The sequence below is a fragment of the Muscardinus avellanarius genome (genome assembly GCF_963383645.1).
Source record: "Muscardinus avellanarius genome assembly, chromosome: 13".
NCBI lineage: Eukaryota > Metazoa > Chordata > Mammalia > Rodentia > Gliridae > Muscardinus > Muscardinus avellanarius.
In genome coordinates, this window is record NC_137799.1 from 78,475,145 (window position 1) to 78,547,233 (window position 72,089).

Sequence of the window (72,089 nt, forward strand, 5' to 3'; positions counted from 1 at the left end):
AGCTACAATATCAGCCCTTTTTAATTTTTAATTTAAAACTGTGTCTTGCTAAATTGCTGAGACTGCTTTAAATCTGTGATTCTCCTGACTCCGCCTATCAAGCAGTGGGATTATAGGTGTATACCACTAAATCTGGCTTCTTAAGTACCTTCTTATTCAAGTTTTTAAGGATCATTTGCTTAAATACTACATTGAATTATAATTTACAAGATGTTTTATATAATAAAATTTTTATTTACATATTTATTTCACTAGATTTTTAGTCAAATAATATGAAACATATCTGCCATATAACTATGTAATATAAAATGGAAGTAAAAGTATCATAATTTAAGTGAAGTTTATGCAATACTTAATGTCAAGCACTTTAATATTACATGAGTTAATCATCAGGACAAACCAAGGAATCATTTATTATACCCTTATTATAGATGAGAAAACACCAATTTAGAGGAAAAACTACAGAGTTAATATGTGTTCAGTGGCCATGATACCACACTGCTGTCCCCTGATGCATTTGGAAGGTGTGGATAGTGATTATGTCTCCCTCTCACTTGCCTGTGCTCTGACCGCACTGAAGTCATTGTTCTTCAGACTACCGCTACCACTCCCACTACCAGTAAAATACAATGAGCATGTGTGGCTGGACATTTTTCTAAGCACATTAGGCAACATAGATCACTTTATTTCATGAAAAGCTCTATAAAATTTTATGTTGGAATGCAACACATCAGTGGGAAAGCCTAATCTACAATACACTCAAAATTATGGATGAATCTCACAAGGTCAATGTTGAGGAAATGAATCCAGACATACACAGTACTGTTTTCACAAAGTAGGAGAACTAGTGAAAGTAATTCTGGCAGTTATGTTAGGACAGTGCTCATCTTGGGACAGAGAGGTGACTGTAGAGGGAAGGAAAGGGGTTATCAGATTTTAAGAATATTCATTATCTTGAAAAGAGTACAGTTTGCACAGATGACCTTTTTATTTATTTATTTTTATCTTTTTTAAGTTTTTATGTGGAACATATTGAAAATGGCATACATTCAAACTGCTTGGCATCCTCCCCACCTTCCCTTTTCCCCAATCCCAACAATTAGTTACCAGGTTAACCATGCTATATTTATATTTTTACACAAATTCAGATGTAACTCCTTCATTAATCAACCTCAGCTTTCTTCCTCTCCTATCCGTCCATTCTATCTTTGAGGTTTCTCCTCCATTGTCTAGAGTCCCTCTGGTATCCTTAATACTCCCTAGGTTGGGAATATTAGAGAAAACATATGTCCCTTCTCTTTATGTGCTTGGCTGATCTCACTTCACATAATGTTTTCCAGACCTTTCCATCTTCTCCCGAATGACTTGATTTTGTTCTTTATTATAGCTGAATATAATTCCATTGTGCGTATTTTCCATAATTTTGCAATCCATTCATATGTTGATAGAGACCTAGGTTGGTTCCATATTTTGGTTATTATTAATTGTGCTGCTATGAACATGGGTATGCATATGTTGTTGTAGTTCCCTGGTTTTAACCCCTTTGGAAAGATACCCAAGAGTGGTATAGGCGGATCATGTATGGTGGGTCCATTCCCAGTTTTCTAAGGAATCTCCACACTGATCTCCATAACAACTGAACTAGTTTTAACTCCCACAAAGTGTAAGAGTTACTATTTCTCCACATCCTCACTAGCATTTGTTGTTGTTTGAATTCTTTATGCTTGCCACTCTGATTAGGGTTAGATGGAATTTCAGTGTAGTTTTGATTTGCATTTTCCTGATGGCTAATGATGTAGAACATCTTTTCATGTATCTGTTGGCTATTTGTGTCTCTTCTTTTGTGAAGTGTCTATTCAGTTCAGTGGCCCATTTCTTTATTGGGTTATTTGTTTTACTAGTGTAGAGTCTTTTGAGCTCTTTGTTTATTCTGGATATCAGCCCTCTATTTGAGTGGTGGCTGGTAAAGATCTTCTCCAATTCTGTAGGCTTTCCCTTTAGGTTCTTGATGTTTTCCTTTAATGAGAAGGAACTTTTTAGTTTGATGCCATCTCACTTATTAATTCTTGCTTTAATTTCCTGTGCTTTGGAGGTCTTGTTGAGAAAGTTACTTCCTGTGCCTATATGTTGGAGTGTTCAGCCTATGCCCTTTTCTAACAATTTCACAGTCTCTGGTCTAATTTCTAAATCTTTGATTCATCTTGAGTTAATTTCTGTGCATGGCGAGAGGTAAGGATTTAGTTCCAAGTTTCTACAAATGGGTAGCCAGTTCTCCCAGCACCATTTGCTGAAAAGGCTGTCTTTTCTCCTCTTTGTCAAAGATCAATTGACTATAGGTATGTGGATTTGTTTCTGTATCTTGTATTCTATCCCACTGTTCAGTCTACCTGTTGTGCCAATACCATGTTGTTTTCACTACTATTGCTCTATGGTATAATTTGAAGTCTGGAAGTGTGATGCTTCCTGCCTGATTTTCATTGCTTAATTTATTGATGAGGATTTCTTTGGCTATTATGGGCCTTTTCTTTCTCCATATAAAATGTATGACTGATTTTTTTAGTTCTATGAAAAATGTCATTGGTATTTTAATAGGAATTGCATTGAATCTATAGATCAGTTTTGGAAGAATAGCCATTTTGATGATATTTATTCTGCTTATCCATGAGCAATTTCCCGGAACAGTTTTTGAAGTATTGCAATTAGTTCTTCACTGAAAGTTTTGTTGAATTCGGCTGGAAACCCATCTGGGCCTGAGCTTTTCTGTGATGGCAGAATTCTTATTGCTGTTTCTATTTCTTTGCTATTATTGGTTGGTTTAGATGTGCTATTTATTTATATGTCCTCTTGGTTCAGTTTAGGTAGGTTATATGCACTTAGAAATCTGTCAATTTCTTCCATGTTTTCCAATCTATTGGAGTATAAATTCTCAAAATAGTTTCTGATAATACTTTGAATTTCTTCACTGTCTGTAGTGATATCTTCTTTTTCATTTCTGATTTAAATAATTTGAGTTGATTTTCTCTTTCTTTTGATTAGATTGGCCAGGTGTTTGTCAATCTTATTAATCCTTTCAAAGAACCAGCTTTTTGTTTTCTTGATTCTTTGAATTGTTTGTTGTTGTTGTTGTTGTTGTTGTTGTTGTTGTTATTGTTGTTGTTCTCTATTTCATTTATTTCTGCTCTTGTTTTAATAATTTCCTGCCATCTACTGGCTTTGGGATTATACTGTAGCAGTCTTTCTAGGTCCTTGAGATGTATCATTAGGTTGTTTTCTTGGAGATTCTCTGTTCTTATTATATGGGCAATTAGTGCTATAAACTTTCCTCTTAACACTGCCTTCAAAGTGTCCCATACATTTTGGTGAGTTGTTTCTCTATTTCATTTAATTCCAAATTTTTTTTATTTCTCCCCTAATTTCTGATCCTACCTACTTCTCATTCAAAAGTGTATCATTCAATCTCCATGCATTTAAATAGTTTCTTTTGGGTTTTCTGTTGTTGATTTCTACTTTCATTCCGTTATTATCTGAAAAGATACAGGAAATAATGTTACATCTTTTCAATTTGCTAGTGGTTGCTTTGTAGAACAGGATGTGATCGATTTTTGAGAAGGTTCCATAGGCTTCCGCATTCTTTTGTTCCTGGTTGAAATATTCTGTATATGTCTATTAGTTCCATTTGGTTTATAGTTGTTTTTTTTTTAATTCTGAAGACTCTTTACTCATCTTTTCCCTTAAAGATTGATATAGTGGTGTGAGAGGTGTATTGAAGTCTCCCAGTATTATTTTATTTGGGTCTATTTTAGATCTGATGTCTACAAGGGTTTGTTTTATAAATGTGGCTGCCTTCACATTTGGGGCATAAACATTTACTATCATTATATCTTCTTTGTGGACTCTTCCTTCTAACAAAAGGTAGTGTCCTGCTTTGTCTCTTCTGATGTGTTTTAGCTTAAAGTCTGGTTTCTTGGATATCATTGTTGCTACCTCTGCCTGTTTTGGGTCTCTGTTAGCATGTTATATCTTTTTATATCCTTTCACTTTCAGCCTGTGAACATCTTTGTCTGTAAGGTGAGTTTCTTGCAAACAGCATATATTTGAATTACATTTTTTAATCCATAGTACCAGTCAATGTCTTTTTAATGGTGAGTTAAGTCTTTTGATGTTCTTAGTTCTTATTGAAATATGATTTTTGTTTCCTGTCATTTTGTATCCTGTCTTCTGTTAGGTATCCTGTTATTTCTTCTTTACTTAGATGCCCTGCTGTTCACCTTCATCTCTTCTCTGGTTCTGAAGTCTGCTTCTTTTTTCTTCTTTATGGTTTATTTCTTTAAATATTTTCTCTAGTGTTGGCTTTGCATTCATGCATCTTTTGAGGTTCTGCTTATTTTGAAACACTTTTGTTTCTCTATTATTTTGAATAATAGTTTTGTTGGATATAGCAATTTTGGTTGCAAGTTGTTTTCTTCCAGGGTCTGGATCACATCATACCAGTCTCTCCTGGCATTCATGACTTGGGTTGTATAGTCTGGGGTGATTCTTATTGTTTTGCCTCTATATGTCACCCATCCTTTTGTTCTTACTGCTTTTAAGATTTTTTCATTGGCTTCTATGTTGGTCATTTTGATTATTATATGGCATGGAGAGGTTATTCTTTGATCTTGTCTTAATGATGTTCTATATGTCTCCTGGATATGAAGATCCAAGTCTCTTTCCATGTTTGGAAATTATTTCTCTGAAGAGATTATGAATGCCCTTGGTCTGTACCTCTATTCCTTCTTCAATGCCTTTTATCTGTAAGTTAGGACACTTCATGTTGTCCCATAGTTGTTGGATGTTTAGGTTTTGTTGCAGTAATGACTTCTGTATGCTGTTGACTATGTTTTCAGTTTTGAATGAACTGTCTTCTAACAGTGATATTCTACTTTCCATTCATCTAATCTTCTAGAATTTCTTTCTATTGCTATTTTCACTTCATTATTGACTCATTTCATTCCAGACCTCTTTCTGATTCTTTCTTAGTGTTTCTATTTCATCTTTCATCTTCTGTAGACTTGTTTTAAAGCCTTTCATCATATTGTAGATCAAGATTTGGAACTCCCCTTCCTGCATTTCTTATAGGTCAGTATTCTTGATTTCTGTTTTCTCCTCACTATTCCTAGGTCTTGCATTTTCAAGGTTCTCAGTCTTGTTTTTCTGATGTCTTCCCATTTTGTGTGTGTATTATGTTTAATTCATTCTTAGTAGCAGGAATTTAGAAGTGACAGCAGGTAAGCAGTGATTTTTCCAATGGTGGTGGTTGGTTATTGGGGAAGGAGCTTGGGTGAGAGGTACAGGATTTGGGTAAGGTTGAGAATATGATTAGGTATGTATGGATTTAAGTATAATAAGGTAGTATCTGGATGAGAATGAGAGAAGGTTAGATGGTAGGACTCTTGTAATTAGTAGAGTATTTAAGTATGGAGATATAAAATAGATGGAGTATTAAACACAGAGATACAGTAAAGGAAAATAGTCTTGAGAGAATAGAGTGTATAGACAGGTGTGAGAAAGTTTGTAAAAGAAATGAGGGGGGGGAAGCAAACAAACATGAATAAAGTAACTAGACAAGATTTAAAAGCTAACAATTATATTTCAAGGAAAGCAACAACAACAACAAAACAAAAGAGAAAAAGGAATAGGAAAGAAGAGGGAAGGGAAAAAGAAAAGGACAAAAATAAAATAGACTAAGAATAAGTGACCATTTGAGAGAACAAAGCAAAATGAACAACCAAACCAGCAAATAAAAACCCAAATAAAAGAAAGAGAAGGGGGGGGGCAAAACAGAAGAAACAAACAAATAAACAAAAAGCAAGCAAAAAATAAAAATGTCCTACTAATTTACAAACATGCGTCTGGGCCCATATAGTATTTGTGTCTGATCACTGGTAGATTATGGAGTATATTCCAATGTCTCTTATTTGTTCTGGACCCTTTTGTCAGCTCTTTATCCAGTCTCTGCATGATCTCTTCTCTAGCCTCTGACTGCTTTGTGAAGAGGGCGTCTAAAAAGACTTGGCACCCCCACCCCCGCCCCGTGACTTTGTCTCACTGTAGGTTCTAACCAGATCCCTTCTCTGAGCAGACCCTATAACCAGTGTGTGGTCCAGGGCACTGCAAACTTGCTGTGTTGTTGTGTCTGGAAGTTTTCCTGTGCACAGGTTTCCTCCCCCGGGACCCTGAAGGGCTGTTCCACTGTGGGTGCCATCTTTGTTGAGCACACAGGATTTTGGCTCTGGTACTGCTCACCACTTTAGATGTTGGAGGTTCGGTCACTTTCAAGCGCTTGATTATTTATCTGGATTTCTTGAGAGTGCCGCAGTAAAGTTCGCGGTTCTGGCCTGTGGCCCTGATGGCACAGGCGTCCTGTCCTCAGCAGGTCAGTCATGCTTGCTAGGGCTTTTTGCAGTGGATCCTGCAGTTCAGAGTAATTGGATTCCTTCCACCATGGTTCCTGCTTCTGTTATGGATCTTGAGCTGTATTTATTTTGCTCCTCTAGATGCTGCCTTCTCAGTAGTTGCACTTTTTTTAGTTGTTGTTTCAGCTACTGGGATACACTGCATTCCATGGTCACCATTTTTTTCCTTCACAGATGACCTTTTTAAATATAATTCATCATGGCTGGGCGTGGTGGTGCATGCTTGTAATCCCCGCACTTGGGAGGCAGAGACAGGAGGATCGCGCAGGTTCGAAGCCAGCCATGCTGGCTTAACAAACCCTGTTTCCACATTTTTAAAAAAGTATAAAATAAGTCTGGGAGTGTAGCCCGGAGGTAGAAGGGCTTCCAGGAACCCCAGTATCACCAAAATAAATAAATAAATAAATAAATAAATAAATAAATAAATAAAATTCATCAAATTTAGGATTAATAAAATTCATCAAATTGAGGATTAATAATGGCTAGATTTTTTGTTTATAATCTAACTCATTTAAACATTTAATATATGTATACACATATACACACATATATATGCGTACCATGAAGACAGTTTAAAAATTCTATAAGGTATATTCTTTTATTGTAACTATGTAATCATTTAGAAGTACTACCTCAGTATGGTAGGCAAGGACTATACCATTGAGCAACATTTCCAGCCTTTATAGTATCCATTTTAACAAATGGGGGTACTGAGCCACATACAAGTTGAGTAATCTCTCTAAAGTCACATAACTAGCAAGTGATGTAGTCAAGACACTTTGAATTCACAGTTTGGGTCCTTAGCCTCCTACAAAAATAATTATATCCATACTTGAAAATAAGTATGAACCAAGTCTTTATATTATTAGTTTTGAAATATATTTAGATGCTTCAGTAATTAATAAAGTTCAAGCTAATATTATTATTCCTGATACCATCAATGATTTTATATTCAGACGTTTTTCAATCCAAAATTATCAGAAATGAATTTAAAGGGAATGTTTGCAAAATTAAAAGGGGGTTCTTTTATTGGGCAAAGCTGGGAATCACTGTCTTAGAAGATAAACATGAAAAATCAATTAAATCAATTTTTCATGAAGAGCCTTTCAGAACTCAGCTTCTGAAGTCCTTGTACAGCCTGTTTATTACATCGAGGACTTGAGTTACGTCTGCAGATGATTGAAGTACTGACTGATGTTACGAGTACTAATTAATACCTCCTGTGAGGTAGAGCTCTGGTTAAATCATAGTGCTGAAGCTAACTGTATAGAAATGCTTGTCTCATGCTGACAGATACCACACCACTGCCAATGTGAAGGATCACATCATATAATGCAAAGGTTTATATGAGATATATTTATGTCTGCATGAGTAAATTAATAGTTTTCACCAAACTTATTTTACTTATAATGTATTTCTTTAGCACATACATAGAACTATTAATTTTACTTTTATTAGGGTGTTAATGTTTCTTTGCTTGTTTGTACCTTAGCTCTACACAATTGCTAGTTTCATGAGGGTAAGAGAATGATTAGCTGTCTCTCTATTGCTAATATATTTTTAATATCCAGCATGATAGACAATAATAGATGCTGACTAAATGAAGGAATTATACAAACACGAAATGTAAGTATAAATGTATGTATGAATCTGATCGAGTTCTTTGAATCTCAACTTGCTAATCTGTGAATTGCTGACTTTATTTGTTTTATTTCAACAAATATTGCATGAGATAATATATATAAAATTTATAGTAAGTACTTGATTAGTGATAGTTTTCATTAGTGGATTTTTTTTTACATTTTTCTATCTGAAAAAAGCACCAAACAATCTAGAGGAGGTAATGATAGGTGATGAGAGTACTTAGGTCCCATCGAAGGCATATATTCCACCAAGAGAAGACATGGAGGGATGAAGGTAAGAACTTGCTGCCAAGTGCAATGTAACTTATGCATGTCTGTTAAGGTTTAGTAGAACTTCCCCCACAGTCTTGTGTTGAAATCATACTCCCTGATAAAGCAAAGTTCAGAGATGGGGCTTTTGGATCATGATGTCTCTGATTTGATCAATGGGTTGATTGATTGATGGATCAATGGATGATTGGATTCCTGAAAAGAAATAACCTGGCTAAAGAAAATAAGTCATTGAGGGAATGCCCAGGAACCTGGCCTTTCCTCTTTCACACTCTACTTCCTGTTTGCATGAACTGAGCAGTCTTCCTCCCCATGTCTTATTCTCATGGCCTTTCTTTTTTAGTTGTTTCTTTTTTTTTTGTTTCTTTTTTGTGGCACTGGGGATGGAACCCAGGGGTATTCTACCTCAAAGCTACAACCCAAGCCCTAGTTTTTATTTTTTATTTTGAAACAGGGTCTCACTGAGTTACAGAGGGCCTCACTAAGTAGCTGAGGCTGTTGGTGAACCGTGATCCTCCTGTCTCAGCCTCCTGAATGCCCACCTCTGCCATGACATTTCTTCCAACCAATCATAAACTGAATTCTCTGAAACTGTGAGCCAAAATAAGTCTTTCCTCCTCTAAGTTGTTCTGATCAAGTATTTTAGTCACAGTGACCAAAAGCTGAATAACATGATGTTAATGTATCAAAGCATAAAAATACAAACAAAAAACTTACAGAGAATAACTGGTGAAGTAAAAATAGATAGCAAGATGATGGTTTCAATATTACAAAATCAAGAGCTTCACAAAGAGAGTAAACAAGTGTGTCACTTTAATTTCCAAGTGCAGAATCCAGATCTGATGTGAATAAAAGTTTCATACAAATATGCATAGTGTAGAGGAGGATTTTACTCTATATGCAATTGTATATATTTACCATTTAGGGTTCTTTAATACACTATTGAAACATCAGATATAGAAAACAAATGCCATCTGTGTCTTCCATTTTTGAATATTGCACTTGAAGGTCTTGTTATAATTCACAAGTCAGAGACAGCATGATCCAAAAGCCCCACCTCTGAACTTTGCTTTATCAGGGAGTATGATTTCAACACAAGACTGTGGGGGAAGTTCTACTAAACCTTAACAGACATGCATAAGTTACATTGCACTTGGCAGCAAGTTCTTACCTTCATCCCTCCATGTCTTCTCTTGGTGGAATATATGCCTTCGATGGGACCTCAGTACTTGTTATTCCATGTTATTGAAGATACTCTACTATTTTTATCTGTTCATTATGAAAAAGTAATGGACAAAGCATGCTTAAAATGTGAAGACTCCTCCAGTTGATTTTACGTTGCTATAACAAAATAGCTGGGATTGTATGATTAATAAACAATAGAAATTCATTTTTGATCACAGGTCTGAAGACTGGGGAGTCTGTAAGCATGTGCACCAGCATCTGTCTGGCACCTGGTGAGGGCCTCGTGTTGCATTATAATGTGGCTGAAGAATGAAAAGGGTCATATAATGAGAGAAAAAGCAATGCAAAGCCGAGGAAGCTGAATTCACTTTATAACAAGCTGCTCTCATGGAAACTGACACATTCCCATGAGAAAGGCTCTCTCAAATATGTAAACACTTTTAGAAGTCCAACCACCTTTCAACATTTCTACTTTGGAAATAAAATTTCAACATGAGTTTTGGAAGAACATAGACCATGTTCAAACCATAGCCTAAAAATCTTTTATTATGAGTGCACCTGTGTAGACACTGCTTATATCAATGAACGATTTATGTCCAGCACTTCAGGACATAAGTATATAATGACCAGTGATGATCCTGGCACTTTTTATTAAATTATAAAATGACTTATATGATGATCATTTCATTGTCAGTTTTATAGTCTTATCACCAATCACTCCTCAAATACCTCCCTGGAGACCTATTTGAAAGTTCGTATAAATAGAATCATGTCGTTCATATAATATCTTTTATTGGTTTACTTAAGAAAAATTAGGACATACTATGATAATTAATACCATAATTACATGCATAAAATTTAATTCATACAATAGGAAAAGTAAGAGAGAGAGAGAGAGAGAGAGAGAGAGAGAGAGAGAGAGAGAGAGAATTTAAAATGCCAAAGGAGCCAATCACATCGTTCTTAGAACCAACACACTAATGGGAACAGACGATGTTCCTCTCTTATAGTTCATTGTTTTTCCAAGTTGCTATTACTGTTGCTATCATGAGATGGCCTGGGGTACCAGGTTGTAGAGTAATCAAAACAGGAGAAAAGGACAGGGTCTTCTTACCCTCTCTGATCATTGTGAGTGTTTTTATTTTATTCTTAGAGCCAAAATTAGAGTGCTTATTTGGAAAAATCTCCTCTCTCTTCTCTCTCTCTTCTCTCTTCTCTCTTCTCTCTTCTCTCTTCTCTCTTCTCTCTTCTCTCTTCTCTCTTCTCTCTTCTCTCTTCTCTCTTCTCTCTTCTCTCTTCTCTCTTCTCTCTTCTCTCTTCTCTCTTCTCTCTTCTCTCTTCTCTCTTCTCTCTCTCTCTCTCTCTCTCTCTCTCTCTCTCTCTCTCTCTCTCTCCTTTCTCTCCAGGATGCCCAGTGCCAAGTGCTCTAGACAGGAACACAGGAGGCAATAGATGGCAGTCTCACAATTCAGTCAAGTGTGCTGCAAATATAGTTCCTCTTCAACCTGCCTAGTATAATTTACTTTTCAGACTCTTCTAAGACCACTCTATGCATTTTATACAGGGTTTACTGAAAGAGTGTATCAGTAATCTGTTCCTTGAAATGTGAAAATGCAGATATCTTTATTGAGTTTTTTCTTTGTTTTTCTTGTCTTGATTTTAAACCTGACTTCTTAGAGGTCACCCTCATGTCTGCTTAGCTTATCTTTTTATCAATGATTGGTCAGACATTACAAGCCAGCAAGACTTTTTCTCTCCTCTAATGGGTCTGTGTTTGGCCAGGGACCACACTCAAACTTCTAGCCATTTTTAAGTTCTCCTCTCATTTCACTTTCAGCTTGGCTATCTTATATGTCCTGTGGATATTCTAGGTGTCTTCTGCTGGAGGTGTGCAGGGGTGGGCACATACATACAGTATATGTGGCATATGCACACAGTCTCTAACCAATCTTAAATTGCTTTAAGCAAGTTCATGACCTCAGGGTAAGAGCCATGGATGGTCATTGTTTCCCTGTCGTAGATGCTCTACTTCAAGCGGCACAATCCAAATTAAATATGCCCCATTTAGTGGCAAAGCATATAGTCCCATCTTTCCAAACCTGGCTGAATTACTATGGAGCTTGAACTGGGGAAGGTCTAGAAGCTCAGGACAAATGGGCTACAGGCTATGTTAAAAATCTTTCACTTGACTATATATTTCTTGGATTTCAGATCACTGAGATAATTGCATTTTATAATTTCTTTTTTAATTTTACAAATGTCAAGTTCTCATTCAACCATTCTGGAAACTGATGTCATAATGACATTTCAGTATTCAAATTTACCAAGCTTTGATACAATGCCTATATAAAAATAAACTGAAATTATTTATATAAGCATTAAGCAACTAGAAAACTGTATCTTTAAATATAATACTAGCTCTTTGCTGTGAAGCAGGCTCCAGTTCCAGACCTGCCACACAACAGACTCCAGGCCCGGCCTCACTGGCTCCAACACAGCCTCACCCCACGGCAGGCTCCAAGACTGGCCTCACTGGCTCCAGACCTGTCCTCACCCTGGGGCTTCTTCAGCTGTGTGGCCAGGAAGCACTAGAAGCTTCCGCTGCCACTGCCTCACCTAATCTCTCAGCAGATTTCCAGATCCAAGTGACCTCTACTAGAAAAAATTGGTTGTGAGTAGATCATCCTGTCGAAGTTACTCACCTTTTGGCTTTCAGGTTTTCAGTAAGTGGGAATAAGTGTGGAGAAATAGAAGCTCTAATACATTGTTGGTGGGATTGCAAGTTGATGCAACCACTTTGGAGAACAGTATAGAAGATGTTTAGGTTTTGTTGCTGTACTGACTTCTGTATGCTGTTGACTGTGTTTTTGGTTTTGAATGAACTGTCTTCTAACAGTTATATTCTACTTTCCACTTCATCTAATCTTCCAGAATTTCTTTCTATTGCTGTCTTCATTTCATTTATTGACTCTTTCATTTTATTCCAGACCTCTTTCTGATTCTTAGTCTTTGTATTTCCTCTTTCATTTACTGTAGTATTGTTTTAAAGCCTTTCATCATGTTGTAGATCAAGATTCTGAATTCCCCTTCTTTCATTTCTTGTAGGTCAGTATTCGTGATTTCTGTTGTCTCTTCATTATCCCTGGTTCTCGTATTTTCAATGTTCTCAGTCCTGTTTTTCTGATGTCTACCCATAGTTTGTGAATATTATGTCTAATCCAATCTTAATATTAGGAATTTAGAGGTATAAGCAGGTAAGCAGTGCTTTTTCCAATGTTGATGGCTGGGTGATGGGGTGGGGAGCCGGGGTGATGGGTACAGGAGTCAGGTTAGGTACAGGATATGTTTAGGTTGAATAAGAATTTAAGTATGATAAGGTAATATCTTGTTGAGAATGAGAGCTAAATAGTAGGACTCTTGTAGTTAGTAGAGTATTTAAGTATGGAGATATGAAATACTTTGAATATTAAACAAGAAGATACAGTACGGGAAAACGTTTTGAGGGAAGAGAGTAGATAGGTTAGAGTGGGGAAGTTTGTAAGGGAGGAGAGGAGCAAACAAACACAAATAAAGTATCAACACAAGATACAAAAGCTAACTATTATATAATTAAAGAATAAAAATACAACCGAAAGAGGAAAAAGAGAAAAAGAAAAAAAGAGTAAGAAAGAGAATAAAAGGACAAAAATAAAATAAAATAAATAAAAAAACAAATAAAAGTAAAAGAAAGAAGGGGAAAAAAAGAAGAAAACAACAACAACAACAACAACAACCAGTCCTACTAACATACGAATATGGGGTTGGGTCCATATAATATTTGAATGTCTGATTGTTGTGGTAGCTTTTGGAGTATAATCCAATGTCTCTTAATTTGCTTTGTACTCTATTGTCAGTTTCTTAAGCCACTCTCTGGGTGTTTGTACACCTTTCTTTCCTTTGACAGCTTTGGGTTTAGGTGTCAGGGCATCTGGTGTCAATGTTAATAAATTCTGTACAAGTCCCAGGTTTGGTGTATTTCCAGCCTATAATCAGTGCCTCTGCACTCTAGACCCTAGACTCAGGCTTGTGCTTCCCTACCACAGGGGTGGAGGATGTCCAAGGTAGTCTTGGAACCTCTCCCTGAGCCCCTGTGCAGATATTGTGTCTTGATGACTTTTCCTGTGTCTCTGGAAATTCTAACTGGGCTAGCCCGTGGGGTCCCAAGATGCACCTGGGCAAAGGGTTACTGTAGGGTCCTGGGGCATGCACAATTACCAGTGCCAGAGCACTGCCAGGTCCCAGGGCATGGGCTGGGTGCACAGCTATCCCTGGACCCGGGCGCGGGTGGGCGCAGACGCCTAGAGCCTGTTCCAGGGCTCGGGCAGTGTACACAGGGCTAGAAACAGACCCAGGCATGGGCTGGGGGCTCTAGACTAGTGCAGAGTCTCCAGCTGAGGGGCAGGCACAGACAGCCAGTGGTGGGTCTGAGGTGCATGGCAGGCACAGATGGGTCTAGGGGTCCAGGCAGAGTGCAGGGTCTAGCACTGTTCTGTGGTTCAGGCAGGGCACATAAGGGTAGCACTAGGTCCCGGTGCTTGAGGTAGGCAAACACAGCTAGTGCTGGACCCAGTGCATGGGCTGGGAGCCCAAGGATAGTTCCTGGTCTTGGGTGCGATGCGGTGTACACAGTTATTGCCATCCTGGGGAGTGGGCAGGGCCTGCAAGTTTAGTGCCCGGGCTTGGGCAGGGTGCATGGGCTAGGTACACAAGGTGAGCACCTAGTCTAGGGGTGTGGGTGGCACAGACAACTAGTGTGGGTCCTGGGGCACAGCCAGGGCACACACGGATAGTGCTGGGTCCTGAGGTAGGAAACAGGCACCCAGAGCTAGTGCCAGACCTGGGGCACATGCTAGGACCCGCAGCTTCTCTGGGAGCACTCAGATACCTGGCTTCCTTGATCCAGGTGTCTGGAGGACTCACTGTGCCTCTGTGGTCCCATCTTTGGTGAGCACACAGGCTTCTAGTTTGGGTGCCACTCACTACTTAAGATGTTGGAGCTCTATGTCTGCTTTCAAACTCAGGTTATTTTGATGCAGTGGTATCAGTCAGGTCCAGGGATTACGGTTTTGGCCAGCAACCCGCGCTGGTGCCATCGGGTAGCCCAGTTGTGTCTTCAGCAGATCCAAAGCTGGAACTTTTTTTTTTCCAGTGGATCTTGCAGTTAAGGGTTTCTGGTTTCCTTTTGCCAAGGTTCCTGGATCTGATTTGGTTCCTGAGATATATTTATTTTGTTGGTTAACATGCTGCCTTCTAGGTAGTTGAACTTTATTTATTTCAGCTACTGAGAAGTGCTGTGTCCCACATTTTGAGTCCCCCTGATCATGTGATTTTGTTTTCAGTTCTGTTTATGTGGCAAATAACATATATTAATTTGTGTATGCTGAGCCAGCCTTGCTTTCTTGGGATGAAACCAACTTGGTAGTGCTATAAAATTTTCTTGATATGATTTTGAAGGTACATGGCTAGAATTTTGTTTAGAATTTTTGCATCTATGTTCATCAATAATATTGACCTGTAATTTTTTTCTTGAAATATCTTTATTTGGTTTTGGTATTAATGTTATACTTGCCTCATTAAAGAAGTTTTTAAGAATACCATTACTTTCAATTTTACAGAATAACTTATGAAGTATTGGGTTTATTTTATTTCTTCTCTAAATGTTTTGTAGAATTCAGCTGGAAACCCATCTGAACTTTATTTTGTTTTGTCATCTACATTTATAATCTGTGTCTTTTAGTTGAGGAGTTAAGCCTTTTGATGTTCAGTGTTATTATCAAAATATGATTTTGAGCCAGGCGTGGTGCTGCACACTTGTAATCCCAGCATTCAGAAGGCTCAGACTGGAGGATAATGGTTCACAGACAGCCACAGCTACTTAGGCCCTCTGCAACTCAGTGAGACCTGGTTTCAAAATAAAGAAAAAATAGGGCAGGGGGTGTAGCTCAGAGGTCGAATGCCCCTGTGTTCCATCCCCAGACCCTCAAAAAAAAAAAATATATATATATATATATATGATTTTTGTTTTCTGTCATTTTATGTTCTGTATCCTGGTTTGTGTAGTGCTGTTTTTGTCTTTCTTTAGTTGCTGATCTGATAGAGATTGCCTCTTCTCTGGTTCTGGAATTTGTTCCATTTATCTTCTTTATGATTTATTTAAGTATTTTATATAGTGTGGCTTGATAGTCATAATTTTTTTAAGATTCTATTTATCTTGGAATGTTTCTGTTTCTCCAGCAATTTTAAATGATATTTTTGCTGAATATATCAGTCTTGGTTGGAAGTTGTTTTCTTCCAAGGTCTGTAGTATTTCATACCATTCTCTCCTGCATTCATGACTTGGGTTGTGAAGTCTGGAGTGATTTTTATTGTTTTTCCCCTGAATGTCACCTGTCCTTTTGTTCTGTCTTTAAGATTCTTTTCTTGGCCTCTCTGTTGGTCACTTTGATTATTACATGGCATGATGAGGTCCTTCTTTTATCTTTTCTTCATGGTGTTATGTATGTCTTCTGTACATAAATGTCCATGTGTTTTTCTATGTCTGGAAAATTCTCTGAAATTATTTTTTTGAAGAAATTATGGATACCTTGATCTGTTTCTCTATCCCTTCCTCAATGTCATTTATTGATAACTTAGAAGATTTCATATTGTTCCATAGTTTTTGGATGTTTAGATTCTGTTTTTGCAATGTTTTCTGTATACTGTTGACTGTGCTTTCAATTTTGAATGAACTCTCTTCTAACAGTGATATTCTGTTTACAATTTCATCTAATCTTCCAGAATTGTTACTATTGCTGCCTTATTGACTCCTTCATTTCCTTCAAGGCCTGTTTTGATTCTTTCTTAAGGTTTCAATTTTCTCTTTTATTTCTTATGCACTTTTTGTGTGGACTATCATTATATTGAAGATCAGGATTCTGAATTCTCCTTCTTGCATTTCTTGTAGATCATTACTGGTGATCTTCTTTATTGTTGAGTTGTGGGAGTTTATTGTTGCCTCATTTTCCTTATTCTTATATTTTCAGAGTTTTCAGGTTTGTGTCTCCAATGTATATCATCTTCTTCTTTGTGTTTGAGTCCTGTGTTTATTTGCTATCCCTCAATAATAAGGTCTATGCTTGAGGCAAATACTAAACCCTACCAATTTGACTCAAATGCTCAAACTTTTGAGTTTTCCACCCACAGTGTTTTAACTATATATAGTTCTTAGTGGAGATAAACAGTAGTCTCTAGCTGCAGATCATTGTGCTGCACTGGCCCAAACTCTACAAGGAGATAGAATATGATGTTTTATTCAGGTCCTGCAGCCTACTGGTTGGGACTTTATGTGCTCTAGAGACCACTACATCTCTGCTGATTGTGAGCTCATGATACTCTAGAATGCTGACCTCCAGCCTCTCTGACCAGTGGGCTTAGGTTCAGCAAAGCCAGCAATGGCTATGGTATGTCCTGATGAGCTTTGATGACTCCTGGGACACCATTTTAGATCTGCTTGTTATGGTCACATGAGTTACTCTCAGTCACTAGCTTACATGCATGCCAGGTACAAACTCTGCTGGAGGTCAGAGTATTGAATTCCCAGATGTGGGCTGTGATTAAGTGGTGCCCTGACATATTGGTGTGGTCTGGCTAATATGGCACCTTTTTCATACTCCACCAAAGGCCCAAGATCTGGCAGGAAGAAAGTTCTCAGTTCCAAGTCAGGAGTTTGAGTGGCTCAGTTCTTTGGCTCCAGGAACACAACCCCTGACTTGTGAGGTCACTCCTGGAGTCCCTTGCTGGCATCAGACACCGGTGCTTTCAGACATCACCATGTGTAAGTTCACTGCTTTTAGAGCCTCCAACTCAGTAGTCTGTACTACTTCTCTTTGGCACTACTAGTCAGCATACCAGCATATTCCCTATAGTTTCTACCTTGGCTCTGTGAACTGTGGACTGTAGTTCCCTCTGTCTCTACAGGCTATTTACTAATTTGAGTTTCCACTATGTCCAAGAGTAAGTTGCCAAGGTCACAAGCCCCCTGCAAGTCTGTTTCTATTTGGTCCCTGCCTTTTATGCATAAGGCAGAATGCCGACTTCTTTTTCTGATGGTCTGTAGTTGTCAGCCTCACAGAGATCCATAGTTTCTTCCTGGCTGTCTCTGGAATCCATAGTGCTAGCAGCCAATGGCTCCTTCAGCACAGCCTATTCCAGGTGGGACTGCTGCTGATCTTTGGTCTCTGTTTCCCAGGCGGGTCCTACGTAGTGCTTTATAGGTCTCTGCTCTTTATTCTGGTTCTGGAATCACCACTTTTCAACTTTCATTTTTGTTGTTTTGTTGTTGACATTTTTACTTCTTTTCTTTCTTTATGAGAAGCAGTCTTCCCAGTATTGGGTTATAGATCTCAGGGCACTAGAATTATGCTGTCTCACTCAAAGTCACCATCTTGAATCTGCTATTTTTGAGCACTGCTCTGGCTCTCTCTGGAGGATGCAGTGAGTTCTGCCATCACTGCTGCAGGTCAGTTGTGCAGGAGGAGCCCACAGCTTACAATTATGATGAGCTGCTATCTAGCAGTCCCAAAGCAGTGAGGCAGGATGGTGCCACCACAGCGCCTGCAACCACAGGGAGCAGGCAAGGTACTTTTCAGCTCTCTCTTCTGCTTTCTAGCCTTGTTTCCACCACCTTTCAATTCTTGGTGCTCTGTTCAAATTAATTTTGGTTTCTTTCTCTTGTCAGGATGCTGTTTTCATGGCACTAGAGATTCAGTGTCATAAATACTGAATTGTGCTGTTTCTTTTGGTCACCATATTTCTGGAAATGCAATTTTTTTATTTTTTGTGACTAATATCTTTTAACATAACATTCTCACATCAAGCTGCAGCTTTAATACTGTTCAAATTTACAGTATGAACATAATAATCAAGAAAAATAAGGCTCTATCTCCAAGTATTAACATAAAAATATTTCTAAGATATTATGTAGAATTAAAAGGCAAACTACAAATTAATATTTCTAGAATAACTCCATTTTTCTGTCTAGTCATCTCATTTCAGAATGCTAAACAATACTCTGCATTTCTATTTGTATATGTACTTTTCATTGCTTGATTAAAACAATATAATAAAAATTAAAATTAAAATTAAATTTAGAAATTAATTTCAGCAATTCTAAACTATATATAGTTTAATAAAGAAAATTTATTGGATAAAATAAAATTTAATTTTATTTTATCCAATAAAATAAAGAAATTCTTATTGGTAAAGAAAATTCTTATTGGATAAGTTATATAGTATATCTGGTTTCTTTAGACTCATAGAATCCAATGAAGACATTCTTTTAACATCAAATTTATCCCACTAGAAATAAACAAATATGAAAATTTTGCCTACCTAAATTAAATATAATTATTTTATTTTATAAGACATTACAGCACATTATATATTTCTGTGTATATATGCATTCATTTAATTTTCTTGGTAAAAATAGTGCACTTCTTTTCTTTTGACTTGAAAGACCAGAGGACTTCCATAACTACCCAATTCTATATCCATGTCTAATCAGTGCTAATATTATAATCAATTCAAGGACCAATGATCAGTCTTTGAGAGTTATGAAGTCTGAGATTCAGATAAAGAAAGAGTGAAAATTATCAGCCTTATGTCCTTGTTATAATAAAGCACCAAGTATTTATTCATCACCAATCTTATGCATAGCTCTTTTTTAGGCAGCCTGAAGAGTAATGAGAAAATATTAGGTAAAATCTTTGCTATACAGGAGATAAGAATTCACTTGAAAAGAGTTTTGGTAGAGATCTTTTATAACTTAAACCATCTGCAGAAATGTCATTTGTCAAACTGATAGATTAAATTCTAATCCAGACTAGAAACTACTGACAAATATACATTTATTACTTAGAAATATTACTGGAGTTATTAGGCTGATAAATCTGTACAGGGATTACCTAAAACACAAAGTGACACAAAATTGATTGTTATTCTTTTATGACTCTGAAGAATTTATTGTGAATCATTAAGAGTAATGAGTATGATAACTTGATTTTATTTTATTTTTTATTTATTTATTTATTTATTTTTTGGTGGTACTGGGGTTCCTGGAAGCCCTTCTACCTCTGGGCTACACTCCCAGACCTATTTTATATTTTTGAAACAGGGTCTCTTACGCCAGCGCGGCTGGCTTCGAACCTGCGCGATCCTCTTGTCTCCGCCTCCCAAGCGCGGGGATTACAAGCGTGCGCCACCAAGCCCGGCATAACTTAATTTTATTTTAAACTTAAAAGTATGTTAAAATTAAAAGGAGATTATTAACTTTTCTCTATCACAAATTCAATACATATATTTATGAAAATCCCACTTTTTGCAATAATAGGATTTTGTCAAGAGGAAATATAAGTTATACTACTGATGATAAAAAATGAGCCTGGTGATAACAAAATAATATCTTCCAGATGTTAAGAGATTAGATCACTTGGCCAAGTTTAGACAAGTAGAAAGTAGTCGAGTAGAATTTTGAGTATGATATTATTTGAAGAAAAATCAAAATCATTTCTCTTTCCTCAGAATTTCTTCTAACCAGTTCTACAAAACTATAAAAAATTACTCTTGCTTTTAATAAAAGCTGACTTAAAATATTACTCATTATGTGGCTCAGTGTTCATGTGATTGGCAACACTCAAGAATTTGCATCAGGTCACAATATTTGCATTCTCAAATGCTTTTCTCTTCTATCAAATTAGAGTTATGAGTTATGTTTCTCTTAAAAGTCACTTATTTCCAGGTTCTTTGGACCTATAGAGCCATATTTTAAAATAGTAACATAATCCATTAATTATGTCAGTCACATTTTTTCTTCTTTGGTGCTTAAATCATTTTATTTGAAGTTTCCTAATTTTTTTTTAAAGAAATTGAAATAAAGAAAAATTCAGTCTGATGTGGGGCCCATGCCCCTTTATCCTTGTACTTGAGAAATTGAGACAGGAGAGTCACAGGTTTGAGTACAGCCTCAGCAACATAGTACAACTCATAGCAATTTAATGAAACCCTGTTTAATAATAAAAAATAAAAATGTGGTTGGGGGTATATCCCAAAGATACAATTCCCTGGGTTCCATCCCCAGTGACACACACACACACACACACACACACACACACACACACACACACATACACACACACACACACACGATAAATTAAGATAAGACAAAACAGGCACTGAGTATTTTCTATTGGTAAATATAGATGAAACTTCAACAAATATGACCCAGCTACATAAAATGGTTTCTTGAGGCTAAAAAAACTTGCATAAGATTAAGTATGTAACCTCTAGGGATTTTTCAACTACATTACCTCATTTTTATGAGTCTATATGAATAAAAATATACTTTTAGTTTCTGCTAGTAGTTATGGAAAATAAAGATGACTTGGTTCACTATTCAAAGTAAAAGGGAACTAGCTGAGAGGGGTCTCCAAAGATGAAATGTACCTCTCCACATTGGGGCTGATTTTATTTAAACTATTCTGCACAGATGTAAGAACTCTAAAATATGCGAGGAGAGTGGACCCTGCCGTCATTTGCCTCTAGCTCTATGTGTTTCCTCAGTGGTTTTCCCACTGAGACACTCTCCATGAAGCTGTCTGATTTCTTCATTCTTGCCAATTTTCTCTCTTAGACTTCTGTCTAAGCAGACTGTGTTTTCCAAGATCAGGACTGATTCAGCCTGTTACTTCTGCTTTATGCTTCTGAGTACCAAGGGCTATGATTTTAGCACATGGTGCATTAGTGTTCTAAATACCATTGAGAAGAAAACAAGGTCCCAAAGGGTGAAGGCATTAATGAAAACAATGAGCATTTTAGTGCAAAGCCTGAGGCATTTAAATCTGGTGTCCCCGAATGATATATAACTGTGTCACTTGTAGCGATCACTTCAAGGTTTGATGATCTCTTATAAGCTGTAAATATAGGTATCATTTCTGTTCATGTTAAATTCTTTAGAAAGCAAAATATGGAAATGTTTTCTACTAATTTAAATGGTAAAAGAAGAAGAAGGCGAAAGACTGGAATCATTGCCATGCTCAGCCTTAAAACAGAAGATCCTCTGTTTGGGCAACAGTACTGTGGATATAGCCAAGAGACTGTTTTGGCACAGAAAAGAATATATCAGCATTACCAGCGCCAGTTACATTCCACTGCCTTCAGTTTCCTGGCTGGGTGCTTTCATGCACTGGGGGAGGGGACAGGCAAGAGGGAGCAGGATCTGGCAGCCATTCTTCATCTCTGTAATGTCCTTTTTAGTATCTACATAATAATGTGCTCATTTTTCATTAACATTTTGCACCTGTAATTATGGGAATATCAGTATTATAATAGATGCTATAATCTTGCTAAACACAGCTATTACACTGCTTATCAGTAGAAAACAATATGGAGGTGCCTAAAAAGTAAAAATAGAGCAGCTATATGATCCAGCAATCCCACTGCTATATATACAAGTATACAAAGGAAATTAAATTTGTGTGTCAAAGAGATCCACATCCCCATATTTACTGCAGTAGTTCACAATAGACAAGAATGAAACAACCTGTCTACCAACTGATAAAAGAAAATGTGGTACATGTACACAGTGGAATACTGTTCAGCCATAAAAAAAGAACACAATCCTGTCATTTTCAAGAACATGAATGGTACTGGAGATCATCATGTTAAGTCAAATAAGCCAGAGAGAGAAAAAGAAAGGTAAGAAACAAATTACCTTATTGCTATGTGGAGTCATATAAAGCTGATCTCATAGAAATTGAGAATAAAATGTTCATGATAGAGACTGGGGAGAACAGTAGGGACAGAGAGATGGGAAGATGTTAGTTGATGGACATTAAGCTAGAGTTAGGTAGGAGTAAGAAGTTCTCATGTATTTTTGAACAATAGACTGAATATAGATGACAGTTATGTACTGTGTCTTTCAAAAAGTTTGAAGAAAGATTTAAATTCTTTCATCAGAAAACAATAATATTATTGGAGGGGTTAGCCATGTTTAAACTTTTTCAAAAATTTGTGAAATATTCATGCATCAAAATATATTACTTCATTAACATGTAAAATTTTTATGATTTGATATATCAGTTAAAATAAACTTAATGAAAATATAGTAAAGACATTTGATTTAATGAAAATTTCACTGTTCTGATATTTAATTTCTAGTTGTAACTCTGAAAAATAGTAGCTCATAGTAACATTTTTTTTTTTTTAACGTAGTGTGATTCTGTAAGTTGATTCAGTTCAACCTTGGAATTCTTACCTGGGTTCTGCCCTGCTGTTGAACACAGGTGTCAGCTGGTGCTGCAGACATTTTTCTGTCTGGAGGAGTTAGAAATCTAAAATCCCTCCCGTAAGTGACTAGAACCGATGTTGGCTGCTGGTTAGGACCTGATCAGATGCTGATTATTGGAGCACATGACTTCTAGCATGTTATCTATGGCCTAACAGGATATATCTTCAGCAGAAACATTCCAAGAAAGAGAAAGAGAAAGCAACCAATCTCTGAAGGTCCAGGCATGAGAAAAAGAAAGCACCACATCCTCTCATTGTAATTGTTTGGAGCAGTCCAACATACTCCCCAGGTTCAAGAAAAGGTGGAGAAATATAACTCACGCATCTTCAATCTGCCATGTTCTAATTATTATTCCATCTGGAGAATCTCTTTTTAATTAAATGAATTTAATTTGATTTAAGTTGTCTCTGCATAAAGTTAAGATGTTAAATAAAATCGCACAATTTGCAATTTGCTGAGTAAAAATCATCTAGATATAGAATATTCGTATCTTGTCAGTAGAAAAAAACATTAGAATTAGAACAATTTGATTTGTACTCCTATCTTCATCAGCCCTGAAGCTAAGTATGAGATGGTTGACAGACACTTCAGCTTAAGTCACTCCCTTATCGCCCCAGAATGGACAAAGCTATTGGAAGTATGTGCAGTGCAGGTTGGGATCTATTAAAAACAAAAGGGTAGAAGGTATCTGAATATCATTCTCTTTTCATGTCATTGAGGAAAGAAGCAAGTTGGAGCTTCAGATCCACCTTTATTTAAAACATGCACATAGTTCCTCAAAGATAAATTTTCAGTGGTTATTTGAATTTTGTGTATTAATATTATCTGCTTTACCTCCACTTTAAAAATGACTCATACTCTACAGGAACCCCCTTCTCAAAGGATTCTCTATGAAACTCATATAAGTTCTAGTCTTTTTCCTAGAATCTTGCTTTCTAAGTGAAATTTTCTTTACTCAACCCCAATGTTCATGAGCTGAGGAGATACAAAGCATTTCTTATGGTCAGCTCTAACTCCCTAAGACTAACATCTTATAGCCCATTATACTGTAAGAATTGTTAGTTTTCACCATATTTTTACTTAAATGATGCCATATGTGTTAAGGCAGATAAAGTGTATGTTAAGTGAAAGAAGAAAAACACATAATAGTTGATAGATAGTTATATAATTATCAGGGATTAAAATATGGTAGACTCAAGGCACATAGAATGTCAATGTATTGGAGCATTTAAGCAAAATAATAGAATATCTCTAAGTCCAGTGATGAACAGATAGGTATAAAACTTTTTTCACATTATCTAATTTTGGATACAAACTTTGGAGAATGAATAGGAGTAGGCATAGGACCGAATATCTTGAGCACCAACTTTGTTCTCCATATATACTTCCCCAATAAATTTAAATTTATTGACTGTATTGAAAGCTTGACCTGTAATTCCTGAAAGGTGAATAAGAACAATAGTTGCAGGACAAACAGCAAACAAACAACAATGTACAAGACAACCAACAGTAATAAAGTAATTAAAAATAATAGAAGCAGCAAATATAAACACAATGGTATAGAATTATAAATTGTATCTAAATTGTTTAAGTATCTCACAAAGTATTTAACAAGATTATTGGAAACTTAATCAGCATTTTGAAAGGGGAAAATCAAAACTTTATTTCAAGATATATATATGTATGTATATATATATATATATATATATATATATATATATAATCTTTCATTGTTATATCAGTTTAATTTAATATTGCTTTCAGGATAAACTATTGCTACATTCTACTTTACTTTCTTCTTTCAAATAGGACAATATCATCCATCTGCCTAATAATGACAAATAGATTTCATCCCATGTGACAACTCTAATCAATTGATAGTGGCTGCTTGGAGCATTGTTCTCTGAACAGTTCTCAGGCTATATCTGGAATCAACACAACAAAGAGTTGTTTATATATTCCAAGGGCATAGTGCACAAAATTGATTTACCATTCAAATGCGAGGTATTGGTCATTCCTATAACATTTGCTAAAAACTGTGGGAAAGAATGTTTTCTTGGTGTTGGTAGATCCACCTACAGATGTCCTCCTATTATTTGGCACTAAATGAACCTTCAACAAGTGAATGAATAAACGAACAAGTAAGAGATAATGAATTTTGTGTTCCATTCAAATATGTATGTAATGATATAAATTGGAATAAGAATGAAATATGTATGTAATGAACATATACTGGGATAACAATGTGATGGTGAAAGAGAAAAAAGATGTTACATAGATAGATTGGCAGAAAGAAACAGAGATTATAAGATACTGGCTCACTGCAAACTGGGCACTTAAGATAAATACCAGTGGTAATCCAAAGTTCTAAGGCCAGAGATCCAATATGAAGGCCTAATAATTAGTAGCACTGAACTCAGGAAAAAGATCAATGTCCCAACTCAAGTTTTCAGGAAGAGAGTATGAATCCATGTCCTCTGACTTGCCTTTCTGTTTTATTCAGTTCTTTTAATAGGTGGAAGATGATAATTTGCTTAATCTATTGATTTAAATACCAATCTCTACCAGAAACTCCTTCACTAATTCAACTGGGAATAGTGTTTAATCAAATGTGTAGGCATCCTATGGCTCAGCCAAGGTCACACATAAAATTGCCATTACATCTTTTTTATCTGTACATTGGTGTAGTATTTGTAACTACATCAAAAGAAAGCATTATAAGTGGTTATTGATTTGTATTATTTTTATCATGTACATTCATGAGATATGTGGTTCTAGTATTTCCATTTTTACTCTCCAAGTAAGAGATCAAAAATTGGTTTTCTTGAGAAAGGCTATCACCAGATAAAATCAATTTCCAATTAATACTCTGAACCCTCTACAATGCATTTGGAGTGCAGGAAACATCCTCACAGGGATAGGATTATTTTTCCCTGACATCTTTCTCCATGGCAATTGAAAAATTCAATTTCTAGCTCTAAGGTAATATCTTCATATCTTCCCAAATTAATTAATTAATTAATTTATTTATTTATTTACTTATTTTGCAGTACTATGGATGGAACCCATGGTCATTGTACCTCCAAGCTAGGTACAATGGGTCAGAAAGTGGGATTTATTTCCATTTTTCTGCAAATGGTTAACCAGTTTTGTCAACACCATTTGTTGAACAGACTATCTTTCTTTCAGTGTATGATTTTGGCCCCTTGGTCAAAAATCAATTTGCTGTAAGTGTGAGAATTTGTTTCTGAGTACTCTAGTCTACTCCATTGGTCTATGTATCTGTTTTTGTGCCAGTACTATGCTGTTTTTATTACAATGGCTCTGTAGTATAGTTTAAATTCAGGTATTGTGATTCTTCCTGTATGTTTTTTGTTGCTGAGAACTACTTTGGCTATTCTGGCTTTTTTGTTGTGCCAAATGAACTTAAGGACTGATTTTTTTCTATGTCTGTGAGGAATGATCTTGTTAATGTAATGGGCATTGTGTTAAATCTGTAGATCACTTTTGGAAGTAAGGCCATTTTGATGATATTTATTCTGCCTATCCATGAACATGGCAGATCTTTCCATCTTCTAAGATCTTCTTTGATTTCTTTTTTCAATATTTTATCTTTGTGGATGGCTTTTACCTCCTTTGTTAAGTTTATTCCTAAGTATTTTAATTTTTTGTGGTAAATCCTTAGTGGAAGTATTTTCTGAATTTCTTTTTCAGTGGATTTATGGTTAGTATACAAAAAAACTTCTGATTTTTTAATATTGATTTTGTATCCAGACATTTTGCTGAATTTGTTCATCAGTTCTATAAGTCTTTTTTGTTAAGTTTGTTGGGTATTCTAATTATAGTATCATGTCATCTGCAAATAATGAATGTTTGAATTCTTTTCCTTTTTGTACTCCTTTGATTTCCTTTTTCTTCCTTATTGCTCTGGCTAGGGTCTCAATTACTATATTGAAGAGAAGTGGTGATAATGGACATCCCTATCTTTTTCCTGTTTATAAGGGGAAATTCTTGAAGGTTTTCCACATTTAATATGATGTTGACTGTGGGCTTATTGTAGGTTGCCTTTATGATGTTGAGGTATGATCCTTCTATTCCCGATTCTCTGCAGTGCCTTTAGCATAAATGGATGTTGGATGTTGTCAAGTGCTTTTTCAGCATCTATTAAAATGATCATGTAATCTTTGTCTTTGGTTCTGTTTATATGATGAATTGCATGAATTTATTTTCATATGTTGAACAAGCCTTGTGTCCCTGGGATGAACGCTACCTGGTCCAGCTACTTACATTACACTACAACACAAACATTCTACAGTTGATCTCCACAAAATCATTTGCTGCTCTTGGAATAGCCTGCCTCTTCTTTATGTCTATTTTCTTATCCTTTTCCTTTGAATTGTATCCTATTCCTTGACCAGCTTTCAGTTTTTCAGCTTTTCCTACAAATTATTTTCTCTAGGACCATACTTTCCTATTCTGCCATATTGTATTTTGCCACCTTCTTTATTATTATAATTTCCATCATGCAATAGTGGAAGTTTTATTTTACTATTGTACTGTATTATACCTTTTATCTATAGTACAATATTATATTATAGTACTAGCACTGTATTAGTAGTGGATATCACATACTGGGCATTTAGTATTCCCAACTGCATTCTTAATAATGAAAGCATGGAGTGGTCCAATAATTTATGAAAAAACTTTAGACTTTAAATTTGAATCAGGAGTCAAACTCAAGAAGTCTGACTCCAGTGTTCCATCTTTTCACTTATTCTATTTTGCTTACTTAGCCTAGAAGCTTAGTCATTGTGTTGCAAGACTGTGCTCTTTTATGTTTATCTCCTTCAGTAATCTGAATTATTTGGAGACAGAGTTACAGTCTTAATCTCCAAATTCTCAACATGTGGCTTTGATATCTGCATCCTCATAATATAGGCAAAACTCATATATTTATATTTTTCATTAAGATCTTAACATTTCCTTTTTTTTTTTTTTTTTTTTTTGGTGGTACTGGGGTTCCTGGAAGCCCTTCTACCTCCAGGCTCCACTCCCAGACCTATTTTATACGTTTTTATTTTTGGAAACAGGGTCTCTTAAGCCAGCGGGGCTGGCTCCAAACCAGCCCGATCCTCCTGTCTCCGCCTACCAAGCGCAGGGATTACAAGCGTGCACCACCACGCTCTCGGCAAGATTGCGACATTTCTGTAAAGTAAATTTGATGATTCCTACTCATATGTGTGGAAATCCAGAGAACCAGAGAAAGGTACTGACTTGTATTTTTTTTTCTTTTTTGCAATACTTCCACAAATGTTTAATTGAAGAAGAGAGATTTCATGTTTATGTGTGTATGTGCATATGTGTGAGTGATCAACAGGCACCAGGAGGTTCCCGATAAAGTGGCTGCAGGCAGGTATTTTAAGAGAGAGAAGAAAGTGAAGCCAACACATTCATTATCTATCTTCTTTCCAGAAGTTGGTTCTGTCTGGATCTCTATCTTAAACAAGTCTGTGAATTCCCTCCAAGCTTCTGGCTCTACGAGAACTTTCTTTTCCACTGCCTGGGGAAGAAAATTTCAGGTCATAGCACACTGGCTAACACTCTTGTCTATATACACTCTCTAAAATTAAAGTCTGTGTAAGTAAATATTTTGAATATCTACCTATTGAAACACACCAAGTGTTGTATGCATGTATATTCGAATCACTTTATATTTTATTATTATATATAATTACAATGTACTGATAAAAGTTAAAAAAACTATAATTTCAGAGAGTCATACATGTTATAAGGAACATGTATGGGAAGGGAAGAGGGGAGGAACAGTGTGATGTGGAAGAAAACATCAAAAGCTGTGCACAGGTGTGTGTGTGTGTGTGTGTGTGTGTGTGTGTGTCACATTGAACATCATGATTTGTAATTGCAGTGCACTAATAATTTTTTTTTACATTCTATATATTGAGGGACACAGATTGATGTCTTGGTTATGTGTGTATGTGTCATGATGAACAGGCACCTCAGTATTTCTACTGTCTCTTATCTGCATTCTACAGCATTGTGCTAATGCACCTGTGAAACCAGGCACTGCCATTTTACCTTACAGCTGCTTGACTATAGAACTCAAAAAAGGATTAGATGACAAACTATCATAGACTTTCTATTAAAGCTTCATAAGGTAATTTGTCATATTTTTACTAAATCAGTCAGTTGCTCATATATATATTGAATTCTGTAACTTAACACAAAGCAGATTTCTGGGGAGAAATTTCCTACAGCACTTGAAGGAATGCTTCCCAAACTTTGAAAAGAACACAACTATTATTCTAGCAGGAAGCTAAGCAGCAACAAGTACTGCACTTTTAATTCCCGGATCAGCAGTGCTGATAGCATGGCATTATTTACATCTACATTTCCAGTAGATTGTGCTTAGCACCGTCAAGATCAAAGTGCAGGAGAGCTCTCCCTTATTGCCTCTTTACTATCTTCACCCTTACAGGCATGAAAATGGAAATCCTTTCCTGCTATGGGGAGATAATGTTGCTACGCTTATAAAGGTAAAATAGATTTATCAAAATAATTGGAAGCATGATTCTCAATTACGGTTAGTGTTTCCAGGGGTGGGTTGACATCCTATCACTAACCATAGGTGTTTCCTCTTTTCCTCACCCTTTCTTTTGTTTCTATGTAAATAGCTTGATGATGTAAAAAGTAATAAAAGTTAATCTTCAAGATATCAGACAAATCACAATTTGGAGCTCTATATTACAAATAGGTAGATAGACATATACTATATGATGCTTCCTCTTTATAAGGCTTTACACAGATGTGTACATAAAAGGGGGTTATAGGAAAATCATCTTGTATCTTTCCTTGAACCTTTGGGATGATAATATCACACTGAATTTACAGCATACTACACTATTCCATAAGCCTGGGAAATGTATAATTTTTGGTCCATAATAATTTAAATAATAATATGTATTTCAGTTTAGTTTCAGTAGATTATTTATATTAAAGTTATAACATGAACCATTTCTATAAATTTTGTCAATGATAGATTTAATGAACTCTCATTTATTAAACAAACAAATTACTTTTAGGTATCTTCTATTTTTCTAGTATAATTTAAAAATCTGTTCCTTTTCCCTTCATGTGATTTGCTGTTATTGTCCTGCCCACCATATTTTTAACAAAGTTGGAGTGCTAGAAGTTAATTTATGCTCAATTTATGCTCATATTTTTCTTTTTTTTTTTTTTTTTGGTGGTGGTACTGGGGTTCTTGGAAGCCCGTCTATCTCCGGGCTACACTCCCAGACCTATTTTATTTTTGGAAACAGGGTCTCCTAAGCCAGCGCGTCTGGCTTCGAACCTGCACGATCCTCCTGTCTCTGCCTCCCAAGCGCGGGGATTACAAGCGTGCGCCACCACGCCCGGCCTCATATTTTTCTTTTAATTCAAAAAGTACTCTATTAAAGACTGTGTGAATGTATGTAATTTTCAATATGACCTACATAAAAATTTTAAAAAATAACCAAAAAGTACTTTATTGATATTTTCTCATCTGAAAATCTAAATATATAAAAATTTCAAATAATCTTTGATTAAAATAATAACCTTACCGCTGGGCGTGGTGGCGCACATTTGTAATCCCTGCTCTTGGAAGGCTGAGACAGGAGGATCGCGCAGGTTCAAAGCCAGCATCAGCTACTTAGTGAGGCTCTCAGCAACTTACTAAGACCCTGTTTCCAAATAAAATATAAAATAAGTCTGGGAGTATAGCTTGGATGTAGAAATCCTCTGGGTTCCACCCCTAGTACTACCAAAATAATAATAAAAATAAAAATAAATAATAATAATAATAATAATAATAATAATAATAATAACAACAACACCTTACCTAACTGTTGAAAACCACAAGATAATAAGGGCATTGATTACTTCCAAACAGTTGACTAAATTAAAAATACTTTATTTACTGAGTTATATGTTTTTTACCAAGTGATATTGTGCATTTATTCAAACTAATATCTGCATGTATTAGAGTAATAAAAAAAAAGGCTGTTGTACACAGAAATTCTGCCCTTTCTACCCTAAATTTAAGTTCTCTACTTTTGGGATATATCATAGGACTGCACGTATTTACTACCCTTATCTCCATACCCCTGAGCAGTTGGGTTCAAGCAACTGATTCTGGACAAGAAGTTCTGAGTGGAAATATATATATATATATTTATATATATATATATTTATTCTGGTTGAGAACTTACTTGTCTCAGCCCAGACTTTTCTTTTTCCATTTCATAACTGAGATCAGCTCCTGATTTGTCAGCTTAGATTCCTGACAAATTATAAAAAGTAGATCCTACTGACCACCCACAAAGCATTTGTAACGTAGAGGGAAAGATATATATCTGTAAATTGTAGTCACTAATATATTTTGTGTGTCTGTGTGGTACTGGGGGTGGAACCCAGAGGCTTTCTACCTCCAGGCTATACAACCAGACCTTTTTTTAAAAAATATTTTATTTGGAAACAGGGTCTCACTAAGTTGCTGAGAGCCTCACTAAGCAGCTGAGGCTGGCTACGAACCCGTGCAGTCCTCCTGTCTCAGCCTTCCAAGCACTGGGATTACAAGTGTGCGCCACCACGCCCAGCTGTAGTCACTAATATTTAAGATTGCTTTTTAACAATCTTAACATAACAATTATGTGATTTTATATCAAACAATTTGAGGAAGGGGTGAAACTGATAAATACCATTGTCCAAAAGAATTTTGACAAATATTGAAAAAGAAAGTTGTAGGTTGCTGTGAGTCCTCTTTAATGCACAGCCATGAGATTGTGAACCTCAGTATGGAGGGCCTTCTTCTTGAAGAAAACTAGGCGCCTGGCCTAACAAGTGGAGAAAGATTATCAAATTATTAGGCAAATATTTTCAAAATAATCCACATAAATTTATAGTTTACTTAACTAAAATACTCTATCAGTATTGCGTTTTATCAACTCAGAAAATAGTTTATATTGTTTAATGTATTGTTTTAATTCCATGCATGTTTTTGCCTTATTCTATAACATCTCCATATATGAGTTTTAACAAGCATATACCACCATTTATTTTTATGGACTTTTATAAATACATATGAGCATTCTTTTCTAGCTTTTATTTTTTGTATTACAGTTAATACTGTTTTTTAATTTTTTTCTGGTAATAGCTGAATTCTTTTATTGGCACTGTCATTATAAGAATTCTTAATTAGTTAACCCATTATACTTGGTAAGTCAAGCATTTCTAAATTCTATATTCAAAATGTGTGAGTCAGTGTATACTCTAAAAGATTTAGCATTTGACCATCAAGTTTTGTATTTTAAGTATTTCCTAAAAATGAATTAATCACAAGACTTATTTACTAGAATCACATAACAATATGAAACTATAAATCTTTACTAATGGATGGAGCATATTTTAATCACATTTCATCAGTGAAAATATATCAACAGCAAGTTAATGCACTACTTGGTTTACATAGTTTTCATTATAAAATGAACTATGTAGCTCAAAACTAACCCTTTATCTTAGCCATATTCTAATGTGCATGTAGAAGAGACGATTAAATAAATACCACTCAGTGCCCACGGGTAAAATGGAACATCTTCAACCATTCGATGTCATTTTGTGTTGGCAGAAAGTAAAATTAAATTTTGAGTCATCTGACATGCACATGGCTATGGTACAAAGGGAAGCCCCTTTAGGGCTACCAACTATGCTGCTTCCAGAAAAATCAATCTTAATTAGTATTAAGTAGACCCTGTTGTATAGGAACCCTAGATAAAACACCAACACATATATGTAGCATAAATATGCCTCATTTTCATTTTCTATGCTCAGTTGGTTAATGTAATGAAGTAGATGTGGCCATAATATAAAGATATGATAAAAATCATATGTATTATTGCAATAGTATAATCATTTTCAATGGTTTTAAACATACACATATGTAATTCTAAAATTTAATAAATTTTCTATTTTATCAATATTTCATCTCTATATTAAAAATTACATTGAGAAAATTAACAAAAATAGATTTTTAAAAACAAGTCAGGCTCAGTGGCAAATGCCTGGGATTCCAGTACTTGGGCAGAGACAGAAGGATCGCAGGTTTGCAGCCACCCTCAGCAACCTAACAAGGCATTCAACAACTTAGTGAGACCCTGTTTTTACAAAATAAATAAATGAATAAGTAAGTAAATAGATAAATAAATAATAAATAATGAAATAGGGCTGGAATTGTAGTTTGAAGGTAGAATGCCCTGGGTTCAATCCCCAGTACTACAAAAACAAAAACAACAACACAAACACTTCATGAAGGATCAACTTTGGGAATGTTAGAATGAGGATCTATCATTGTTCTTTCACAAAAGTAATTAAATTACTGGGAAAACCCCTAAATTTAACCATTTTAGAACTCTTTAAATGGATTAAAGCCATATAACTAACTGAAACTCTATCAACCACTTTGAAACTTTGTTAAAAACATCATCTATGGGAAGAGTCAATATTTTATTCAAACTTGCAACTCTGGATTGGTATATCTATCTGATTTGAGTCAGAATTTTATAAAGAAAAGGGAGGAAGCCAGGCGTGGCAGTGTTGGCCTGTAATCCCATAACTTGGGTGGCTGAGACAGGTGGATCTCAGGTAGGATATTAACAAAGCAATAAAAGTTTGGTAACAACATCACAGGTGCTAAGATTATGATTTTAGGTAGATCAAAAAAAAGAGGATTTTCCAAGAATTAAATGGATATGTTAGAGAACTTAATGACCATAGGAAAATTTTAAAAGTTTGCATATATTCCTAGGGTTCTAGGTGATGCCCAAGAGAGACCTGGGAAAGTAGAAATCTCCACACATCTTTGGTTGATGTTGACTTTTGAAGTCATAAAGAAGTGAAAACAAAGCTGTATTGTAGACTCCTGATGTATGAAACACACTTTGATATCAATCCCTTTCACAGAGGGTAAAACACATAAGTAAGGGGTTTTATAAAATACAACCAATCACTCAGAGATTTCCACCCTTGGGCTGACCTTCTGGGAGCTCGATTCAAAATAAAGAATATATATTTTTAAGAAGGTCTAAACAAAATTCATAGTTTTCAGTAACTGAACATTGTATGGGACATATATTGTCTGCAAAATTAGTCCAGGAGAGTTTGTTAAATAGTGGCAATAATAGGATAGCAACTCATAATCCAGCAACACTACAAACCCAGGAGGATGAAGACAATTAGATGCCAAATTTATTATAAAATTTATAGCTTTATATATAAAGATGAGCTCTTAAGAGAGCATACACAAGAATTAAAATTAGTCAATGGTGAGCTATTAAGAGTTTACCCAAAAATTAAAATTAGTTAATGTAAAATGTTGATGAAGGAGCCCAGATTTGGGTGGTAGCAGTCAGGGCTTTCAACCAGTGGCTGTATAAGTTTTCAACGAATTGAGAGAGATTCTCCTTAAAGAAAAAAATTATGGTAACAAATTTGAGAAAAATAAATTAAATATGAAGTGGCAATGCAAAATGGAGAAAATAAAGTTTTGAGACAAAAAGTTCAGTACCTAAAATGCAAAAAAAGAGGTGCTCGATAATATATCTGGGAATCTAAACAAAAGAATCCATGATCTTGAAAATCTTTAAATAGAGATTGTTTAGTGTGAAAAGCATAATGAAAGAGTGAGAAAACCTAAATTTTGTCTCAAAGGCCTGAGTGACACCAACAATAATACTGCCATATACTTAATAATAGTCCCAAGAGAGAGAAGAGGGTGAGAAAGGTAAAAAGAACATGTGAAGAAATATTGTGCTAAAACTTCCTGAATTTATGAAAGCTGTGAATATACATATTTAAGAAGCTTAATGAAGTCCAGATAGGATGAACTCAAAGAGATCCATACCTATATGCACCATAATCTGTGGCAGCAGAAGCCACCCTTCAAATCAGTGGTCTATTCTACTATATCAACCTTCTTATAAGAACATGGATTTTTCTAATCATGATTCTGAAAAATTAGCAACATTATTTACCACTCAACTCAAACTGGATTATTTTGTCTTTTACTACATCTGTGTAGCACTCTAGGTACCTCTGGCTTTCTGGTTCCATTGAATTACCATGAGGAACTTTTATAATAAAGAATGAAAGAAAATTAATTTTAAGATCCTACTCTAGTCTCCATAAAAAATAAGGCTTCAATGGGTGGTATGGGAAAGGAAAAAAGTGTCATGTTTATGTGCATATACATGTCACGTGCATATATAAATGTATTACTATGAATCTCACTGTTATGCATAATTACAAAGCACCAATAAAAATTACAAAAAATAAGGCTATATAATTAATTTACACTCATGTGATCAGTGCAATGTAGTATTACAAGTCACTTTTTTCTCCAAATGAATTATGAATAAAATGTCCAAAACCTTAGCTATCTACCTAAGCACCCACCATTCCTCATTTCAGTACTCCCTACTCATCAGCTGTTTTTATTTTTTTCCAAAACTTGTCATTTCAATTATTTTTTTAATTGACATATGGAAACATAAAAATTGGGGTATGATGTTTCAGTACACGTATACATCGAATTATGCAATATTAAAACAAATATCAGATATGACTGTCTCCTAAAATTTTTATCATTTTATGGCGAAAAAATACAGAATCTTTTCTTTTAGTTTTTTTCAATATATAGGACATTACTATTTTCTATGGTCACCCTAGTATGCAAGAGCACACCAGAACTTCTTATGCCTAGCTATAACTTAGTACCACTGCTTGGGCTTGTCTTATTCCTTCCCCTCATTCCTCTCCCTTATTCTAGTAACCACCACTGTACTCTCAATTGCTATGAGAATATATTAATTGTTGAATCCCTCTTCTGATCAGCTTAGTTATTTAAGAATTGTTATCTATTCAAGAATTGTGAATGTTTTTATACTGTTTTCAAGATAAAATCCAGATCCCTTAACCTGTCATTTATGATTTTTTTCGATGCATGGCTCCAGGCTTATCTTCTGTTCACATCTAGTTTCTTTTTTATTTTTATTGGTGCATTATAGTCATATATCTTAATGGAGTTCAAGATGGTAGAGGCATACATGCACATATCACACCTAGTTTCTTTTGAAACAACAGCTGAAAATTGTTGTTTTTTCCAGATGAGCCCAATACATTATAATCATTGGGTCTTTTTTCATGCATTTTCCTATGCTCAAAATTATTTCTTTTCCCCGCTACTTTGGAAAATTCTATTCAGTTTTCGTATTAAAGGCAACCTCCACAATGAACTCTTTCTTAATTTACAAATCAGAATAAGATGTACTTTTTTGAATTCATTGAAAAATTATTTATAAAATTTATCTGATGTATTTACATTCATATTTTTGTTTTCACTTAGCCACAATCCAAAAGAATATTCTACAATTTAAGAAACTGGTACTTAGTATGGCAGCCCCAGGTAAAGTAGCTAATAAGAACCATAAATTGAATTCAAATTAAGTTAGCTAAATCTGAAGTCTGTGCTTTTATGATAATGACAGTAGATAACTTTTTTTTAGTCTAATTATACTTACAGCACTGTTCTATACATTTAAGATATTTCTCTCCTTTGGAGATTTTTCTTTTTCTTTTTCTAGCCCTGATATTTTTCTCAAGTTTCTTTTACAAAATGTTTTTTTCCATTTCTCAATATCTAGTTGCTATAATGTCCCAACCTATGGCTTTTGTCTTCTGTATCAACTCATTGTCATGGTTTTAAATACTATCTATATGCTTCTGAGTCCGAGATTTACATATCCAACTCCAATCTCTCCGAGATACAGACAAAAATATCCAACCACCTGCTCAGCACCTCCCGTTAGATGTCTAATTTAAAGTTAAAATATTCAAAGGAGTTTCTCTTTCGCTTTTCTACCAAAATATACTTCTATACCTTCTTTTTATCTTTCTCATTAAACAGCATGCCATCCACTCAGTAGTTCAAAAAAAAAAAAACTAGTAATACTCTCTCTTTCATATTTGTAATCCACAGCTGGTCTGTTTGTGACCATCAAAAATGTCACAATTTCTCACCATCTGCATTCTTACCACATTCATTGAAACCATCTAAATACCTTGCCTAGGACTTACCCAGTTTTCATAATTAGGCCTTCTAATCCTGCCCCAGAACTAGATCGTTTTTGTCATCCCCTGTAGGTTCATTAGCCTCCACTCTGCCTCCCAAGGCTGATCTGAATAGACTACATCAATTTTTCTGCAACTCTAGATTGTATTTTGTGTGGCCAGTGGGCAAAGTTGGAGGACACCCTCAGCCAGACTTAGAAGCCAGGAAGAACTGGAAGGGAGAGATTAATCTCCAGGGCCATTCTATGCAGTGACCTCAAGTTGACCAGTTCCTGAATATATGGTCTCAGTCTTTATCAGACTTCCCTTTTTACCAGGTCTTTCCCCATTTCACTAACTGTTCCATTCTCCTGTAAAGAGCTTGGTTTAATACACTATAGTTCTGATTCACTACATCGTTAGGAGAAGTCCTCTTATTAAGCTTTCCTCAAACTCATCCCTGTGAGTGTATCGTGTTCAGCTAATACACTATGGAATATTCTGCATATATCAAAATAAATAAATTTTAAACAAGTTTGTGAAATCCTGAATCATTTATTTTCAAAGGCCTACAGTGATTTTCAAATATATTTAGATTGAGATCTAAATTCCCAACCAAGCCCTTGAACCTGAACCCCTAAATCCTGGCTCTGCCCCTAACTCAGCTTAATCTTCCTCTCCCCTCCTCTTCATTCATTCTGTTCTTGCTTTTCTGACTTCCTACTTCTTTCTCAAATAAGAATATAGCATACATACATGCTTGATAACATGGCATCCTACTCTCCTGAAATGTTTCTTTTAAACAAGGGGTCATTGAGTATTTCCTCATTTAATTTAGCTATCGCTGAGAGGAGTCTCCTTGTCAAAAATTGTCCATGTGCCCTCAGGATGAACAAATTTGCCAAACTTTATTTTCTCCTATGATTTATAGTCATCTCTAATTATATTTTATTTATTTATTATTTTTGTCTGTATTCAATAGAATATGAGTTCTACAATGTGAAAGATTTTACCTCTCTTAGCCAGTATTGTGTTGGAAGTAAGGAAACAATGGCAGTCACATACAAAGTTTTATGAAAAAATAAGGAATAACTTGATCAAATGAATTAGTGAATGAATGAGATAGCCAGATAGGTATCATAATAGCCCTTTTAGAGATTAGAAAATGAGAGTTACCTAGAGAATGGCAGATCTGAGGATACTGAAGTACTCTAATAAAGGAGAACTATGTCTCATTACACTTGTTATTTCTCCTAAACCCTGACACAGTGCCTTGTACATAGCAATCCTTCCTTGATTTATGTTCAATAATGGTGAAATCTTTCCAAGGAAGAGCAATGTAGCAGCACTGAGCATATTGGTTACAGAGAAGGAAACTAGTTAGGAATTTATTTTAGTACCTGATACATATATTTTTTGACAACATAAATTGATCATTAAAATTGTACTTTAATGGAGGCATCTGTGCCTCTTAGAGGTAAACCTTAATGATTTACACAGACCTGCTTGTAATTGCTTATCCACCCAGGTTTTGAGTTGCTGCATGTCTCTTGGAAGGATTTGCTTTTTTGTATACTCCTGGCCTATTAATAATCCATCAAACAATTTGTACAAAAAATAAGCTATCAGAAATTCATATCATTCATTTTAAAAATTGTATTAGTTCTGATACAAGAAAAATCACTTAGAAATAAAACATGATATTACATAAATTTTACCCTGGAATTGAGCTTTGCAACTATTTTATTTTCAAATATGTACTGAGCATATATTTGTGTATGTGAAATGTGAGATTAAAAATGTAAACAGCAACTGCACTCTCAATTATTTGGTTAAAGAGTTAAGAAACACATAAATGAACCAAGTAGATATCAAGTTCAAGACAAAATGTCACAAAGAGCCATATAGGTAATAGTGGACACGATTTGCTCAGAATTGTCAAGACTAGTAGTGTGTTTTCAATTACAAATTTTAAAAAATATCATATACTGGAAAGTTATAAGAAAAAAATACTTCTTTTGGATCACAGTTCTGATCGAAGTTCAAGGGGCCGCATCTGGTGACAGCCTTCATGTTGGCAGAGTCCCCTGATGGCACAGAGTATCACATGGCCAGAGACAGAGAATACATGGGAGGTAGAGCCAAACTGGCTTTTATAGCAGGCCCACTCTGGAGATAACCCATTAACCCATTAATCCATTAATCACATGAATGGATTAATCCTTCCATAAGGGCAGAGAGCCAATCACCTCTTAAAGACTCTACCTCTTAACATCTCATAATGGGGATTAAATCTCAACAGGAGTTTTGGAACTCAGTTTGGCCTTTACCTAGTTTTAGTGTCATTGTAATGATGATTTAATAAAATGAGTCAGAAAATGCTTCCTCTTTCTGGAAATATTCACACTTATATTCTGGAACAGATTGTGTGGAATTATATTTCTTCTCCAGCATTTCGGTAGAATTCTCCAGTGAAATTATTTGGGCTCTTTGTTTTGTTTCTTTCTTTGTTATTGTTATTAACTATTGATTCAATTTCTTAATATGCATATAGCTGTCCAAGCAATATATTCTATTGAGTTTGGTAGTTCTGTTGCTTTTTTTCAAGAAATGGCCCAGTTCATTGAAGTTATCATATCTGTGGGAATAGATCCATTCATAATGTTTCCTTATTATTCTTTTAATATCTTTGCAATTAGTAATGATGACTACCTTTTCAATTCCAATATTGTTCATTTGTGTACTTTATTGGCTAGCTAGAATCTTATCAATGTCACCAATTCTTTGAAAGAAATAGCATTGTTTCATTCAATTTGACTATCTTCTTTAATATTATTATTTCCCCCCTGCTTCCTTTGGGCATAATTCATTTTTCAGATTACTAACATTAAAACTTAGGTTATTAAATCTAGATGGATGCCTCTCAGATCTATCATCATTCCCCCCCTCACATATTTAGATCATCAGAAGCTTGTAGGTGGGGTAGCAGAATATATAAAAAAATAATATTTCTTAATCCTTTTATCAAGTCTGAATCTACATGGGCCTGTGTCTTGTGGTCATGCTTTCAGAAATATTTCTCTCCTTCAAGAATTGTGACTTTCTCTCTCTCTCTCTCTCTCTCTCTCTCTCTCTCTCTCTCTCTCTCTCTCTCTCTGTGTGTGTGTGTGTGTGTGTGTGTGTGTGTGTGTGTGTGTGTTTTACTGGGAATTAAATCCAGGGACATTCTACCTCTGAGATGGATCCCAGATTTTAATTTTTTTTATTTTGAAACAGGGTCTTTCTAGTTTGCTGAGCATCTTTTTGTTTTGAAACAGGGTTTTTTCTAGGTTTCTGAGCATCTTGCTAAGATGCTGAGACTGTCCTGGAACTTGCTCTCTTGTCTCAGCCTCTCAATTACAGGCATGGAACACCATGCCCAGCTCACAAGTATGGCTTTTTAACCTTTTATTCCCTTTCCTATATGTAATGTTTTTTATTTTTTTAGAGGTCTCTTTACTATTGACTTTTTGTTATGGGTTTTTTTCCTAAATGAACCAAGAGAATTATGTAGTAAACAAAATATACAAACCAAACCAAAAAGTATATTATTATTATTTGAATATATAAAATATATAAGATAATTTTTACTTTAGTTTTAAATTTTTTATTGGTGCATTGTAGTCATACATCTTAATAGGATTCAAGATGGTAGAGATATACATGCACACATCACCCAATTAGCCCTTACCCAGTTCCAGCCCCATTTCCTTACCCTTTTTCCTTCTCATGCTTGGCTTAGTGATTGACTTTATATGTTTATTAAAGTACACCATGTGCATTAGAGGATTTCCCTCTTCCCCCCTCCCATACCCTCAGGTCACCTTATTTGTTCATCTATAGAATCTCCTTATTTATCTAGAGTTCCTTTTATATGACCCATTTCTCCCTAGCATTTGCATATTAGAGAGAGCATCCCATTTCTTATTTTTTATGACTGACGATCTCACTTAGCATAATGTCCTCCAGTTCCATCCATTTCCCTATAAATGATGTAATTATGTTTTTCTTTATGGCTGAGTAAAATTCCATTGTTTACTTATCCTAGAGTTTTGTAATCCATTCATTTATTGATGGACACCTTGGCTGGTTCCATAGTTTGGCAATGGTGAATTGTACAGCTATGAACATAGGTATGCATGCACAGTTTTGTAGTTTGGTTATGATTCTTTTGGATAGATATTCAGAAGTGATATTGTTCAATAATTTTTATTTTTGAATAATTTTTTTCTGGAACTGAAGATTGAATACACAGGATGTCTACTTCTGAGTTAGCCTTAATTACTTTTTTTTCTGAAACAAAGTCTCACTAAGTTTCTGAGGGTCTTGCTAAGTTACTGAGACTGGCCTCAAACCTGTGGTTCTCCTGTATTAGCTTTCCAAGTACTGAAATCACAGGTGTGTGTCACCATGCCCCACTAATTCATATGTTTTTGACACCATCAAAACTTCCAATTTATAAATTTAGAGTACCATCCAAGTAGTAACCAAGACCTTGCAATATTTTTTCCAAGATTTAAGACATATTGCAAAATGTGAACATTTAGTACTGCTATCTATACTTCTGCCTAATTTTCTAGTAGAATATTAACATGAAAGAAAACAACCTTCAATCCCTTCCAATTTATGATTATTCCTCTCATCTCTGAAGTGATAAAATCCATATTCATTGTGGGAAGCTTGCAGCTACTCTAGGTACCATGAGGATCTGTAGCAAGGTTTCCATCTATGGTGCTTTTCAACAGTTTATTCTCAAATGCAGGAGATAAAATGCTTAAAAGAAAGAGTTGAACATTCTGAAAATCTCTTTTAAAATATGATTTTTTAAATTTCTATTTTTTCTTTTCATTTCCCATATTATTTTACAGAGAAAATGGATTTTTAAATACTTTTAGCTATGCTATTTTAGGTTTGCCCAGTTTGGGGTTAATATAATTGATACTTTGACTCTGGCTTACACCCAGAGGCAGATTCATGAAGAGTACAACTCTCAAAAATCAACTGAGTCAATAAGATATATGTTATGATTTTAAATTTTTTATGATAAATGTTCCTTCTGGCTTCAGGCTTCACATTTTGAAAGATTTTATATTAGATTATGAAGCAACAGAGTAAAGGTGAAATGACTAAAAATGACTCGAAACATCATTTTATAGGAGTGTGAAAAGTTGGGGCTAAGTTGAAGGAGTGTTTAAAGAAGTTGAATGGGTGTCTACAAGTCAGAATCTTGTAGTCTCAAAAATAAATCTATTATTTTAAATAAAGTCTGTTCTGTGAAAATAAACTAAAGGAAATACGAGTTATTTTATTCTATTGAGAAGAAAATGAGTTCATTGGGGAACTTTGCACAGAGGTTTGATGGGAATAAAGAGACAACCAGAGACCAAAGCAGGCTTCTTAAGCCTATTTAAAATATTTTTGTTTGCATTTTTCCCTTTAAAGCTTTCAAGTTTTAATAATGATCATATGGGATTTAGTAAGGAATTATTAAAAAATAATTGCTCATAATAATCATAAGTGCTCTGAATCAAATTAGAATAGGATGGAAGACAATGCGGGTGAGTGTGAATTTGCTTTTGAAGACAAATATTAATAATGGAGGCATTTACTCTTAAATAAAAGTGCTTACTATTGTTCATGAAATTTTCACTGGCCATAAATTATAAGCATTTTTAGTTCAAATGAATCATGTTATGATATGGATTCACTTATTTATGCATTTTCTAATGCATAATAAGAAAATATCATTTTTCTAATGTTGTTAGTCAATTCACTACATTTATTTTTAAAAATACTTTTATTGGTACATTATAGCTTCTGTCATAATGTAAACCTGTAGAGAGTGCCATACATGAGTCTACTTGGGGAGCCTCCCACACTCTCTCCTCATTCCCCCCTTCCCCAAACAGGGTACTGAGATTAACATTGGTATTCTCACATATAGCCATAAATAAAGCCAATGTTAGCAATTCCTTCCTTGATCCTCACTCTGCTCCCTCTTCTCCTAGACCACCTACTTGGCTCCACTAAAGTTTCTCCTCCCTTATCTGGAGTCCCTCTGGTATCCTAATTACTCCCTAGCTTGTGCATATTAGAGAAAACATATGACCTTTTACTTTCTGTTACTGACTAATCTCATTGAACATAATGTTCTCTAGATCCTTTTATTTTCCTACAAATGACATAATCTTGTACTTTCTTATTCCTGAGTAGAATTCCGTTGTGTGTCTATCCCATAATTTTGTAATCCATTCATCTGTTGATGGACACCTAGGTTGGTTCCATAATTTGGCTATTGTGAATTTTGCTGCTATGAACAGATATTACTATAGTTTTCTAATTTGGGGCCCCTTGGAAATATATCTAGAAATGATATAGCTGAATCATATAGTGAATCAATTCCCAATTTTCCAAGAAATATCCACACTGATCTAAATAGTGGCTAAACTAATTTGCAATCCCACCAACAGTGTAGAAGGGTTCACAACATTGTTTGTGTGTGGTATTGGGGATGAAACTCAGGGTCAGGGTCATTCATTCTAACTTTGAGCCACATCCCCGCCCCGTTTTTAATACAACATTTTAAGGAAGATATATATATATATATATAGTACTGGGGTTCCTGGAAACCATTCTACCTCCGGGCTACACTCTCAGACCTATTTTTATATTTTTATTTGGAAACAGGGTCTCTTAAACCAGCGAGGCTGGCTTCGAACCTGCGGGATCCTCCTGTCTCCCCCTCCCAAGCGCGGGAATTACAAGCGTGCGCCACCATGCCCGGCAAAGGAAGATATTTTCTTAAGGAAATCTTCAATAAAGAAATTCCAAGAAATTTTATATATGTAGTGTTATATTATCTTACAAGAATGTTTAATGCATTAAATTTTAAAAAGGAAAGAAAAGGAATGGAAACTCAAAAATCAAAAATTCAAAAACTTGGGGTTGAAGGGAAATAAACTTTTTATATGCAACTATCCAGAGTTCAAAATGATATCATCCTAGCTGTCATAGAAGTGATTCTTTATATCAGAGACCACCGATTCATAGCTTTAGGTCTTACTACTTAAATAATCTTACCATTGATGACACTATAGAGATGTTGTTCTCTATCTTAGAGAATTTATCAACTTTTATCTATCAGCCACTCAAGTGCAAGATTCTCCTTTAAATAATCCCTAGATTATTTCCTGGACCTAAATTGCTGTGGCCATTGTGTAATATAGATCCACTTCCCTGGTGTGATGAATAGATAAGCAGCTGATTCTAAGGTGGCAATCAACTTCTAGGGTGACTTGACATGACTCAAAGGACCTCACATTCTTTACATTGAAGGACAACCCACCAATCCAACCATATTTTCTCTCTTTTCTAGCTAGGAAAGGCTATGTGGATAACAGCACATAACAGAAAAAAAGACAATAAATAAAGGTCATAATATAAGGAAGTACGCAGAGAGAAAAAGAAGATGGATAAATTAAACCAAGTGCCGAACCTACAAGATAAAACAGAAGCCTGCCCTTGAGAACACAGCTGCTGGTTTGGATGCTGGGTCATCAGTACACTGTTGGACTACCAGCATGACAAATGTCCTAAATTTTCAATGACATTCTCATGCTCTATGACTTCTAATGGGATGATTGAAAAAATATATTCTGAATAATGGTCTTGGCTTCACTGAAGCCACAAGAATAAAAGTAAGATTTTTGTTTATTATTTATTCCTAAACTTGTACCGCATGGCCTAATTTGTCACTTTATCACGTTGGAGTCATAAATATTTAAGTAAATAGTATGATTAGCATATCTAATGCAACAGAGTTAAGGTGGGAAAAAACCAATATGTGCCCAAGAGTTTTTATTCAGTCTTTGAGCCCCCAAACAATAAGCTCTTTCATTGTGACATGTTCTGGCCCGGCAAGCAGCACAGAATTAGCCTAACTCCATCAGCACTCTTTACCCAGATCTTTGTTGCCTGCAACTGGCAATCAGGGTTATAGAGTTTTGATTTTCCCACGGGCAATGTTACCAGATGCCATTGTCTGAGAATTTCAGGTTGAGTCCTGAACACAGAATAATAGAGGACAATGTCTCCACATTATAGGGAGCTGTTGCATCACTCAGTTTTTTGCAGAAAAGAAAAGAGAAAAAAAATCACTCTTAGAATTTGGCTTACAAAGAGATTTAAGAGTTTTTGCAGACAGCACAACTGTTGAGATGACGCAGAATATATTGTTCAAGAAGGCCACTATTGACTTTCAGCAAATTTGAAGGTCCAGGATAGCAAGGACATGATATCAAAGACTACAGCTGCCTCTGGACCACAATGAGGAGGAGGAAGAGGAAAAGGAGGAAGAGGCTGCCTGAAGTTGCTGGAAAGTCCCTCTCTATGCCTTCTGCTGACCCCAGAGACCTGCTCACAGCAAATATCCAAAGTCAGAAAATAATAGCTGTGTTCTTCCATTTTCCTAGCCTCTATGGGCATCTATGATTGTCAAAATTGAGCCACATTGTGCTGGCAAAAGATTCTGTGAAATGAAATTCTTATATTTCGTCCTTGAAAGCCAAGTTCTAAAGTGATAGTGGATGTAAAGACTCAACAACACAGAATCCTACCCAGCAGTGAAAGATCTTCCAGACCAGAGCTTAAGAAGATGATGAGGCTTTTCCAAGGATGATAAGATGTTCCTGAGTCTATCACCTGCTCAGTAATTCTGAACCTTTAGAAAACCTAAATATATAGGCTTATAGGAAAAACACCTTTTTCTTTCCTTTTTTGTACAGAAGAAAAGTAAGTGCTCTCTCTCCCTGCCCCACATTCAAGGGAAGGAATCCTGGAAGAGAAGGAGAAATGCATAAATACTTGACACCCTGGCCCAAAGCTTGATGACCAGCAAGGTCAGTCAGTGCCCACTGGGTGTCATTTGACCTGAGAAAAGGAAGGTGGGGTGTTTTTAAGAAAGTGTGGCACGTTAGCCTCTTCAGCCTAAATTTTAGGATCATGTGACTGCTTCCAACCAGAATTCTGAACACAGAATACTGATTGGAGCAACAGTGGGTAATTCAGAATGGTAGTAAAAGAAGCCTGGACATCCACTGTTTGTCGTGGCAAAAACCAACGGATTTCCCTGGGTTTGAATGGGAGTAGTGGAAGTTAGCCAGGCCACAGGCCATCCTGAAGGTGCTTTACATTGGAAGGCAGTCTAGGGTAAGGGGATACTAGTAGTACCAAGTAATCAGTAGACCATTGGGCAAATAAGCTGATGGGGAATCCAATATATCTTGTGTGAAAACGTACAGTCATTATTTAAGCCTGGCTTATACAATGGGAACCAGTGGTCAAATTATACACCATTTTTAAAAATCCCATTTATTCTCCCTAGCCTCAATGCATCAAAGGAGGAAGAGAAATTCAAGAGTGAGCAGGAGAGACCCCTTCCTCATTGTGGGCCTCATACCCACATGTGAGAGCCAAGATGGAGAGGAGGGAAGGAAAGAAGGCAAATTGAACTCCTACAAACCTAAGCTTGAAACTAGAGCTTTGAATATACAAATTATAAAAACCAAAACTAGTCCCATGACTGAAAGGGGCCTGAAAACAATGAGATCTGCCTACAAAGTAATTTAAGAGAAAGAGAACTATAATTGGAAGAACATATTTGAAGACAGTCGCTGAAGAAAAATAAAAACAGTTCTTGTTTACTCCCCTGCGTTCTGTGCCTTCAATATTCCCTTTTATGTCTGCATAGCAAAAAATGTCTATTCTTCCACTGCCAGACTTTTTAAATGTCCTTCCTTCTAACTCCCTATTCCATATATCTGTCTACATTTATTGAGAGAAAATACATTTATAAACAATGCATTCGCCCATTTAAGGTGTTTTTTGGCAATTGTATAGTTATGTAATCACCACCCTAATCTAGCTGCAGGATATTTTCAACAGGGTAACACATTTCCTTGTGCTTCTTTGGGGTTGATTCCTTCACCTGATCCCCTCCCACACAACTAGTGATCTGCTTTCTGTCAAAGAGTTAGTTTTACCTTCTCTAGAGTGCCATATACATAAAGTCATAAAAGATAAAGTATTTTACATTTTACTTCTGTCTTTTAACATATTTTCATATTTATCTATTTTATTGCCTGTACCAATGTTTTGAGCCTTAATATTGTTGACTGCAAAACATACCAACAATTGTTATTTCATTCATGAATAGATGAACATTTGGGTTACTTTTAAAGTTGAATTACTAAAAATAAAGCTGCTATAAATACTCAAGTATACTTCCTTATGTGGACGTATGTTTTTATTTTTTTTGGGTGGTATTGCTGGATTCTATTGCTAGAGTGTGTGTATATAATTAGCCCTAATAACTATCATTATTGTTCTTACCTCCTTTTAGTAGAATAATCTGCTTTTGGAAAATCAAACAAGTAATTATATGAAGTTATGTAATTAGCTTGAAATAATGATCATGCTCCTCTCTTTTATTTTTTTAAAAGATAACAATTTCTTAGCCTATGCACACAATGGGATTGCTCTTTATTATTGTTACTGAAGTATATTGATTTTGATGACATATTTTAACTGATTAGAATTTATTTCAAGTAACCTCTACTTGAAAATTTGATGTTTGTTTTTGGTGAATTAATCTATATTCATTAAGTTTTCAAAAAGTGCAATAAGAACTGAGAATTATCAAATTCCATAGGCTTCATGAAAACTTTTGAGTTTGAGGAAGACACACAAAAGTTATTTGTACTTATACAGTAAGCTCAGGGTGGTATAGTCTACCAAGACTCATAAAATAATTTCCTGCAGATGAAAAGTTTTGAAATTCTTTCATCATTTATTATTTCTCCAATGTATATGATCTTAAATTTTCTTAACAAAACTGAAAGATGTAAATGGCTAATATATTTTTAAGTAGGCAAAAATGAAATAGTTGGAAGATTTCTGCATTAGCTGAGAATGACAGTCACACAGGTAGATTGAATCCAAGTAAGACCTTTAGCACTGATTATGGCTAACCTGAATGCATGATTTTAGGCCTTTATTTGTAAAAATTTTCTAATAGTAAATATCTGAAACAGACACATCTAAAAAATGCTGCAGTCTTTTCTGTGAAACATGGGTTTTTCCTGCCAGGCTTACCAACAAGTGCAGAACAGATCAAAGATCCAGTTTTCTGTATTCCCAAAGAAAATGCACCAGAAAAGACTGCCCATCAGGCCATTCGTATCTTCTCCTCCAGAGAGTCAGAGGTAAGGATGCAGAGAGCAACAGTGAGGGCTATTTTCTGCATAGAGACATGAACCCAGGGGCAGGTCAGTTCTTCACCTCTAATTTCTTCATTTTTATATTCTATCTTTTTAATCTAGGTTTAGCCAAAAGTTGGACCATCATCATTAGGAAAAGAAACCAGCAATCTATTACTCCAAGCCTATGACTACTTTATTGGGTTATTCTTGTATTTTTTATAACTATTTTTGTGAGTATTCTCTTGGCTCCACTATTGTATAACTTTGATTTTGCTGCTAGATGGCTTGGAAATAGGTCAAAAGAGCATTTTTATTAAATTAACTCTAAGGCCACTGTACCATAGTCTGAACTTTCATTTCCTATTTTATTTCTCATCTTAAGTTCATTGTTTCTGTGTTGTTCAACACATTTTGAGAGGTCCATTTTATTTATTATTTGACCAAATATGGTCTGGGAGCTCATGGTGGGCACTAGGAGAGAACAAGGAATCAACAGCAAATAAAATACCACCTCTGCTTTCAGAGAATGTACATGTTGTAGAAAAAATATATTTATAAGGATCCTGTATGATTTCATGTATCAGAAATACATAAAATAGTCAAATTCAGGGTCTGTGCTTTTGATACTCACTTTTTTTTCTACTGAATGACACAGGTATTTTCATACGAAAGGGATTTAATAAAGAATTAATTATAGGAAAAAACACCCCAAGATAACCCATATATAAGAATAAGATCAAGGAACTTTAATATTAAAAACCGATATCTAGCCTGGAGTAGTAGTACATGCTTGTAATCTCAGTACTTGGGAGGCTGAGATGGGAGAATAGCTGGTTCGCAGCCAGCTTCAGCTACTTAGTGAGTTCCTCCACAACTTAATGAGACCCTGTTTCAAAAAAAGAATAAGAAATAGAGCTGGGGGTGTCTATTTAGTTCACTTGCCCATTTTTTGATTGCATTATTTGTTTTCTTAGTGCTGAGTTTCTTGAGTTCTCTGTATATTCTAGACATTAGTCCTCTATCAGAAAAGTAGGTGGCAAAAATCTTCTCCCATTCTGTTGGCTCTCAGTTGAAGTTCTTGATAGTTTACTTTGCTATGCAGAAGCTCTTCAGTTTAATGCAATTCCATGTATTAATTTGCCTTAAGTTTCTTGTGCATTTGGGGTCTTGTTGAGAAAGTTTTTACCTGTACATATGTGTTGCAGTGTTGGACCTATGCCCTCAAGGAGCCTCAAGGTTTCTGGTATAATTTTCAAGTCTCCGATCCATCTTGAATTGATTCTTGTGCAGGGTGAGGAAGTGGGGTTTATTTTCATTTTTTTTTTTGCATATGGTTAAATAGTTTTGCCAACAAAACTATTTGTTGAACAGGCTATTTTTTTTCCAGTGTATGTTTTTGGTCCATTTGTCAAAAGTCAATTGGCTGTAAGTGTGCGATTTGTTTCTGAGTCTATTATGCTCCATTGGTCTATGTATCTGTTTTTGTGGCAGTACTGTGCTGTTTCTATTACTATTGCTTTGTAGTATAGTTAAAGTCAGGTATTGTGATTCCTCCTGCATGGTTTTTGTTGCTGAGAACTAATTCAAACGGTCAGTAAATGGATGAAAAAATGGTCAACAAAATTAGCAATAAGAGAGATGCAAATCAAAACTACTCTGAGGTTTTACCTAACTCCAACTAGAATGGCAATCATTCAAAACACAAACAACAACAAATGCTGACAAGTATGTGGAGAAGTGGGAACTCTACTATATTGTTGGTGGGATTGCAGATTAGTGCAACCACTTTGGGAAACAGTTTGGAGGATCCTCAGAAGAATAGGAATGAATCCACCATATGACCCAGCAATACCACTGCTGGGTATCTACCAAAAAGAATGGAAACCAAACTACCAAACTAATGCAGCTATGTTCATAGCTGTACAATTCATAATTGCCAAACTATGGAACCAGCCAAGAAGTCCATCGACAGATGAATTGATTACAAAACTGTGGGATATGTACACAATGAAATTTTACTCAACCATAAAGAAAACACAATTATGTCATTTACAGGGAAACTTATGAAACTGAAGAACATTATGCTAAGTGAGATTAATCATTCAGAATAAAATAAGAAATGAGATGCTTTCCCTAATATGCGGAAGCTAGGGAGAAAATGGGTCCTAGGAGGAAGTCTAGATGAAGAGAGAGATACTAGAGATGAGCAAATAAGGCAACTTAACTGAGGGGATGGGAGGAGGGAAGAGGGAAACTCTATAATGTACTTTAACAATGTACTTTAACAAACATATCAAGGTCAATCAGTAAGCCAAACATGAAAAGTAGAGGGGGGAAGGAACGGGGTGAGAATTGGGTGAGGACTAATTGGGTTATATATACATGTATGTCTCCATCATCTCTTACCCCATTAAAATGTATGAAAACCTGCACCAATAAAAAAAAAATTAAAAACAGGTAGAATGCCCCTGGGATTGATTCCCAGTACAGAAAAATAAATAAATAAATAAATAAATAAATAAATAAATAAATAAATACATAAATAAATATTCAAAATTTAAAAAATAAAAATCTTAAATCCTGGGAATTTTTTCTGCATCTGAGGTTGTGTTAACAATATAACCTAAAAGCACAAAATGATGCAATATCAAGATAGGAAAAATTCTATAGAGCACCAGACCAGGGGTAACTGTAACATCCAGAGTAGAGCTGGGAGGTACTGTTAACAGTCTTTAAAATCAAGATCAAAGATATCTCTGACTCAAGAAGTTAACATTATAGAAGGGAGAAGGGAAGCAAATACATAAAAGTGTGATTAGATATTGACACAGATATGTTGCATTTATAGACTCAGAAACATAGCATGCCTTACTAATTACATAATTGACTTATTGTGTGGTTTGTTTAGTGTTATCACCAACTTGGACTTGAGCCTTTGTTTCACATGGCTCCCTTTCATAAAATCAGGAAAATGCTCCTGAAGGGTAGATCTTTGCAGGACATGAGAAAGACTTTGTTAGAGAAAACCAAGACATCAGAAGAATTAACATTATGTTGCAGTAACTGACAGGACAACTTTAAGTTCTGCTTCAATATTGCTTTTAAAAAACTATGAAGTGCATGCAGTATCCACTCATTTATTTACCTTATGCATCCTCAATAACTGACATGTAAAAGACACTATGCAGTAGGATTCAAAGATGAATAAAGTATAATCTGAGTCTAAAGAGGAAGTAAAATAAGCATAAAGGTAAGTATTTTAACTACTTTCTTAAGTAACAGAGAACAGTCATTTCTTATTCTTGTTTCTAGCCTAGAAATAGAGAAAAATCTCCTTTTTCATTAATTCATTCAATTAAAATTAGCTTTGAAATTGTATTTTGCACCAAGCACTGTGCCAAAGTCATTGGGATCAAGGCATGGTGGCACACACCTGTATTTATGGAAGGATGAGTCGGCTACTTGGAAGGATGAATCAGGAGGATAGTGAATTTGAGGCCAGCTTGCACAACGTGGCAAGCCTACTCTCAAGTAAGTAATTACAGAGTTACCATAGAAATCAGGTACATTTACGGTCAAAATAATGCTCTGGTGCTTACACTTAAAGAAGTCAGATCTGTGGAAGGTGATGTTATTGTGGTAGTCAGTTTACCAATAAAGTACAACTATGTCAAACACTTTCACATGGAAATTTGAGATCCTTTAAAAACACTTCCCATTGGTATTTCTCATCAGGATTTTCTAGAAAAGGTATGTATGCGGAAATAATTATTGAGTAAATCTCAGTGCGGAAATAATTATTGAGTAAATCTCAGTGCTGAGTTAGTTGTTTATTAGGTGAAGAAGAAAGAAGAGTATCCTCCTGACAAAAGAATCAGGTCACACAGAGCCCTGTGGTTGGAGGAAACATGAGGATTTTTAAGTCCTACTAGGGATACATAGTTGGAGTAGAAAAGGTAAAGAGGATAATACTGTAGTGGTTGTTTTTTTTTTTTTATACTTTTACTGGTGTATTGTAATTATATATCATAGTGAGGGTTGTTTTTTTTTTTTTTTTTTTTGGTGGTGGTACTGGGGTTCCTGGAAACACTTCTACCTCTAGGCTACACTCCCAGACCTATTTTTATACTATTTTTATTTGGAAACAGGGTCTTTTAAGTCAGCGAGGCTGGCTTCGAACCTGTGCAAACCTCCTGTCTCTGCCTCCCAAGCGCAGGGATAACAAGCATGCGCCACCACACCCAGCTTATCATAGTGAGATTTGAAGTCATAAAAAGAGCATGCACACAAGTCTTGGAGAGTTTTTATTCAAGTGTCATGCTACTACCCACCCATCCTGTTATGTAAGAGTGAGATTGATAGTGATACCTTCATACTTGGGCATAGAGTAATTTGTATTCTGTACTTAAACAGTCCTTCCTTTTCCCTATCGACCTCCTTTTCCTATCACCCTCTAGTATTCTACTGGTCACACTTCTCAATCACGAAAAGTCCCATTTGTTTTCTATTTTATCTCTAGATTCCACATTTGAAAGCAAATATTTGACCCTTGACTCTGAAATTTTTTTATCTCACTATTCTCTAGTTCAATCCACTTGTCATGAAATCACATATTTTATTTTTTATAGCTTAGTAACTTAGATGTAGTAGTTTTTGAAAAGCTGATTGAGTATTTTAAGCAGGGATAAAACAAAATAGAAAAAAAGGATGATTCTATAAGGAGATAAGTTCTGTAAAGATAACTGCCGTCCTGTGGAGAACTGAATAAACAGGACAACAGTGACAGTGTTCGGAAGACCTTTCAGACCTTTACAGGGACAGTTAGAAGATGAGGATGACAATAGGATGAAATTAAAATGAATGAAGAGAAGTTTAAATTATGGAGATAAGGTGTCAAATTCTTAAAACATAGTGGCTTAGTATAGATAGTAAGAAAAAAATGGTAGATATTATGTTTTCTGATTTGGGTAAGCTGGATGAATGATGTTACCATTTACTGAGAAATATATATTACAACTATATATATATATACATATATATATATATATATTACTTATCCGCTAGATTTCCATTTCTCTCTCACACATACTGAAGGACATCTTAGCTGCCTTCAACTATTAGCAGCTGTGAATAGAGCTGCCATGAATGTCTGTGTGCTGAATTTTGTGGGATACAAGTTTATTTGGCTAAATATGAAGGAGCATGGCTGGTGAATAGTGTAGTAACAGAACATTAAATTTTAGGTTGCCTTCCAAGTAGCTATGTTATTCCATGTATCTGTTGTTCTATATTCTCACAGCATTTGATGATGTCAATGCTCTGGATTTTGGTTAAGGTGATAGACAGATGTGTAGTGCATCTCGTTGTTTTAGTTTTCATTCTCCTGATGACATAAGTTTGGAGCCTCAATTTATTAATTTATTTCTTCTTTGGTGATATTTCTTTTAAGCACTTAGTTCCATTTGTTTAAAATTAGTTTGTATTCTTATTGAGCTTTAGGATCTCTGTCTATATTTTGGATAGCTGTCCTTTGTCAGATTTTTTTTGTGAATATTGGTTTGTGGCTCATCTTTCCATTTCTTGATTTTTGAAATGTCAAGTGCAAAAGAGATCAAAACTGGATTTTCAGTTATTAAACTAAATATTAATCTACCTTTATCCTTCTTTTTTTTTTTTTGTACTGGAGTTCCTGGAAGTCCTTCTACATCCGGGCTACACTCCCAGACCTATTTTTACATTTTTATTTGGAAACAGGGTCTCCTAAGCCAGCAACCTGCACAATCCTCCTGTCTCTGCCTCCCAAGCGCGGAGATTACAAGCGTGCCCACCTCGCCCGGCTACCTTTATCCTTCTAATTCATCATGGGAGAAATTAACTTCATTTCCCTAAAACTCACAATAACTTACTATAAGCACTTACTATAACACATTTCATGAGAAGGTAACAGGCAAGTAAGCTATCACAGGTTGGTGCCAGAACAAGTCCACAGACCATCAATTGTTCCCCAGCATGACATGATCCAAATGTAAAGTAGCCAGGAGAAGATGCCAGAACTCTGATTGTTAAACACAGGATTCCTAAATAGGACTGACAATGTAGAGACAAACTTATGTCTTGAGATTTGTATGCCAGAAGTTAAAACAGAGCTGAGGGTTGAATTAACCAATAAGTCAGCTCTTATTAAAGCAGTTCAGACCTCTCTAATGATGGTAGTTTTAGGATATATGTTTTATTTCTAGGAATGACACATTTCTGTTAAACACAAAATGAGTTGCAATGAGTGCTCTCCACCCTGCCATTTTAAAAACTGTATTCGGTTTAGGGGATAAATTTAATTTCTAAATTCAAAATCAAGGGCAATGTATATATTGACTATCTCAATGTTCGAGATTTTGTTAATGTATAATGTATTTTTTGAAAAATACTTGAAATTTGGATATTAAATCTTTTATGTTAAAGAAGCTAGCTATAGTAATTATTCAAAAGTAATTAGTTTATCCTAAAAGAATGAAGAATATGAAAAAAAGAGAAAAAAACTTCGATGATGATATTGATGTCAATATTAATTTTGATCATGATAGCAGTGAAAAATAAAAAGAAGGTGTAAGCTCCATAATACATGGTTCGTCTCAGGAACCCTTAAGGGAAGGTATTGTTGTTTTTTGCATTTTACAGATGAGGATAGTGAGGCACAAGACATTGAGCAGTTTGCCTTAGGTGAGGCTGCTTGTGTAGGAGGGCAAGATCTTCAGCCCAGATAGTCTAACTTCAGTATTTGTGGCTTGACCCATTTTAACTCTTGATAAATGTTAACTTTATTTCACAATCATTACACTCGTCTGGTGATATTATATGTTGAATGGAAATGAGTAGAAGAGCAAAATATTTCTTTCTCTGATATTATCCTACTGTGAAAACCCTTAAACAAAAATAAACAACACTGTATTAAGCTTGAGGTGTTCTCCCAAGTAAAAAAAAAAAAAAAAAAAAAAAAAAAACTGCTCTGTAATTTAAGACCAGGCAGGGATTCTAGTAAAATTCAAAACAGATACATTTAAATGCAATAATTGAATATTTAGAGTTGACTTTTTTATCTCTGTGGTGCACTGCACACTTTGAACTGAAATGTAAAAGCATGCTGAGAGAAAAATTTACAAATGATTTTTATTCTATAAAAAAAGAAAACAACATGCAAACTGGTGCAGGGTCCTAAATATAGCATCTAATTCCTGTTCTCAAAGGTGACTCTTGGCTGATCTTTATACTGTTAACCTAGGCTCATTTATTAGCATCTACTTTTATTTTATTTCTTAGGGAGATGAGTATGCAGTGTGGTGTAGGCAAGAAGCCTTGCTGATGTTTATGTACAAGATGGAAAGGTCCATCCCACTATGACTTGAGCAAGTTATAATATATTCTAGATTATTTTCCAGGCTCTTGTGCAAACTAGAGATTTTAATTGTGGTTATATCCAAGCATTATTGGGAAGATTCACAAAGCTCTTACAGCAGAGCCTGAGACCGAATGAATACATGTCCAACAGATGCTTACAATTATTACTATTCTCTATCTCTAGAATAATAGATTGCTGGTTCCTACAAATAAGAATGCAGGACATTCTATTATTTTTTAAATAAATCTTTACTTTCACAAAAAATAAAAATGTGTCTTCTGCATCACCAGATTTTAAAAGAAAGCATGATGGGTATAACAAAATAGAGTTGAGGGACATTCAAATTTAACTGTTTCATTCTTTAATTAAAACTTTCTCATGGGTTGTACTGATTGCAAACAAGGCAGAGACAGGGCTTTCCAGGCAGCTGCCTGGAGCGATTGCTGAGTGGGTCCCCAGGATCCCAGGCTGTGCACTAACTCTCCAGGACTGCTTTGTGTCAAAGCAAAAGAGTAATTGACATGCTAGTTAACACAGGCTGAAAAATGACCTTGATTTTCACTTTGTCCCTGACTCAGCAGGATAGTTGATTCTGCTTTCCTTTCCCTGTTTGAATAAATACCATAAAATAACAGTTTAAAACAAAACCAACATCCTCATGGGTTTATCCTGTGCAAGTACACTTCAAATATTTATATGTCTCTTTTTTAGTATTCTAGTTTTATTTATTGCTATGAACAAATATAAATACAGTTTCCCAGAGAGATTGCTTGATTCCATTTTAAGTGAAATGTTATAGATTTTTCATTATATATATAATTGTATATATATATATCATTATATATCATTATATATAATGTGTATAATTATAAAATCTTATCATGTGTGATATATTAAACATTTTAATAACTTATAATGCTATATATCTTTTTTTAGCAAAGTTATCATACATTTAATAGTCTCTACTGCTGGGCATGGTGGTGCATGCTTGTAATCCCAGGACTTGGGAGGTTGAGACAGGAGGATGACAGGTTCGCAGCCAGCCTCAGCAGTTAAGTGAGGCCCTTTGCAACTTAGTGAGAGCCTGTTTCAAAAAAAGTATAGGGCTGAAGGTATAGCTTGGAGGTAGAATGCCCCTGGGTTTAATCCCCAGTACCTCAAAAACATAGTCACTACTTTTCTCAGGTACATTGGCGCATTACCTATAATTCTAGTACTTGGGAGGCTGAGATAGGAAGATGGCAGGTTTGAGGCTGGAAGGATAAAAATAGGGCTGTGTATGTAGTTCAGTAGTAGAGTACCCCTGGTATTTCAAGTACCACAAAAAAGTCATTACTATGGTATGTATTATCCTATATGAGCCAAATTAGTAGGAATTCTATGACATGTGGTTTTAGTGCTAAAATAAATGCTCTCTGCCTTTTGTGCACTTACATATGTGATCGCTTGTCTTTTTCTTTCTACAACTTAAATCTAGTATGTTTAGTTTTTAATTTTTATCGATATAATTATACATAATAGTGGGATGCTATGTGAAATATTTGCACATGCACATGACATTATTTTGTCAATTTAATTCCCCAGTTCCTCTCCTTTCCCCTCCTCCCTCCCCCGGCACCCTTCCTCTACTCTACTGGACTTGATTCTGCTAAATCCAGGACTTCATGACATTTATAACTGGCATATGTTCAATGGACCAGAATTCTTAGAGTTAATGCTATAATAGATATTTTTAGGCTGAGATTTACAAGGCTGAACTCAAATCTTAATGCTCTTCTCTGTAAGTAACAGACTGACCAGCCAAATTCATCCTATTCTTTATACATCTGATCTGTTTGGAGGCATCTTATGTGGTCCCGGTCAGTCAGTACTGCTGCTAAAGCCCACAGTTAATACATTTGTACTTAGATTTCTTGTTTGTACAGCACTCTTATTGGTATATACCAAAGTCTAGGTAGAAAATACACTTATCAATAGTAGATGCTTCAGCCTGTGGTATTAGATAATATTATGCAAATGATAAGAATTTAAAATTAACTAAATAATCTACTCAATATAAATTTAACACTCAAAATAGATTAAAATTTTCAGCTTTTTAAAAATCATAGTATCTATACCAACTTTACCATGGTAACTTTTCTTTTTTTGCTTTTATTGGTGCATTATAGTCTCACATCATCGTGTAGATTATGTTGACAAAGGCATACATGTAAACATTACTTGGTTCCCCTGACCTCCCCATTTCCCTCCCTCCCGATATCAAGTGTCCAGATGGATAATGGTATATTACATGTATACACATAATTAATGGTAGTATTTCCATTCATGAACCTCAGTCTTCCCCATCCCCTACCCTTTATCCCTGACTCCACTAAGGATCTCTTCCATTTTCTGGAGTCCCTCTGGTAGCTCATATACCCACTCCTTAGCTTGAGCATATTACAGAAAACATATGTCCCTCTCTTTCTGTGCTTGGATAATCTCACTTAACATAATGTTCTTCAGGTCTTTCCATCTTCTTACAAATTACATAGCTTTGTTCTTATTGGGGAGTAGAATTTCATTGTATGTATTTCCCATGATTTTGTAATCCATTCATATGTTGATGAACACCTAGATCTGCTCCATAGTTTTGCTATTGTGAATTGTCTGCTATGAATATGGGTATGCATATAATACTGTAGTTCTCTGGTTTCAATCCCTTTGGAAAAATACTCAGTAGTGTTATATATGGATCATATGGTGGATCCATTCCCAGTTTTCTAAGGAATCTCCACACTGATCTCCATAGCAGCTGAACTAGTTTTCAATCCCATAAATAGTGTAGAAGAGTTCCTAATTCTCCACATTTTCACCAAAATTTATTGATATTTGACTTATTTATGCATGCCATTCTGATTGGGAGTAGATGGAATCTCAGTGTGGTTTTGAGTTGCATCTCCCTGAATGCTAATGATGTTGAATATTTCTTTCATGTATGTATTGGCCATTTGTATTTCTTCTTTTGTGAAGTGTCTATTCAATTAAGCTGCCCACTTATTGTTTGGGTTATTTGTTTTGCTAGTGTAGAGTTTTTTAAGTTCTTTGTATATTCTCGATATTAGCCCTTTATCAGAGAGATAGCTGGTAAAGATTTTTCATTCTGTAGGCTTTCTCTTTAGATTCTTGATAATTTCCTTTGGTGAGTAGAGACTTTTTATTTTGATGCTATCCCACTTGTTAATTCTTATTTTAATTTCCTGAGCTTGGGAAGTCTTGTTGAGGAAGTCCCTATATGTGGAAGTGTTGAGCCTATGCCCTCTCCTAATAGCTTCACAGTCACTGGTTAAAATCCAGGTCTTTGATCCATCTTGAGTTGATTTATATGCAGGGTGAGAGGTAAGAATTTAGTTCCATTTTTCTACAAATGGGTAGCCAGTTCTCCCAGCACCATTTGGTGAAAAGACTGTCTTTTCTTCAGTGTATGTATTTGGGTACTTTGTCAAACATCAATTGACTATAAGTGTACGGGTTTGTTTCTGTAACTTCTATATTGTTCCATTGGTATGTGTGCCTGTTTTTGTGCCAGTATCACACTGTTTTAATTATTACAGCTCTGTAGTATAATTTGAAATCAGGAATTGTGATGCATATGGTTCTTATGACTAAGAATTGCTTTGGCTATTTTTTTTCCCTTCATATGAAATTCATGACTGATTTTTCTAAGTCTATGAAGAATGTGCTTGGTAATTTGATAGGAATTGCATTGATTATGGAAATCACATTTGGTAGAATGGCCACTATGATATTTATTCTGCCTATCCTTGAGCAAGAGAGATCTTTTCATCTTCGAGGTCTTCTTCAGTTTCTTTCTTAATGTTTTATAATTTTCATTGTAGAGGTCTTTTGCATCTTTAGTTAGGTTTAATCCTAGGTATTTATTGGTTTTGAGTTTACTGTAAATGGAATTATTTTCTGTATTTCTTTCTTTTTTTGATTCATGGTTGGCATATAGAAAATATAATGATATTTTTAGGTTAATTTTGTATCCAGATATTCAGATAAATTGGTTAATCAGCTCCAGAAGTCTTTTGGATAAATTTTTTTATGTCTTCTAGATGTAGGATTATGTCATCTGAAAACAAAGATAATTTTAATTCTTCTTTTCCTATTTGAATTTCTTTCATATCCTTCTTTTTTCTTGGTGTTCTATCAAGTATTGAAAACTATATTGAAAAGGAGTGGTACTAGTGGGCATCTTTGTCTTGTTCCTGATTTTAGAGGAATTTCTTGCAGTTTTTCCTCATTCAGTATGATGTTGGCTTTGGTTTTATTGTATATTGCCTTAATTTTGTTGGGTACATTACTTCTATTCCAACTTATTGCAGTGATTTTTACCATGAATGGAATGTGAATGTTGGATTGTGTCAAGTGTTTTTTTTTTTTTTTTCCTGCATGTATTGATACGATCAAGTAATTTTTGTTCTAAGTTCTATTTATGTGGTGAATAACATGTATTGATTTCCAATATGTTGAACCAGCCTTGCTTTCTTGGGATGAAATCATTTTGGTCATGGTGTACAATTTTCTTGATATGGTTTTGAATGTGCATAGCTAGTATTTTGTTTAGAATTTTTGCATCTATGTTCATCAAAAATATTGGTTTGTAATTTTTTCTTGAGGTATTTTATTTAGTTTTAGTATTAGTATGATACTAATACCTCATATAAACAGTTTGGAAGAATTCTATCTCTTTCAATTTCATGGAAGAAGTTGTGGAGTTTGGCTTTGGCTCTTCTTTGAAAGTTTTATAGAAATCTGCTTGAAACATTTTTATTGTTGTGTCTATTTCTTTGCTTGATATTGGCTGGTTTAGGTTTTCTGTGTCCTTTTTGATAAATTTAGGTAGGTTGTATGTGCTTATAAATTTGTTGACTTATTCCATGTTTATGAGTTTAGTGGAGTATAAATTTTCAAAATAGTCTCTGATAATACTCTGAATTTTCAAAATGTCTGTGATAATGTGTCCTTTTTCATTTTTTATTTTAATAATTTGTGTTGATTCTTTCTTTTGGTTAGGTTGGCTAAAGGTTTATCAATCTTGGTAATCTTTCCCAAAACCAGATTTTTGTTTTGTTAATCTTTTTTATTTTTTTAATTTCTATTTCATTTATTTTTGCTCTGATTTTAATTATTTTCTGCCTTCTTTTGGATTTGGGATTAGACTGTTTCTGCTTTTCTAGGTCTTTTGGGGTTTGTCATTAGGTTGTTTATTTGATGGCTTTCTGTTCTTCTTATATGTACACTCAATGCTATAAATTTTTCTTTTAAAACTGCCTTCAAAGTGCCCCATAGAAGATAAGTGTGAGACAAGAGGTCCCACTAACTGGCAGGTTAGAGGCTGTGGTATATAGGGGAGTTCATACTATTTCACAAGTGAAAGTTCATTTTACTTCAGAAAGGACCACTTCTCATTTTTAGTTGATCCTTGCCATACAGAAATGCCATCACCAGGCAGCAAACTTACCTAATATTCTGTTAGAAGTCAGGAATTTTATTCTTTAAAATCATTTATATTTTGAAAGTAGCAGTTAATTACAAAGCTAAATAATAGAGTGATAACACTGAAATAAGATGTCCACAGGCCAAATAAAATTTATAAGCTGCCAGTCATCCATTTTTTTGTAGAATAAGATGTTAATATTTTACATGAGATTATTGAGGCCAAAAACGTTCAGTAACTTAAAACCAGCACAATTATATTAAGTTAGTCCAGCTAGTGCCAAATTACCATCTTCTCCACATATAACTTCATCAGTTTTACCCTATCTTTCCTGCTGCCATAATTAATTACTAATTACAATTTTAGTCAACTCAAATTGTGTTTCTATTTTTATTGAATTGTGTTTCTATGCATTGCACACTCATGTGTCACTTGAATAACTTTAAAATACACTGCATTCCTACATATTACATCATTTTTCTCCTATTTTGCATCTTTTATTAATAAGAAAACCTGAAAATTAAATCCTTGTATGAAGCAAAACAATGAATGAGAGTGTTAAAAACTAAGCAAGGAGCTGGGCTTTGTGGCTCACGCTTGTAATCCCAGCATTTGGGAGGCTGAGACAAGAGGATCACAGATTATGGTCAGCCTCAGCTACTTAGTGAGGCCCTTTGCAACTTAGTGAGACCCTGTTTCAAAATAAAGAATAAAAAATAGGTCTGAGGCTTTAGCTTGGAGGTAGAATGCCCCTTGGCTCCATTCCCAGTACTGAAAAAAATAAAAATAAAACTAAGCAAGAAACTTGATGTATCTAGAACCTAGTATTGACTCTATTACATTCTTTTGGTGAAAAGTTGGTATATTTTTCATACATTGAATCAACTCAATTATTATTTAAGAGCATAATTAGGCAATTATCATAGAATTAACCTATAGAAAGATATTGCTTCCTGTTATTCAAACCATGTTCATGTCTATTTTCTGATTTTTTTTTTTTTTTTTAGTGGCACTTGGGTTCATGGAAGCCCTCTACCTCCGGGCTACACTCCCAGACCTATCTTATACGTTTTTTATTTGGAAACAGGGTCTCTTAAGCCAGTGTGGCTGGCTTCAAACCTGCAATATCCTTCTGTCTCCGCTTCCCAAGTGCGGGGATTACAAGAGTGCACCACCGCCCGGCTATTTTCTGACTTTCAATAATGACTAAGTGCTGACCAAGATGAGGCAGTTGTAGTGTCTCATTTATTCATGTAGGAACAGGTGGCCCTTTGATGTTCCATTTATATATTCCTAATTGGCCCTCTTATTAAAGACTTTATCAACTATATTCTTTTATCATTTAGAAAAATCTCCCAAATTTTAATTTCCTATCCTGCATTTGATTAATTCATCAGAATACAAACTCCATTGTTTTAACAATGAACTTGTTTTGAAGCCTAGTGAATGAAAAATGGAGAGGATATGTTATTTGAAGTTAATCACCATAATGCAATGATTAATATGTTAAAGGCATTAGTCAATATAAAATTTCATATTCTACTTTGAAAGTTAAATAAATTGCTCGAAAGTGTACAATATGCAGGCACTATTCAGAAACAGATATGGAATTGTCATAGAACTGGTTGGAATAATGTTTAGGATCTTCTCTCTCATTATAGAATGAATTTGCTTTTCAGAAAATCTAATGGCTCCTAATCACTTCATTTAGGATTCAAAACTGTCATATTATCCTTCATAGGTATTTCTGGACAACAAAAATATTGATATTTTTCTTTATTTGGTGATAATTGAATGCAAAAGTACATTTGAACTAACAAAGCATCTATAAATCTGCCTGGTATATGGGAAGAAATATCATTCTTTAACATCTAGTTTATTATGGTAGAGTCATTAATTTTACATCATGAAATAGAAATCTGGTAATATGGATAAGAGAAAATCTATAGAAACCTGTACATAAGTGAGTTAGGATTTATTTAAATTGGTACTTTTCACCCAATCAGAAAATTATTCAACCTTCTCAAATAAAAAAAAATACACAAGCACAGAAGTGGTTTGGTCCAAGTAAAAATTTCAAAAGCAGGCAGCTAAAATAACATTTTCACAAAGCCTTTAAATCTTCTTTAGATCTCAAGAGGCAAACCAACGTGGTATGTTTGGTTTTCCATCACCACTCTTGCACCTCGTTTCCTCAAATGCTAAATCTGAAAGTTGGCAGCACTGATCTAATTTTAGTTTCTATTTTTTCAAAATCTGCCAAGCACTTTCATAATGAACAACTTTTCTCACATAATACTCATGCATTATAGGTCATGCATTCTCATATTTTCACTAGTTATAGATTAAGAGCACTGTCCAAAAAATGAGATGTGGAATTGGGAATTGTGTGTCTTACATAGCTTCTTTTTATTTGGGAATGACCCTTTTTTGATCTCTGAGGGTTTTTTTTTTTTTTTTTTTTTTTTGTGTGTGTGTGTGTGTGTGTGTGTGTGGTACTAGGGGTGAAACCCAGAGGCTTTCTACCTCTGAGCTATACTCTCAGACCTATTTTATATTTTATTTGGAAACAGGGTCTCACTAAGTTGCTAGAGCCTCACTAAGTAGTTAAGGCTGGCTTCGTACCCGTGTGATCCTCCTGTCTCAGCCTCCCAAGCGTGGGGATTACAAGCATGTGCCACCACGCCCAACTGATCCCCGAGTTGTTTAAACATTTATTTGTTTTTCCTTGGACAAATAAGCTTCATTAACGTAAGTAACTATGTCCTAGAGATATTTATATCACCACTAAAGCCTCAACATAATACTTGGATATGGTATGTTTCCTAATGATGTAAATACGGGATAAACTCACATTAAAACAGTAAATATAAAAAGTAATGGGTCAGAGCTCAAAATAATACATTTTTAGTAATAGGAATAAGGTATAAAGCCTATTAATTTATAAAATGGATAAAGATGAAATTCTAATTTTCTCCAGTGTTATAGGCTTATGTACATTTTTAGAAGCATTATATGTTCTCAGTTTCCAATTGCTATTTTGAAATAGGTTGGGAAGCCTTATATCCTTGACCCTGAAACACAGATATATGTGTTATTATTAAAATCAAGGTACAAAGATATTCAATAATTATTAGAAATAAAGTCAGAGAATTATAAATGACCTTATGAATGGGCTTATAAAACTTAGCAAAGATTCAAATCACATGTTAGTATACACAGAAATAATTAACTGGAACTTTGCTAAATTCAGTAGAATAGAAATATCATTTTCACATTTCACAAAAAGTATAATTTAAAATTAATAATGGAACAAGATATGCAGATATAAGTAATCAATGCAACCTATATAAGAAAGGGATTTTGAATACAAATGTCAATCTCAATATCTTGTATGGGGAAGAGGGAAAGTGGGGAAGAAGCCAAGGGAACTCTCACCAAGTGCTGTGTGCATGTATGAACTACATTTTGATGTGAGACTATTACGTCCCAATAAAAGCATAAAAATAAGATTTGGGATGATAAACTTTGAAGACATTTATATAACCTGAACAAACAAACATAGACAAAACAATAATAAATCATTCATCAACAGTTGGGAGTATAGCTCAGTGGTAGATTTTTTGTCGAATGTGTAAGGCCTCAGATTCAATCCCAGTATCACATACAAAAACAAAACTTGGTACATGCATATGCATGTGTATAATATGTATGTAAAATATAGATGCATATAATTCTTAACAATAAAGTAGATGGTTTTAAATTATACTCATGTGAGAATTTTTGAGAAGAGTATATTTGGGTTTAGGGTGATAAAAGTGCATATATATGTATATATGACTAGAAATAATAGTACAAATATATGATAATGGATCATTACTGATCATAGAATTATAAATTTATAATATTTTCTCTCATATTTTATAGTTTTAAAATACATATACTTTTCAGAAAATTTAGAGTAAGCTTATTACTTATATTCAAAAAGCAGATTTATTTGGCTCACAGTTTTATAGATTAAAAGTCCAAATGACAGCAGAGTCTATAGAAAGGGCCTCATGAACAATGGATTGCTTTGAGACATTTTATAGAGAAGTATATTTCACATTTAAGAATGAACAGTATATATAGATACAAGTGATCAATACAGCCAATATGAGAATTTGAAATGTATTGATGAGTGAAAAATAAGATATGGGATGATAAATTTTGTCATTGTTGTTAAAATTTCAAAAATTTATCAGCAGAAAGCCGGGCGTGGTGGCGCATGCTTGTAATCCCAGCACTTGGGAGGCTGAGACAGGAGGATCGCATGGATTCGAAGCCAGCCTCAGCTACTTAGTGAGACTCTCGGCAACTCAGTGAGACTCTGTTTCCAAATAAAATAGAAAATAGGTCTGGGAGTATAGCCTGGAGGTAGAAAAGCCCCTGGGTTCCACCTCCAGTACCACCAAAAAGAAAAAAAAAATTATCAGCGAAAAAATATCAGCAACCATGGATTAATCATATCACATACCTATGGCAAAATAATCACCTTTGCACAAACTTATGTCTAGAACAACACTTCTTGCCATCATCTAGGCTTGAAACTTGATCCACAGACAGGCAGAACTGAGGAAGTCAAGTGGGATGACCTCGGGTGGGTAGAGGCATGTTCTAAGAGAAATGAGGGTTTTTTCTTTAAATGTCTGTTTGTTTCTAAAGTACTCGGGTTCGTTCTCTTGACAGGGTTCTTTTAGAGACCAAGCCTGGCCCCACTGGCTTTCTGGCTTCCTTCCTGGTGTTATGATCCTTTCTCATGCACACATTTCTCCATTCAACCTGAAGCCCTTTCTAGAGCTTGTGCCTTTTATTGCACTTACAACGTACAAAAGTGTGAACCAAACAAAACTGTTATCTTAATAGAGTTAGTTTGTTTCAGGTATTTTATTAGAGTAATGAAACAGACCGATATACCTCCAATATAATGACAATATGTTAGTGTCAAAAATATTTTAAGAGTGTAATGATCAAGATGTCTAGAGACCATTTACGCTATTCTTTTATCCCCTATACAAAGAAATGAGTCTAATTGTTGATTATTCCTAAAATTGTCCTTTTACCCTTTGCAATTTTTCTTTTTCTGTAAAACTTAATAGTGTCCATAGTAGATACAATTCCATTCACATCCAAATTTATGGATATCCCTTTAAGTTTCCCAAGAATTTGGTGGGAAGTTGAGGAGATGAAACACATTTTAAGCATTATTGCTAGATCTAATATTTTATATATGTTACTTATTAGTTTTTTATTTAAAATATGAATATTCCTTTCTATATTATTTCAGTGAAGAATTGGAACTCCTGAAGGTCAAGTAAGTATAAAAATATAGGTCTTGTTAACTCATATGCCTATTGTAAAGAAAAGTGCCTTCAGATTTCACATTCACAAAGCTGTTCACCTGGGTCCTTAACTCCCTATGAAACAATACTGGCATATTTAAGTATAAAGTAAGTATTGTCTAAAGGAGGCAATAGAATTAGTACTTTTGAAGAAAGATGAATGGACATAGAGAATGTTAGGTTGTGATATTAGCCAGTCACAGAAAGTAAAGGATCATATGTTTTATCTCATATGTGGAAACTAGGGAGTAATTGGGCTATAAGAGAGAATTCAGTCAGTGGAAGAGAAAGTCCAGTGGAGCCAGGGAGATGGTCTTGGAGAGGTTGCGAGAGATGGTTGGGAAGAGGGAGAATTAATGAAGGAAAATTTTCCATTGACATTATGTACATGTGTGAGAATATCAATACCAATCCCTGTATCTTGTACAGGGAAGGGGCAGGGGGAGTGGGGAGGGAGCAGAGGGAAAGCCCACCAAGTGCTGAGTGCATGTACATGGCTATCTCTATGAACCACATTATGATGTAAGGCTATAAAACACCAATAAAAGTATAAACAATCTTATGTGGTTCTGATAAACTTACTTCTACTTCAATACATTTGAGAAGCTCTATTTTAGAGAAAAAGGTTAGAAACATATGAGCTCTTAACAAACTTCATTATCTTATGACTTTGAAAATAGGTAAGTGGTAAGGTGACTGAGAAAAGGTAAGGCCTTCTAGCTCACTGAGAGTTGATAGTTATTGTGCACACTCTTAACCACAATTTGCCTAAGTCAAGGGAGCAATTGATGTCATCAGTATTGTCTGCTTGGGCACCAAACCACACACATATCTGTTCCTCCTGTTGAGTGTAATTGAACCTCATTTGATGGGAAAAGTGGGATAGCAGTTCCCAAAAAACCTCTGGGACTCATTTTTACAATTAACTTTAAAGATAGCTTCACACCGAGAAAGGTAAAATTATGGTGAGACAACTGGGTCAATTCAAGTTTTTGGTATTTAGAGAAGGTAGAATATTTAAGAAAGCACAATAGAATCATAATCATATCTTTGAAAGTTGACTGTCAGGCAACTCTTAAATTTGACTTCTACATGAGTTTCTTACAAATATATTATAATATATTTGTAAAATATTTATAATATATTATAAAATATTACATATGTATTATAAAACATTATAGATCATTTTAATTGTGTAAAACAGAAAAGATTATCTTTTTTAGTAATTTGCATATGTATTTAAATGAAAAGGAGATAAAATAGACATGTATTAAATTTTGTTCACCCTCATTGAATAATGTCATGTGTTTCCCAACTTTAGATGACTTAAGTTTTTTCTTTTGATTTTTTAAATTAAAAAATGAGTTTATTAAAAGTGACTATTTGCCAGTGAATTACACAGACTTGAAACACTTCTACATGTTGGCAAGTTCCCAATCCAATTAAATCAGAATCTCTGGGGGTGGAGCCAAGGCAATTGGTCCTTGCAATTCACACTAGGTGCAGTCAATTTTAGTATGCACCTAACATTGATAGCCACTGATGTATTTATCATTGCACTGGCCATGTAAAGCTTACCGCCTTTCTAGAGCTTAAATGCTGCTATTCTTTCCATGGGCATCTCCAGACAAATATATTTTATTGAAAGTATAAAAGAGAAGATTAAACTTTCCAGAGAGCATTTACCCACATCTAGCTGCATTAGAGTAAACTTGAGGTGGGTAAGTCCAAAGAAAGAGACCCTACTTATCTTTTGATCTTTCTTCCAATAGCATATTTTACTTGTGAAATATCTGAAAATATTATTTAATGAACCAACATTTTTCAATTGAAGCCAAGTAATATTTCTGACAGGAGACACTGCCATGTCCCAGTAGCTGCATTAAACATGTCTTCCAAATGCATTGTTTTAAACGACCTGCCAGTACTACATGAAGTGTAATAGCATCTTTCAAAAATGAATCTTAGCTCATTCCATAAGGAAATGAAGCTACATATAAATATGTGTTATGCATGCACTTTTCTTAGATTGTAATTTTCTGTTTCTGTAGCATTATCCCAAACACCATCAGCCACTTAAAAATGACAAAATGTGTGAAAAATTAAAAACTTCAGATAACTGACATGCTATTATCATCTCCCAAATATACATATGTAGTATGTGTATCAGTACAATATAAGTGATAAAAGCAATTGTTAAAGAATATATAAAATAAAGACATATTCGTGATACAAAGAAGTAATGCAGAGAACATCCTAAATAATACTCCAAAATATTAGTAAATAAAGAAATTTCAGTAATAATTTTTCTTCATGTGTATTGCTTCTCTGTTACATCTATAATCTTAATTCTTTAGTCATTATGAATATTATAAATGCTTCTTTCCTTTGGTATTGACAATTGAACCCAGAGGCATTCTACTTCTGAGCTATGCCTCTAGCCATTTATATTTTAGTTTTCTTTTTTGAGCATCTTCTAAGTTACTGCAAGCTGGCTTCAAGTTGGTGATGGTCCTGTCTCAGCATTCCATGTACTGTGAATACAGGTGTACACCACCACACCCAGCTTAAATGCTTCTTAACTTCTATAAAGAATTAAATGTATACCATTCTATATTATATTTTTCTATTTTTCTTGCTAAAAGCAAGATTGAAATACTGTTTAGGCTGAAGAAAATTCAACTAAAACTCAATGAATGCTTCCCTATTCTTTGAGGTCTACTCCACATAAAGGATGACAAAATCTATTAGAGACTACCAAGATATGTAAAATTATTATTATTATTATTATTAATTTATTATTACTTGTGCATACATTGTAGTTCTGAGTGATAGTGACATACATGCCCATAGCACTTGGTGGACTTTCCCTTGGTTTCTCTCTACAAATCTCTTCTTTCCCCATACAGGGTATTGAAATTGACTTTGATAGTCTCACATATATACATAATATCAATTGGATTGATTCTTTCACTGATTCTCACTCCTTGCCTCCCTCCAAATTCCCATAGATCATCTCTCTCACTCCATTAGAGTCTATCCTTCATTATTTGAAATCCTGTGGTGTCCCAATTAGTCTCCAGCTTCCATATGTGAGAGAAAATATATGACCCTTCACTTTCTGTGACTGAATAATCTCACTTAACATAATGTTCTCTGGGTCCATCCATTTTCCTGCAAATGCCATTATTTTGCTTGTCTTTATTGCCGAGTAGAATTATTTATATTGTGTGGAGATATATATATATATATAATCTCCCCCATACTTTTTAATCCATTCATGTGTTGGGCACTTATGTTGGTTCCGTAATTTTGCTATTTTTAAGTGTGTTACTATAAACATGAATATACAGGTAGTACTGTAATTTTATTATTTCAGTTCCTTCAAAAGACACCATGAGTGATATAGATGGATTATATGATGGATCCATTCCCAATTTTCTGAAGAATTTCTGCAATGAGCTTCACAGTGGCTGCAATAATTTGCAGTCCCATCAACAATGAAGAAGAGTTTTTTATTTCCTCATATCCTTGCCAACATTTATTATTGTTGGACTTTTTGATGATAACCATTCTGATGGGATTATATGGATTCTTAGTGTACTTTTGATTTGCATCTCCCTAATTGCTAATGATGTTGAACATGTCTTCATGTACTCATTGGTCATTTGTATCTCTTCTTTTTTTTGAATTATCTATTTAGTTAACTAGCCCATTTCTTGATTGGGTTATTTGTGTTTTTTATTTTATTTTGTTTTATTACTTTTGAGTCTTTAGTTGGGATCCAGCCCAGCGCGGGGCTTGGCGAGATGAGTACCAACGGCCCGATCACCACACGGAGCCGGGAGATATGTCAAGCAAGATCTCATTTATTTCTCTCCAAGCAATCATATATATAGCACCAAACCACGAGGGGAATTCCCATGAGAAATAGCCTAGCCTATCAGAATAAAGATCACTAGCACGTAGTTTACAGCCAATCCTAGGCCAGTACATGAGCCATTCATGTGTGCGGAAAGCTCCTTTAAAGGTAGAAAGGGAAAAACCGCTCAGTCTCCCTACCCATAATGAATGGGGAAACCACACCTTCGTAGCTTCCTCCAGGCACCATCTTAGCCCCTTTTCTGCTGAATCATTTTACTGCGGAAGTTTTGCCTTAGGCTGCAGGCTGCACAGGCTGAGGGAGGCTGCATCTCCTTAGGCGCTGTATGGACACACCCCATCATATCCCCCTTTTTCTTTTATTTTATCGGGACTGGGCCTGTCTTAGGTTGTCCCCATGGAGTACCAGGGATTACCCATCATTGGATAGCACAGATCTATGCTGTACCTCCTGTCTTAGGTTTCCCTGGCCCCTGGAGATCTTACCCGTCATTGGCCACCAGCCCTTCAACATGCTGCGATTTTCCCCATCTGGGGAACTTGTAAGGCGGGAGAAGGGTGGTCATATCCAGAGCGCCAATCTTAAGATTTATTTTCTTTGCTGGCAAGCCTTTGGTAATGCACTTCTATTTGGTTGATTTTAACAGAAATTGAACTAATCTATTAAAATCACAGGGGTCTATGATGCACAAAACTATGATAAACAGCAAGGGGCTCTACAAAGGAAGAAAATAGGGCAAAAGTCCATGAAAGCCGGTCCAGAACGGATTCTCCTGAAGATCTTCTCGCCGTGTCTCCAGATCATGTTGGAGATGCTTAATCTTATCTTGCTCCTGCAAAAATAAGCAGATGCCTCCCTTTTGGGCTATTAATAAGTCCAATACCCATCTTTTTTGTGATACCACATAGGTTAGGGAATCTAATTGGAGATGGCCTTAATACCATCAATCATTTGGAGGGAGTTTTCTATGTAACTCAAAGGCCATCCCAAGGCCAGCTGCACTCATGGCAGTTCTGGCAGTAATCTCTAGGCCATTAAGAGTGGGATGACTTGTACTGCTCTCCTTTTTCACCCACCCCAATCAAAAAGGGGGGGATGGGCATTGATTTCTCCCCAAGGATAATATTTATATTGGGGAGCAGGGAGGCAAGGGTGCAAAGGCCTGCATTTAATATTTCCCTTGCCTTAACTGGGTCTCCAGATCCTGGCTTACTATACCATATTTGCAGGGACAGGATGACGAACATTAGGGTTTTCATGACTGTCTTCTTTTAAAATAAAAAACAAAGGACTAATCTCAGGGATTTCCTCTTCCCTGGAATCATAATTACCAGTTATTGTAGGCAGGTGTTTGATATCTCTTGCTGGGACCCAAAGTGGTCTTTTATCATCATAGGGGTAGACACACCCAAAGCCCCTTCCTGCAGTTATGAGGGGATCTGGGCCCTTCCACGTTCCCGTCAGGGGATCTCTCCACTTTAATTTGATGGAGGAAAAGGGAATCTCTGTGGTCCAATGCCTATGAAAAGGGGACAGGTTGGAGTCTTTTGAAAAATTTAAAATATTTAGGGTTAATAATGCTT